The sequence below is a fragment of the Haliotis rubra genome, unplaced genomic scaffold (assembly GCF_003918875.1).
Source record: "Haliotis rubra isolate DU_JTF1 unplaced genomic scaffold, ASM391887v1 Scf1728, whole genome shotgun sequence".
NCBI lineage: Eukaryota > Metazoa > Mollusca > Gastropoda > Lepetellida > Haliotidae > Haliotis > Haliotis rubra.
The window spans coordinates 56,958-120,261 of NW_025765701.1; the positions used below are offsets into that span (position 1 = coordinate 56,958).

Consider the following 63,304-nt stretch of genomic DNA (forward strand, 5'->3'; position numbering starts at 1 on the left):
CATCCTATTGTTTTAGCACTCTATTATTTCTGAGGAATAGAGAGTTGCTAAAAATATGTCAAGTAATGGAGAGTTGTTTCAGTGTTGTGTTAAGCTGGTACAGGTTAAGCGAGTACGAACAACAGCGTGACGTTGTGAGAAGCCCTTTCTAACCGATTATTTTTAAAAAATATATACTTTTACGTTTTTATATAAGTTTAAGGTAGCGACATTAAATGTTATAATTATAAACAGTTTACTTACTATAATTTATTGGGGAATTAACACCATAACCCACAATTCCTTAAATATAGTACGTTTTATTACTCTCCTTTACGTATAAGTCACAATCACGTACAGTGGATGTTGGCATCATGATATTTTAATGCCTCGCTATACCGCTCTGTTGGTACAGTAGACGCGTCTTTTGAGGGTTCGACCCTCCCAATAGTATATTTCCTTAACGGGGACATTTTGTGGGCAGTTTTATTGTGAATCACGCATGCATCCTCCGAAGGTGACAAGAACTGCGGAATATGTCTGAATATGAAAAAGAGAATAAAATCAGCAAACGTGTTAAAACCTGACAGGAAATCAGTTTCAACAGATTTGGCGATTAGATAATGCGGAAGTCAAGTTGGAAAAGACCTCAGATCTTCTTCCAGTCACTTGTATGGAACAAGCCATCCGTCCATACACAAAGCTGCAAAGTCCAGTTTCATTACACAAAGCAGACGTAAATAAATCAGCTCCTCCTGCCCATCCTTCAGATAGACACATTTTACCCCTCATTTCCCCATCCAACAGTCACCCCTTCCACTAGCCCTTTATAAAACGAAAACTCAACCCATCCACCGCACCTCTTATTACATCCCCTTATTCCCAACTCCCAACAGCAGTGAGTCAAGAGAGCAAAGACTCAAGCAGACAGACTAATCCTGGAAGTGTTTTGATATGAACACATGCTAGTGTCTAAAGCATCGCCAAGAAAGTTCAACCTTTAAATTTTATTAATCCATCATATAGTTGACTTGAAATCATATAAATATCAACATCCATCACTCGTCAGACAGTTTTTTATACTTTCAGTCTGATTTGTGGCCTACGCCAAGTTCAGTTTCACCACACAAAGCTGAAGTAAATAAAATCAGCACATTTTACCATCACCTCTTGTGCCTCCATTTACTCTCTCAGCAAATACATATATAGCAACAACACTAAGAAAGCAAGGTCTTTGACCTTTCGAAAATGTTTGGCAATCTCGACAAAGTATTCATAACTTGCATTTATTTATGAATCTTCAGGCACATCAATGATAATGGGTTTATCAATACCCATCACTTTGGAATTATAAGAGCAAGATTAATCTCTTGGTTTGTGATGAGTTTACAAGCTGATCTCCTTTCCTCTTTTGCTCCATCGCCACCTTCATTCTGTGTAAAGGAATATGATCATACCCTATATATCATGGGAATGTTCAATAGCCATATCGCAAGCTGAAAATAATGTTCTGATTTACAACGATATCATCCAGATATCATCTAGGGCTGCCACTGTAAACACATTACTGCTTCCATTTGATTCGTCTTCACTCATTTGACAACGTGTACATTAATAACATGTTTTGAGAGCCAGTGCAGTTGTCACACTGGTGGCAACTGTGGTAACTGACAACAAACACATGTCAATGTCTGCCATTCAGATTGAATGAATGTCGTTTTTTCTCAACTGGCGACAACATTACAGTTCTTTCATGAACGCTGTCAAACGAAGCCCTCAAGGATAAATAGCATAAAATTGTTAGAAAGCGGCGACTGATTTCGCTGATTTTGGTGATGCATGTCAACGTATCCAAAATGCGTGATGTCATTCACTGGATTATCTTCTCTACATTTAATTATTTATGATGGATGAAATAGATGGAATATTACTGAGTACGGCGTTAAACAACAATCAACAGTAGTTAAGACCGAACTCTGGAAAGCCACGCTGAATATGTACAGTTTGGGACATTCCATACACTAGACTCCCCAGCAGTGGTCTTTGCTAAGAGCCATAATAAAGTATGGCGTGTTGCTGGTAAACTGGATGCATTAAATCCAGCAATTGTGTGATCTGAGGTAGGCAGATGGATGGGGGTGCTGTATATCCATCATTGGTGTACATATACGTACCTGTGGAAGATGAAACCGACAATAATGAAGGTAATTACTGCAGATAATACAGCAATTGCTGTTGGAAAGTATGGGGATGTTGTCCATCTGTCACTGAAGGATGTTGACGGCATTGCAAGGTGTTGGTGTGGCTCTGAAACAGGAAGTATATGGTACATAGCCTTTGTCAAAATTAAGCATGTTGATACCTGTTATATGTACTCTCAGTGATATTTTCATATGGTTAGCAACGAAGAACTGGGATTGCGGACTACAAAATATGTTTATATGTGTTCAAACCATATTTTTCTTAAATAATTATATTACATCTGTTTGTAGCATTCCTGTGAGCACCTTACCTCGACTGCTGTGTGACATGTTGATGTTGCCGGTGGGAATCTTGCGTGTGTTGTTACCGTGTGTCTGTCTTAATGCCACAGGCATGTTGTTTTTCTTCAGGCTTAGGTCAATTGCACCAGAAGAGTTAGACAAGCACTCTCCAGTGCTTTTGTCACACTTAGAACATGGGTAAGGACATCGCTGTAAGCACCAAGGTCCACAGAAACCATCCCTACATTGTCCCACACAATCTCCCGTGTATCTGTCACACTCCAGGCACGGACGCTTACACCTAGTACTACATGTTAACCCCCTCCACCCCAACACACACCCCTCCGTACAGTTGACGGCTCGACCATTGGCCAGTAGGGCACACCGTCCATTCAAACAGTTTCCTCGGCAGCTCCGTCTACAGTCAGACCCATAGAAGCCGCTGACACAGTCAGTACATTCCTCGGGACACTGGTCTGCGCTGGGGCAGTGGTTCACACAGCCTTCCTTCTTCAAGTGTCGTGGAGTTTTATGCACGCACTTACTGCCACCTTCAACATACGATAGGTCACATACATCACAATATGACAGGATCGATGCTATTGGTCTTTAATTTCCCTTTGAATTGTGTTTTATTATAGATAATGTACTTGCCACTGGTAAATGTAACCTTTTTTGTGAAAGACTTAATGCAAAAAGAAGTGAAGGCTGCCCAATCAATACATAGCTGCAACTTGAGATAGTGTGGACCGTTGTTTCAAATGCCAATATACAGATATGAATATACTCTTGCTTGACAACGATACAAGAATCTGTATCGAAACGTCGCACTCACGCAATAAAGAAGTTGTTATCCATAAAAACGTGTTCCATATTGTACGTCTCAACTTCTAAAAATGCCACTCAAACAAGATATGAAAGTGTTGATCAAAGTTTTACACGTGGGTAATATGTGAAACAATGGTCGTTGCACTCATGACAGGTAGATACATTATTGTATTTATGGTCACTATTTCATTGGCATCTGTTTGAGGAAAGGAAAAGTGCAGAAACAATGGATCGAGTACCTCATATGGTATTGTAGTGATCAAGACCAAAAGAGACATTCACGAAGAGTTAATATAAACACGTTTCAACTACATAGATGGTGTGTCTTACCGTGGTGTATCAGTAGAAACATGTACACAGCAAAGCAAAATGTTGTTGGTAAAAATCCACGGTGCCGATCCCGACTCATTTTGTCTGGAGAAAAGAGATAAGGGTATCATCTTCAACTATCAAACCATGTAAACGTCTCGACTGGATGTACATTTGCATTGACATGAAAGCTTATGCTGTTTTGGTTTAAGGGATTCAGGGTTAGGGGCTTTGGCCCCTGGTGATTGATGGTTAGGGGTTTAGGTTTTAGGAATAGGTTTTAGGAATGGGATAGAGGCATGTAATTCTGACGTTAGCTGCATTAGGAGTGAAGATTGTGCACACATTTTACATGCTATATGTTTGTTACATTTGGATAATTTTCTACATTTCTAGTTGCTGTACAATTCTGAAAGTTTGTGGATAATTCCAACCGGAACTAAATACATGTAGCTAGTGTTGCGGTTAATTCATTGCCGTGACAAAAGGTTTAAGAGCCCCCTTTGAACCAGCAAAATAGAACACAGACAAGTCTAAAATATTCAATAATATATTGAACAAACAATGAGCAAACTACAATAAATGACAATACAGATATCTAGTACAATGCAATTGAGTCACAAATCTAAAATATTGGGTGACAAAAATACAATATTAACTCACCAGAGTCTTGACATTTACAGTGTGAGCAGATATACTGATTGAAGGTTGTTTACAGTGACATATGGTGAATATAGTCTTAAAATGTAAGTCAGCTTGGAAATGGCAGACAGATGTACACAAATCAAGTCATGTTATAAAGACCCGTGTGTTAGTCCTGCCGCAGAACGCAACAACCAGACTATATAGCTCTTACACAGTTCTCGAGCATTCTAGTAAAGGTAGGCAGTATCGTTATCCACTCAAAACTTTTACGAAATCCGTCGAACAAGCTACATGATGAAAGTCGTATGTACGATTGCCAAGGGAGGCAACTCTGAAGCGCTATAAAAAAAGGCGTGCCGCTAAAAATAATATTGCCATTGAACATATATGATGCGAGATGCGAACCAAAACCGACACTCAAAACCTCAAACTGTGCAACCCATAACAACTATCACTCAATCAATGATATCACAAATTACAAAGAAACACACTCTCATAACACTAAGTTAAACAACAAACTACTAAAAGACGCACATTTATAAAAGTAATATGGCTGTGATCTCAAGGTTGCTGAATATGTTGCAGGTTGTGCACAGTCAGTTTTGTATTTTATTGACATAAAGGTCAAATGAAGTCTGGATAAGCAGTAAATAAAAGAAACGCCTTTCCATATATATTCACAATAAATATGGACCAAGGTGTGAATATTTAAAACTGAAATGAATAATATTAGTCGTACCAGTACATGCACTAGTGCTGTTCTGAATGATATATACACTTCATCAATCGAGTTGTTGGAAATTTTACAATAACCGTAAATAGCAAGATGTATATGAATGAAAGTTGCATGAAACTCTTTTTTGACATTATATGCATTTTGCACACTTTAGAATGTAAATATGTTATGTAATAGTGAGCATGAACTATCACCATAGAGAATTGTTTGGCTCGGGAATGGGGAGCGCTTGGAGCGCTGCGGTAGTTACGGTCCAACAGTAGCTGTCACTCTGATACTGGCCTGCCTATCCGCCAAGCCTAAACTTAAATCGACATTAAACCTACTTTTGACTCTATGGTTCATATATTACGAATTACGGAATCTGGACGACTGTTGTCAAAGCACGAAGAGCTAGCGTGTCTGGACGAAAAATAATGCTAATAGAACGGTACTGCAGTTATTGTAATATTGCCGTTTCTCGGAATTTCTTATTGAGTAGTTGCTTTGTAAATTCGTCAAACAATTTACTCCCCATTATGTGACATTACACAGAGCATTAATGCGGTCGTAATAGTTGTTAGAACATAGGATTAGTGTACACTGAAATTAGCGTTACACAAATAACGTTAGCGCTGACCTGATTACGCGTACAACATAAGTGCTTCAGTTTTCGTTCACGTAAACAACCTATTCTCATATCCTATAACACTTTTGGATGCAATGGAAAGAGGAAATGCTATGGCAACAGATCGTTTTCGAAAGGATTTGAAACAAAGCATTTCATCGAATTAACGACTCGCTGACATTGTGTTCAACAAAATATATTACACCCATTCACACGATAAATAAGCTCACAACTTCCGGTTTATAGTTTCTACATACTACACATTTAGGGACCGGCCATAATTAATGGGGTGGCTTTTGGTGATGATCTTTATGGAGAAGCATGTACAATGTGAATGACCACCCTACAATTCATGTACAAAGTGACACCCCCTTTGCAGATATCATATTCAAAATCAATTAAACCCCCACCCCCACTCCATAATTTTAAGCATAATCAGTTTTATGTACAAATTTTCTTACCCCTTAGTACATGTTTACAAAACTGATGACCTCTACCTTTCCAGAACAAAATAGGTGACCCCTTAAATTCATCACCACCTCACACCCACAAATAAATTATGAACAGCCCCATAGGCTGTTATTCAATCCCATACAGTAAATTGGCATATTTCTTGCACAATGTATTTCTAAGTGTCATTTGGGACCCCACCCCAATCTGTACCATTTTTAAAGGCTGTCTCTTCTCTACACAAATAACCATTACCTAAATGACAGATCACATTTTGAAAACACAAGAATAATTTTGAAATTGTGTTTCAGTTGTTGTCAAATAATGTAATTAAGCTTTAGTGAAATACTGAAGTATTACAAACACATTTAAACCAATATTGGAGGTCTGAACTACCTGATGCCAGAAGCAAGGGGGTATCGGATTCATTGTCTTTTAAGGTGGGAGCCTTTTAGAATTGAATACAAATATTTCACACTTGTTATTCCAGCATGTGTGAAGGGTTTGCAAATTACATCAAGGCTATCACAATGATAATGGGCTCACAGTCTCAGTGAACACAGTGTGCATTTGAAATACTGAAACAAGGAATAATTTAGCTTTTGAATGGTAGTCTAAATGGTGCAATTGAGATTCTACAATACTTACGATTATTCTCATGTGTCAACTATCATCAGACAAAAATCAACAAAGTCTGGGTTGTCATTTCAGTTTTTATTGTTCAACATAATATATTCTGCATGTATGGACATTCATAAATATAGATATAAATACAGTAAAAAATGATGGTCTCCTTTGAATTGAAGAACCGTGATTAACACTTACATCACATGCATGTTGACGTTTTCCACACGGACAATCACACTGTCAATATTGCTGTACAGATAATTTAGGTGACATGCATATGCACCAAAAAATGGAAGTACAACAGTGAAGTCTGAATATTTTGACAGTCCTGTGTAAATGAAAATTGTTGCAGCACTAAGCATAAAAGTTAGTACTGGAAGCACTGCATGTTTGTCTCAGTGTTGATATACAGTTACTTTAATACTTGGCCTGTGCCCAGTCTGGAGAGAAAATGTTTGGCTCAATAGTCTTGCCATCAAAATCATCATGGGTGATTGTTTCCTCCCCAGCGACCTCACTGATGTTACATTCAACATCACAAGTATCCACCAGCATTAAGTGGGTTAGCTGATACAGTCCAGGGAAAGAATTGGTCATACAACATCTGTTTCTCATCCTGGAAAACATCAGTGGAATATTACTAGAGAGAGAGAGTCTTTATTTCCTCCAGTAGTTACCGAAGATTACAAACAAAACATCATATTATTACAACACGTACATGAATATTAACAATTGGATGTTTAGAGATATATGTACAGAAATTTATGACATGAAGAGAATCATTCTGTATAACAGTTCACAAGGTGAGGTTTCAGGTCATATACATACAAAGAAAAGCGTAACAGTATGGTTTCCCATAGTGTTGAATCTATAGAGTTATAAAAGTCGTTTTCGTCTGAAGAGAAATGACAACATATCTTGTTCACCTTGCATTTCAAATATTACGTAAGTTTCAACATCAAGTTTATCAATTAAGTATGCAAAGAAATCATTTCGTTGTTGTATTAGGTTTTCACAGTGAAGAAGCATGTGGAAATCATAGTCAAATGTTTGTTTATTACAAAGAGCACACTCTTTTGAGATTTTACCTCTTGATAATATTTTGACACAAAATTGCAAGGAAGATTTATAATTAGGGTGTTTATATGCCAGTTGCCAGAAAGTATGATAAGAGAGTGTAGTATGAGTTGTTGCGTAAAATGACATGTTTGAACGATAGAGAGTTTGTGATCGCCATAATTGTTCTTCATAACTATGTACAGTAGCATTTACAATTCTTCTCCATACCCGTTTTGGAGGAAATATGCCTTGAGCAATATAATTGTCAACAAATGTATTTAGATTATACTTTTCAGATATTGATAAAAGATCATCACAGATGTTGTTAGATTTTACTGAAGTTGCAATAGCAGCACAAAAGATATGTTTTGCAAAGTTGTTACACTCAGTGTTACATAGTCGCCCAAGAAATAGTAGTTTACATTTATCGATATACCCAGTTAGTGACCATAATCCCAAATTTGCAATGGTAGATATTGATGATGACCTCTTATCAAGACCTTGCACAAGACGAGCAAAGTATCTTTGTGTTTGTTCAAAGGTGTCAGCCTGTTGGACTTTGATGTTTGGTAATACTTCACAGCCATAGAGACTAGTTTTAAGAATCATTCTGAGCCATATTTTAACACAAGTGATTGGATGTAGGTCAGAATCATTCAGTCCAATAGATCTAAGTGAGTTTACATTCTGTCTTGCTTTCTGACAATACTTTTCACTTCTAGTTTTTGTTGAGAGGTTACTTGTAAAGAGTACACCCCCATATACGGTAGATTCTGATTGGGGATTGGGATGTTACCAATGCTACAGTGGACGTTTACATCATAGCCTTTTCTTTTGCTAAAAACGATGATGGTACTTTTGATGGGTTATATGTTAGACGCCATTTAGAAGCGTATGAAGAGACAATATCCAGTGATACCTGTAGGCCATTAGGGGATGTGCTTATGAGTGTAGTATCGTCAGCAAGCAAGACAGCTGGAACGTCCATACCAAAGACACGGATACCACAGCCAGCTTCTCTTAAAGATGTAATTAGGTCATTAATAAAAATGAGAAAAAACCAAGAGGATATAACCCTCCCTTGTCCAACACCTTGTTTGACCAAGTACATATCTGACCTCTCGCCGTGGTATGCAACAAATGATTGGCTATTGGTGTAACAGTGATGTAACAGTTTCCATGTATTACCTCTAATACCAAGTTCATGAAGCTTATAGAATAAACCATCATGCCAAATTCTGTCGAATGCTTTTGCATTGTCGAGAAAGGCTGTAAAGACAGGGGAATCTCTATGGTTATAGTATTGTATACTCTCCATGAGAGTAAACACAGACATTATGGCTCCATGCTCTTTCGAAATCCAAATTGTAACTTGTCAGGAAAGTCCGGATTTGATTTAAGCAATTTATTTTCAATTCGTTTGAGCAAGAGCTTTTCAAATAATTTACCAAGGCAAGATGTTAGTGTGATACCTCTGTAGTTTCGAGGGTCGGTTTTATCATTTTTACCTTTGTATATTGATATTACCATTCCAATCCTATATTCGTATGGGACATATTGAGATTCAATCATATGATTGAATAGTTTACATACATAATTAATGAATACATCACCTGCATATATGATATGCTCGTTTGTAATTTTGTCGGGACCTGGGGATTTGTTTTTGCTAAGAGACTTAACAGCATCCTTTACCTCATCAAATAGAAAGTCTCTTTCTAGTTCCACATCATAATCCTCAGTGCGGCTATTGTCAATTTTCTTAACCAATTGAGATATGTGATTTTTGAAATCATCATCAAATGTTTCTGACTCATGTGCTTGAGCTAGGTCGGTATAGTATTTGCCCCATATTTTACATACTTCAGAGGGCGTTGAGCCGCTCTCGCCTCCGTAATCAAGTGTAGATACATTTGTAACTACTGACCGTTGCTTTCGGACAGTTTTGTAGAAAGTGTTTATGTCCAATTCAGCAGATAATTCAATTTCTTTTAACATTTCTTTTTTTATGGGATCTTTTTATTTCCGAAGCAGACATCGGAATTTTCTTTTCTCATCTTTATAGGCCAAACGTTGTTCAGAGTCCTGTTCGCGAGGTTTACCTGAGTTGATCCATGCACGCCTAGCTACTCACATATCGTAGTGAGCATCATTTAGGCAATTAGATTTCCAAAAAGGTTTTAGGTATGGTTTGTAGTTACTGTGAGGTATAGAATTTGAGGAAGCATACAATAGAGCAGAGCTTATCATATCATTGAAGTGATCTATATTGTCTGGTTGTTTAAAATCTACATGAGAGAAAATTCCGAGAATACATAACGTCCTCGAATAGTCTTTGGTAAGCGTTAATGTCATTTTCATTGGCTAATTTCCATTTTGGAATACCATAATGAAGATTGCTATAACATTCCTTTACTGGCATACTTATGGCCATAGAGCAAGGCAGGTGATCTGATACACTAAACGGACAAGTGTGATCTACCATAACACTGGTAACACGTGTGCTTAGATCGGATGGTATAAGAATGTAGTCAATCATACTTTGGAATAAATTATTTTTTGACCTACAAGTATATTTACATGTATGTGAATTCGTAGGCATAAGTTTGAGAGCATTTATGAGGTCTCTATCTGACAAAGCACACTTCAAAGTTTTGTCTCTGTGTGATAAAATATGCTTACATATGTCAGAGTTTAGATCACCTAAAATAAAGGTCGAACTCTTTTCAGATAGATAGTAATACAAATCTAACAGCTCACTGAGAGCACTACAGTAAGTTGCATGCAAAACATTCGTTGATGGCAGACGACAAGCAATGACAAAGACATCACAATAGTTGAAACGGCTAAGCTTGATTGCAATGACATAATCAGAGTTGACTGTAATTCTCTCCGCTTTCCACGAGGAGTTTGAATTAACTAACAGTGCCAGACCGTGTGATCCACGTGAGCATGACGAGTCTGCTTTCACATAGTTATAAGTCACAGTTTTCAGTTCACAGAAAGCATTGAAATGATGCAAGTTACCTGATGTTAGCCAGTGTTCTTGTATAGCAACAACATCAACAGGCTGTGATATTGTCTGATTGATGTATTCACCACCGTGAAGTAGTCCACGTACATTCCATGTTAACAGAGAGAGAGTCATTATGATGACAATGTGGAATAATGGTATTCTAATACAACTGATAACGTTATTGCACATCATAATATTAATAACTGTTACTGTACGATTCACTCTCGTCATTATATGACCTGTTTCTTGGAACATAGTCTCTCACCCGGATTCCAGGTGGCCAAAAGTCTCTATTACCGGAAACATAGTCCTCATAATCGTCAAGATCGAGATTTACTTGTACAGTGTACGTATCTTGATAGTTGGAACGAACATTTTTCTTCATCAGCCTGACAAAGGTCACACGCACATTTTGATCATGAGTATATTCATGAATGAGTTCCTTTACTGAATCGAACGACTCCTCAGCACTAATGTTATACAGCACAAGACGTTTAGTTTTGATTCTGGGAACACCTTGAAGAGCATGATATCGTTTAGAGAGTGATCTGATAGGATGTGTAGTATTGTTCTTTACCTTATTATCACTCTTGTCTACGTTGTTGGTGTCCCGTTTCCGTGATGGGTGACGATCAACTTGGTTCCAGGAATCTGTGTTGTCTGTATGTCCTGGATCCATTGAGGGGAGGTCAGCGTCGTAGTTGTCGTATACGAAGCTTATGGTGTTCCTGTTGTCCTGTGGTGGATGCACACTGTTGTCGTTGATCTGACTGGATATGACTGGAATATGACGGGGTTCAGGGTTGGACGTATTAGTTTTGTCCTTCTCCAGACGCGATGTTTGCTCCACCGCTGTTTCACTTTGTTATGTTGTTGCAGGTGTCGTTGGTGTCGAGTCCGTGTTCGAGGTAGATTCACTGTTAAGAGATCTACCTTTTACTTTCTCATTACAGTTCTTTATTTGACTAGAGAGGCTTGTAAATTTAGCATCAATTGTCTTTAATTTGGCATCGACAGAATAATTTGTCTTTAATAGTTCACTTTCTAAATGTAGAATGTGATCCCGACATGATTTATTTTCTTGACTATACAGTTTCAGTTCCGATCTCAGTTCTGACCTTCTGTTTTCAGAGTCACTGAGCTTAGATTGTAGGTCTGATATAGATTTATCCTTTTCCTGGATAGTCTCATTTAATCTCATGATGTGATCAGAAAATCTACTTTCCATACACTGTACCCTTTCCTCCAACTTGCTTTGTCCACGAGAAACAATCTGTTTCAACTGTACAATGTGGCTAAGTATGGAACACGTTGAGTCGTTTGTCTCACCTGAAGCTCGTTCAGTGGGAGTAGTCGATGATGAAGATGTGCTGTTGATCTTGATTGGTGTATTGACGTTGGTGACGTCGTTGTACGAATAGTACCTTCAATGTAATGATATAGGTAGTACACATCTTGAGCACACTTGTATATGGCCGGCGCTGTTGTTGCCTGAGTATTTTTTTCTTCTCACAAGTAGACCAGCTGGGAAGTTAACACACGTCTGCTTGGCGTAGTCATACAAACTCTCTCTTACATCATTTATTTCTTTTATGTTGTGGTTGTATATGTCTTGAATGCTGTCAATAAAGCTTGTCTTGTCTTTAGAACCAAGTTTAGCTTTTATTTCCAAGTAGATTGACTTGTCAATCTCATCACACGACTGGGTGGTGTATATGTCTTCATTGTCCATGTCATCAGCCTCACCTATTGTTTCACATACATTGTTCTCGCTGTTCGAGACGTTCATTGTTGTATCTTGAATTCAAGCTTGGGTTGTGAGTAGGTAGTTATGTGAACATGGTGGACAAGTACTAAACTTTGTATACAGAAAAAAAATCAAAGTTCATTTGTGTTAATAAATGATGACATTGATTCAAAGTACATGTTTCACATTTTACAGATAGTCTGTAAGTAAATCCGCATTGTGCACACATTCAATAATTCAGTTAGAATGGTCACTATTTCACCTCACCTGCGGAGCTCCTGAAACACGTCCGTACCCTCTGATACCCAAGCGGTATACACATACATTGTCATTAGAATTTTAAGTAAATTACTCTATGTAACTCAGTGTCAAACTGACAACTGTATTTAAGATGCATGACAAGGTGTTGTATGAGAGAAGACAAGCCGGTAAAATCAACAGGCCATAATAAGTGAGGAATACTTTGCTAAGATATAATTGAAATATAGTTGAAAATATATTCAATAGATTAACCTGAAATTAGAATGCAATAGCTGTGTTCAAGTACGGTGGAAAATTTTGAAACAATGTTAACAATGAATAAAGCCTAATAACTACAGAAACTGTTTTATCATCTTTATAGCTAATCATCACTGGGGGTGCCGATTTCAGACGATAACATCAGTGGCATTCTACAGAATGGTGGTGACGCCTTGGGCTGCACCCCTTGTAAAGCGAAAAGATTGTGTACTGTACGTTTTGATGATTACTACAGGAGAGGCCCCTAATATTTTGTACAGAATGTGTCCCTCTTAAGCAGAGTCGTCTAGTTATATGCTGGACTAAAGCAACCCATTCTCGTAATTTCAGTTGGCATGCACGTTAACTAAATTTGGCAAGGAAAATAACAATAACAACGTTTCCTTCAAACTGTAAAAAGATACAAAGTACGTGGTACTTACCATAATTAGTTACAGTAACGAAATCGCTCTGTAAGAAGTGGAAATGGAACACAACACTGAGAGTGAGACCAGCGAGAGCCGACGGCTACCTCGTCATGCTTTTGTTTCATTCGTTGCTACTGCGAATGATAGTCAACCACCACTTCAGCAAGTTTTGACCTCTCGGACACGTCGAACCTCTATTGCATCATCCCGAGGCAAGACAGCACGTTTCAGGCATCGTATCATGCTGCGAATTTGAAATCGACCGTGCAACAAACTTTGAACGCCATCATTATGCCGGAAGTACACTTAGGACCGTAGTGATTGGCGCCATCTAATGGCGAAGCTGTAAAGGGAGATAACTGAGGAATGTTCCCCATTGTCCAGGCCTCATACTGATAAAACTTTGTTTATGTAATGGGCGCGGTGGGCGAGCTGGCTAAGGCGCTAGGCTAGTGTTCCAGCGAGGTTGACGAGTCGGGATCAAGCCTACCTGTGACCGGGTGTAAAAACCTTGGAGTTGTGGTGATCGGAGCTGTCAACCGGAAGTTGGACTAGACGGAAAGTGCCGAAGACAGCCGATCGCCACGGCGAGTTCGTGGAAGCCATCTTGTGAGTATAACACAGGTTTACCTAGGGTCTACCTAAAAACCGTGGGTTGGGGCGTAATTACTACAAAGTGCGAGCCGCGACTAACTCCACTAGTGGTCAACATCGTAGTGGACTTGGTGATCACTACAGTGGCGCTGCGAACAGGATTCTAAGCGAGGAATCCTATTTTCTCGCTTTGGGTCATCGCTCGTCACTTTTCTGTTTTCCCGTGTTTGGGAGACCGCGTGGTCTTCCACCTGAAGTGGGTGAAACAGAATTTGAGCGTTTTGTTGTACATTTATAAGGGTTTTCTAGTATCTAGTATCCGTACTTGTATCGGAGAGGGGAGGACTGGTTACCTTACGAAAAGTAGCTATAGTGGGGCTTTTTAGGGTATTTAGGTTACCCCCGTGGGGGAGCACGCGGGCTGGGGTGGGTGACCTACGGGTCACGGTAAGTGATATGGAATTTATGACTTCCGAGTGGGATAGATGCCAGTGAACTTTGTAATTAGGCATGCATGTATGGAACTGAACATATATTATATATAGCGCATTCGTTACTACTAGGAAATGGTATCACTGTAATTGGGGGTAAAGGGTTCAACACACCCCTCAACAGTAGTGGGATAGTGACATTTACCCATTATTCCAACCGCTCCTCGGGAGGGATACAGACATTGCAAATCCCAACCGCTACTCGGTTGGATAGTGACATTTACCCATTATTCCGACCGCTCCTCGGGAGAGATACAGACATTGCGTATCCCAACCGCTACTCGGTGGGATAGTGACATTTACCCATTATTCCGACCGCTCCTCGGGAGGGATACAAACATTGCAAATTCCAACCGCTACTCGGTGGGATAGTGACATTTACCAATTTATTCCGACCACTCCTCGGGAGGGATACAGACATAACTATCCCCAACCTCTACTAGAGGGGAGAATAGTGACACGGTATATCGGAGACACTTCACGGTGAGGGGACCGTGTGACAGTTGAGGCTTTTCATAATGGCTGCTAGAGTGGTACCTGTGAATTTTGCAAACCCCATGGAGCTGAAACACAGTGGACTCTCCAGAGACCAGGTAGATAGGCTCATGTCAATTAGGAGCCAGGGTTATAACATTACCAGGGAGGAGGTGGAGGATATGGAAGAGTTCCGTAAGGATGATGATGCCATGCCAATGCTCTCATTTGCACGCAATGAAGCATAGAAAGAAGGAGGGCCGCCGCCGAATGAACATGGGGAAAGCAGCGAGTTGGCCGGTCCGCACCGAGAGATGAAGCTGGAGCTAATAACACCCAATCGACAGGAACCCCAGCCTGGGAGGGTCGTAGGAGCAAACGACCTAGAGAGGAGAGCCGTCCAGCGGGGTGGGACCGCCTGGGGCGCATGGGAGCCGGGAGTGGAAGGTACCTTGAGGAGGCCGCAGCCAGAATGAATTCCAGACCGGAACCCTCGGCGAATGTCACATCGGCGTCATCGGCAGGATCGAGAGGGGCACATAGGGGGAAGAAGACCCGAGGCTCTTTGTGTCCCGCGCGAGGATGCGGCACCGTGACCAGGAAGCTGCAAGATCACACCTTCCTGGCACATCTTCCACGCTACTTTGGGGCGAGGTACCCTCAGGGGAAGTCCCCCGAAAAGGAAGTCCTCGAGAAGGTGGTCCAGGGACTACGTCAGCTGGGGACGTGGATCCTGGGACTTGGGGCCACCTTGGAAGATCTTTACCTCTTCTTTAATAGGAAAGTGAGGTTATCCAGGGACTGCACGATCCACAAAAGCTCAGTTGTGGGGATGTGGCATTTGTGTCGGGTCCAGGGATGGCAGATGCCAGTGAAATTTGCTCTGCAGCCACTTAACTCCCCGGCCTGCTTGAAGCAGTGTAGGGTGCTGCTGCACCTCTTGAATTTTGTAGCCCCGGACAGACAAAGGGAGTTCCGTCTTTTTCTGGTGGCCGTGCCGTCCCACACTCGCTGGACTGCCCGAAGCCAGGCCCCTCAAGAATGGGACCAAGACCTCTTAGAGGTGGATGCTCCGGAAGCCATGTGGTTGCCCGAGGATCGGGAGCTCCCTCAAGGATGAAGAGAGCCGGATTTGGAGCCAGATACAGACCAGGAGACTACCAGGTATCAGAGAGCCGTCATAGAGACGGAGCGGTGGCCAGAAGAACAAGAGGGCGCCTCTGGAGGGGAGGCATCGGCGGAGGGGCCGATGCAGGAGAGGATTCCCCAGGAGCCAATCATGCTGAACCATCTGTTTGACTCCCATTTCCATCTGGACCGAACGTGGGCTGCGATGTTCGGCCGGGCACCCCAAGGGACCACCCCAGATCTGTTGGCGACAGTTCCTGAAGTCAATCACCCCCTGGGACAATTGCCAGTGTGGGGTGTGTAAGTACACTGTGACCCGCCCACCTATCCTAGCCGGGTCAGCGCCGACACAAGGTACCCCACAGTCGCGGGGCTCCACCCAGCCTAGGAATGGAGGAAGCAAGAGCTCGTCCTAAAGGAGTTGCTACCACATGTTCCCGCTGGGATGGCAGTGATTGTCCGCAGGTGATGTAGAGGCCAGTGTGGGGGTGGGGTGGGGTTGGGGGTTGGGGTACCCAGGGACCGGATACTGCTGGAAACCGACTCCCCTTACATGCCACCCGAGGGGTACAGGGTGAACTCCCCGGCATTGCTGTGCTTGGTGGCCGACCTGGTGGCAGAGGCCAGAGGGGTCACCACGGAGGAGCTGCTCTCATCCACCAATGAGAATGCGGCTCAGCTGTTTTTCCGGGAGGGGGGCCGGAACACCACTCCTCGACAAAGGGGAGGCGGCATGGACATTGGTGGAAGGCAGTGGGTTCCACCTAAAAGAAAGGCGGAAAGGGAACCTCGAGTGAGGGGTTTGGATGGTTCCACCTCAAGGAGGGGGTGGAAGACCAGGTACTTATGTGATGGACTAGGTGCCCCATCTCATAGGAAGATGGAAATTGAAAAATGAAGTGCAAGGGACTGTCTGACCCACCTGAGGCGCGGGTGGAAATTAAATCTGGTGAGCAGGGAACTGTTGGCTCCGATGAACTGTGTGATGCGGGGTCTGACCCTGGGAATTTGGGGGATAGAAAGTGATTCCCCCAAGTGGACATTCATAAAGAAACCCCTCAGTGACGAATCCTACAAGAGGGGGGTGATGGCGTTCATTCCGCGGGAAGGGGCCTATAAAACAGGGAGGGATGTGGTGATCGGAGCTGTCAACCGGAAGTTTGAGGACTAGACGGAAAGTACCGGAGACAGCCGATCGCCACAGCGAGTTCGTGGAAGCCATCTTGTTAGTATAACACAGCCTTACCTAGGGTCTACCTAAAAACCGTGGGTTGGGGCGTAATTACTACAAGGTGCGAGCCGCGACTAACTCCACTAGTGGTCAACATCGTAGTGGACTTGGTGATCACTACAGAGTCAAATTTGTGTGCAGACTCTTTCAGTGTTGTCACAATCCCTAGTATACAGTACACATCCCTGTGCACTTAAAACAAACCACGAATATACCGTTGGTATATGACCAAATGGAGGCTACATGAAGACGTGCAAACACCTAGTTGCGTGTACAGCAACGTGCAGTGAACTTGAACAAAGTACTGTGACTATGTGTCTCAGTCCACCAAGCTGTGAATGGGTACTTCGTTAGGATGAGAAAGCAACACTAACTCGGTGCGCCTAGTGGCTGCAAGAGTTGTATACTTCCCAGGGAATTGACATTGATAATACGATGTGCCGTTGAGATTCACATCCAATGATCGAGGGAAATACCACCAGCGCCATAAGCATGCACTTGTTGCCTGGATATCGTAAAATAGTAATATTGCAGTTCTAATTTTTACAATGGATTTAGGTTTTCTGACAAAAAACAAACAAACTAACGTTGCTTTTCTGTCCAATGAAGGACTTAGTGTAGAAGAAATTCTATTCCACAGCGTGAGTCTACACGGATAAGAATAGACGGATATAAAAGAGTGCTGGTGGGTAGGTTTAGAGTGTGTGGAATACCAATACTGTTCCTGTTTCTAAGATTACGGAGACTAATCTTAGTTACTTTTGGTGGTAAAAGGTCTTTCTAGTAATCTGGACCGAGTAAGTGAGTGCGTTTAGTTTTACGCCGCACTCAGCAATATTACAGCTATATGGCGGCGGTCTGTAAATAATCGAGTCTGGACTAGACAATCCAGTGATTAACAGCATGAAGATCGATCTGCGCAATTGGGAACCGATGACACGTGTCAACCAAGCCAGCGAGCCTGACCACAAGATCCCGTTAGTCGCCTCTTACTACAAACATGGGTTACTGAAAGCTCATTCTAACCCGGACCTTCACGGGTAACCTGGACAGAGGTTGTTGTCAGTTAATGTACAGTTTTGTTGTTTTACTTCTGCGTAAACACACAGTTTTATCTATATTCTTTTCAAAGTCATCCCAGGCTTCGGATGCTTGGTCGTGTAATAGGTTGTATGGAAATAATGTAGATTTGAGATAATGGTGATTTTTCGATATTTATGTGTTCGTAAAGAAAATATCATTTAAGATGCAGATTATCACATAATGCCAATATGGCCAGACCGTAGATAGATCTTGATTCAAAGATATTTCCAAGTGGATAATTCAAACAGACCAATGTAATTGTCATCTGCAAATAAACGAGGTGAATTTTTTAACATTATTATGAGTGGTGTATATATGCCCTAGCTGAGGTCACTACCATTTACAATTACGTTTTGTTGCGGCCTCGAAATGTATATTTTTTAAAGTTTATGTAGTAACCCACTTTTGCAAAGCTAACAAAATGGTTTGGAGACATCACAGAATATCATACAATTAAATCCTTGCTTGTCAACAGATGAATGAATAATAGTATATATTATCCATAAGGTGAACCAGTGTCATATATGTCATATGTGCGCATGTGCACATATCACTTTTGCATAGCAACCACTGTTTCTGTATTTCTGTATTTAGTCGTCTGTGACGTCTTTAAACAATTGAACGTGACGTCAATGAACAGGGCAGTCACACTTGCTTACCGTGTTTTACTGCACAAATGTACAGTCATGAATAAAATAGATAATAAAGAAATTATTACACTCGCAAGTGTCCCACACGACTTATACGAAACTCGTGCAAAATAGTGTATTGCCCTCGTTCTCGCTCGGGCAATACAAAATTTCACACTTGTTTCGTATAAGTCATATGACACACTTACTTGTGTAATATATATATTTCCAACAAATGTTAGAGTAGAAGTGATCTGGAAAAAAACCTGGTATCCGTGAAAATGATTATGTAAGTGTTTAAATTCAAGTCTTCATTGCATTCCTAAATTATGGTTAGGTAGCTACAAATTAGTCACAGTGAGCATTTCTTTGCAAATATGTACATTTAACATCAATTACCTTGCAACCTAAAAAGGATAATGTAAAGCAAGGCAAGTGTTGAACTTGATAGAAAGGAAAATATATTATTACTGCATCGTAAAACACGTTAATCATTCTATATCGCTGCACAAACGTGCGACATGCAAGTGTGCTACGGGAGTGTTATCTACAGACTGCGCATGACATGTATTAGCTAAGATACATAGCGTTCACTGACATGAACGCTATGCAGCACCTCCATAGGCCGCAATGGTGGAAATCCTTTGTCGCACTTTCGCGCACTCGTTACGACTTTTGCGCTCGAAAAACTTATATGAATTACTTCTTTGTACTTATACCTACACGTGCACCATATTTCGTTATCAAAATATCCAAAAATATATATTTACAAGCCATCAAACATCTCAGTCGATCGCTCACATATGAGCGGGGCCATTTTGAATTACGTGACCTGTGACGCGAAGGGGATATCCCTCCCAAAAATAGTAACACACGTGTTCTAACCTCGTTGCTTGTTTACAACATATTTTCATACATTTTAGGCAATTAAAACGATTGTATGGAGATTTTCGTTTCCAATCTAGACTGACTGACCATCCCTGCTTTTTCAACAGCTGTTTTCAAAGGAATTGCTGGTGACTTTTCAATGCTTCATATAATATTAGATTATTGCTGTTACCTTCACAGTTCCATGGGTGTCTCTGTACTACTCCTGAATATTTGCCTGCAAAACACAGTTTACTAATAAGACTTATTAGAAGTTAGGAATTAAATCATTAACGAGTTCACGAATCAATTATCTATAAATTTCATTTGTACCATATAACCTTAAATATTTCTCATTTCACATTTCTCCTACCTTCATCATCATATTTATTTCCTCCTTGGATAGGAGATTAGATGTTGATTACATCAAGGGAATGTGTTTTTCATCATGAGTTATGAACAAATACTAATACAATTATTAAAATGCGCTCCGCCGGTCCGTCCGTGCACATTCGTCTTTTCCGGAGCAGAACTTCAAAACCGTTTACTATTTCTTCACCAAACTTGGCACAGAGATAGATCTGGTGGTGTACTGGTGCCTTTTGGTAGTTTGGGATTTCTGTATAAAATATTTTTGTGTGTGTTTCCTAGGCAACAATTTCGACTTTGACTGAAATTGGTTGTAGTGTTCTTTTCCGGAGCAGAACTGTAAAACCGTTCAATATTTTTCACCACAAATTGGTATAAATATCAATCAGAACCTTAGTGGTGCCTTGGCTATTTGCAGATTTTTGACATTTTTAATTTTCTCGGTTCCATGGAAAGGATGTGGACTTCTTTTCCGGAGCAACCATCGAAAACCTTTCATTATCTTTCAACAAAACGTAGCAGATGTATGAGACAGATCTTGAAGTAGTGCCTTTTGTTATTTGCAAAGTTTTAGTATTTATATTTTTCATGATTTCCATGGAAACAATTTGGACTAAGTAAAAAAGATCAAGTTGGACTATCAGTAACCGTCAGATGTTCTTTCAAATTTCTGGAGCCTAGGGGGATTTGTCATCTTTTGATGACTCTTGTTTTGATAAGTTATAGCAGTGAGTTTCACAAAAAAATAGACATGTCGTCAAACACTAAGCTGTAACTATATCTCTTCCATCCCTTTGTTTTTCTCTTGAACTTGCCCTTGCAATGGGCACAGACAGTGTCATCCATGGTTTCTTCTCTCAACTTTCAACCTTGAATACCAGTAAATAAAGTGCATATCAATGTTAATGATTAATTATCACTTTAATTTAACATGAGTTTAAACTTATACCTTCAAAAGATTAAACTTCATGCACAATTTCATATCCTTATCATTGTTAAAGGTCACATAAACCCTAGGAGGTACAAATACATAAATCACTAACTGGCATCGTTATAAATGAAACCCCGTCATTAAAACTACTCATTTCGACCTTTAATTGACTTAAATCGACCTTTTTGACAACAGTGCACAATTCTCACCCGCGAACGAAATTTCAACCAATCAGAGCGGCGCGCCTCTGTGACGTCATATGAGGAATAGCTTTGAGGGCCGATGCAGAATTCATCTACATTTTAGGGGGTTAAATTATCTTGTTTACAGGCCTGTATAAACCTGAAATCGTGACAATTGTTGTGGAAAATGAAAGCTATATGTTCTCACAATCTACTGTCATTTAATTTTGTCTCCTGCTTTGCCTAGTTTCCGAGTTACAACTTGTTTTCATAGACGATTCTGTCAAAATCGCTTGGTGTCGTTAGGCCCTATTTGTATAATGACTGATCCCAATTGATCCCATTTCTGTGTTTTTTTTACCTCGATATTTAATCATGTCATGTAAAAATCTGTTTGTATTCTCAAAACAGTGTCGGCCCATAAGTTTTCACATGCAATACAAGAAATTCATACTCTCTTGTTGTAACCCGTGTTAGGTGGTATAAACCTACACATGTTATTTCACTTGATGGTCAGTTAATGAATTTATAACAGGTATAATTAGTGGTAACACACGTAGATTACCCGACAAAGGTTCCCATTTGGCATTTCTTGTGTCTGGAGTAAATATTCAACATTATAAACATCGATCAAAGGATTAACCGATAACACGCTGATTGATTAATTACTTTTATCTTACACAGCGGAATTGTCAAAAGGTAGTGTTTATGTATGTAGATTTACTAATCTATACTGAATACACTCTGTCGTGTCGGTGTCTGCGTAAAAACAACGTCCTTCTTTCAAAGGATTAACCGGCAATACATTGATTGATTGCCCATTATTGGCTAACTAAATTACTGTTTTTAAAGAAAGGCGGACATTATGCAATTAGTTGCCAGGTGTGCTATCTTGGGTGACCAATGAGACTATACACCAATACCTGAAAAGATTTATCACTTTTCGTATATTAAACTGTTAAAAGACACATCATTTGGAACAGTTTTGTGGATATTGATGGATGCATTCCCCGAACAAGGTAATGGCCTGATATTGTTCCTATAACTTTAATCTATTTTAATTTTAATATTTGCATTTTGTTTGTATTCATTTGTCGTAGCATTCAACAGAATCATTGTTTTCGCCGTGAAGTGTAATGAGACAGACAACATGCACTAGGGTGTGTGTGCGAATTATGATTCACATTGGCAAACTATAAAATGTCTAGATATTACAGTTCTGTTATAAATTCACTATAAGTATCAGCAGATCGTCTGCTTTTTATTTAGTTTCAAAATGCATACAAGTATGATAATAAACTAATTAGGATTATAAGACCAAATATAAAGACGCACATTGACTAGTATCTACATACTGGTGAGTGGACATTAACCATGGGAATGTAGCAAGAAATGTATCGCGCAGTATTGTGACTTCGACCCCCCCGGCTCGCTTCCGTGGAAGAAATCGTTATGTTATAAGTTGTGTCATGCAAATCCGTTTGGTTATGATTCCAATACATATTTAACTACGAGTAGAAAGTAATCTTGATTTTCTAACTTGATGAAAACAAACTATAATCTCATTAATTCTAACAGATTTTTTTATTTTTAAAAATGGCGGCGCCCTGTCGGGAACATCCGCCAGTCTGAGGATAAATGGTATTTAGGTTTGTTTTCACCGAGTTACAAAATCAAAACTACTTTCTACTGGTAGTAAAATATGTATTTTATTGATGGCCAATAGGATATTTTGCATGACATAGCGTATAACATAACAATTTCTCTCGTGGCAGCGAGGTGGGTGTCAATATAATACTACTTACAATATTATTGTTACTTCGACCACAACCTCACTTCCGAGGAAGAAATCGTTATGTTACAAGTTGTCTCATAGAAAATCTTTATGGTCATCAATCATATGCATATTTTACTACAACTAGTAAGTAGTTTTGATTCTTTAACTTCCGTGAAGCGATCTGAACACAAATAAGATATGTTTCAGGCTTCCACAACGCTCGCTTCGCACTCACAAAGATAACCGATTTAGCACGAACTGCGGGGTCCTGTGGAAATCTGTGCATGGGGACACTATCGCCCGACCCCTAGGAGCAATTGACGACAAAGCAACGTTTCGGCATGTCGTCGTTGATGTCGAGAAATCATCAAAATGATGAGCGTGCTACACATTTTCTATACAACTAACTGAAAATCGTTCCTCATATGACGTCACTGCAGTGCTCTGGCGACAGAGTTACGTAACCTGTCTGTGGTTTCGTTGGCGGGCGAAAGGGAAGCAGGCGACTTTTTGGCCACTTTTAATCGCTCGGTATTAATTAACCACAAGTTTTTAAAGAATAAATTTGGTGTTCCGCATAAGACTAACCACAAATCTTTCATATGTAATGGTTAAAAGAGTAACAAAAAACAAAGTTTAGTGGTTCTTTAATGTTCTCAATAAACATCTAATTATTGCACCTTGAAAAGCAGACTTTCTAAACTAACACTTCATTGATAATGTGGAAAGCCTGCTATTTTTGCTGTCAAAAGATAAGAGGTACTGTAATGTTAGCAAATGAATTTTCTTCAGTTGACCTAACAAATCAAAGCCTTCTGTCCAATGGTGTATGCACAAGAGTTTAAGTATGATATTTGGCAGCTGTAATTTGAATGATCCCCTCATTCAACAATTGATTTATTGATGTATCCCCTTATTTCAGTATTTGTTAATAATTCATGATGACAAATAACACTTTTTGGCCACTTGGTTGCTAATACGGAAATGAATAGATGATTTTGTCAAGGTTTGTAGCTGGTGCTTGAGACCTAATACAACATGGAAATATTTAAAATACTATTCAAGGTAGGAGAGTTGTGAACTGAGAAATATTTAAGGTTTTTGGGTATACGTGAAATTTATAGATAATTAATTCGTGAACTCATTAAATATTTAAGTCCTAAATTCAATTAGTAAACTGTGTTTTGTAGGCAAATATTCAGGAGTAGTACAGAGACACCCATGGAACTGTGAAAGTGACAGCAATAATCTTATATTATATGAAGCACTGAAAAGTCACCAGCAATTCCTTTGAAAACAACTGTTGAAAAAGCAGGGGTGGTCAGTCAGTCTAGATTGGAAACGAAAATCTCCATACAATCGTTTTAATTGCCTAAAATGTATGAAAATGTGTTGTCAACAAGCAACCAGGTATGGAACACGTGTGTTACTATTTTTGGGAGGGATATCCCCTTCGCGTCACAGGTCACGTGATTCAAAATGGCCCCGCTCATATGTGAGCGATCGACTGAGATGTTTGATGGCTTGTAAATATATATTTTTGGATATTTTGATAACGAAAATATGGTGCACGTGTAGGTATAAGTACAAAGAAGTAATTCATATAAGTTTTTCGAGCGCAAAAGTCGTAACGAGTGCGCGAAAGTGCGACAAAGGATTTCCACCATTGCGGCCTATGGAGGTGCTGCATAGCGTTCATGTCAGTGAACGCTCTGTATGTTAGCTAGACATGTATGTGAGTGCCTCAATGACCTAGATGAGTCCTATTCCCGAGGAAAGATAGATTTCTCCGAAACAAGTGGCCTAGAAAATGTGTTCGACGAGTTTATTTCGATTAAGATCCTAACAATGCTACCGGGGTCTACCTCGTCGTATGGAGACTGGATGCTTTTATCGCTATGGATACGAACAATATAGAAATTTTCCCTATATTTATAATGACTCAAAAATAGGCAGCATTATTTAATAGAGAAGATGTCTTTTGATATATACCCTTAGCGAAAGTAGGGGGGAACCTGAACTTTAAATTTTTATAGAAAGTATAAGCGATTTTATGAAAGCACAACCATGTCGCACCCATATTCGTGCATGGTGTGTCATTCTTGATTTTGACAGTTTTCAAGATGATTTATTAATTAATGTAGACCATTAATGTTGACAATCATCTTGCATCACTCATTTGTTTAGTATTTGTTTCTAGCCGGTTTTTTTTTCTTGTTTTTGGTTTTGTTTGGTTTGGTTTTGGAAATGAAAATCGTACACATGGAAATTTCACGTTATACGCCAAGTATCTTTCAAGAGCGATTTCTGTAGAAACAACTATGGTTGGCCCACTATGGTCATAAGGAAGTGCAAGTGATGGTGTACTCTCAAAGTATTCATTATTATCTTATCAACAATGATTGACTCTGATATATCTCCCGATTGCATAATTACTACAGAATGTATTCTTGTCTTAGAATCAACTGCAATAACACCGTGGCTTCATCATAATGCATGGTTGCATTACAGTTTGAGTGCAATCTGGTTGCACAAATTGTCGACAACATTATCCAATATGTGAAACCAATGTAATGCCATTGTTATGTATAATTGCCATACACGTAAGGAAACTACACATGTACATCGAAAAGGGTAATAGTTCATCAGTTCCTACCTGTAAATACAGGAATGATTACCACTGAATATTTCTCAATGATCGCCTCGGCCATTACATGTTGTTGTTGTGTATATCCTTGTAACATAATACAGTGACGTATTGTTCCGGCATAGTAGAGCATGCTGGGTGGAATCGATATTATCGCCTCACTATCACTCATAACTCACTATCGCCGCTCTACAACCACGCGTGAAAACTGCATACTCGGTAGCTTTGGGGTAAGTTAAGTTGATATGATGTTTTAAATCAGATGGGGTTTAATGAAACGTATAATCAACAGTTATAATGGATTGGATTTATCATTTTGAAAGTCAACAGTACTCTGGTCAATGATTTAATGTAAGAAACGATGATTGTATAAACACAACTCAGTGTGTCTATCCGATCAGCATATCCTGTATTGGAATATCAACCCGAAACATCTGTCCTCTTTGAATTTATGCAGCTACGATATTAACTTCACCGTTGAGGCCGAACCTGTAATTTTGATTGAAAGTGAAGTTCAGAAAGCACTATCGATTACAAAAATCTGTCTAAATTTAGCTTGCAGTAAACTAGAGGTGTTATCGACCATTACCTGTTCCCGGAATACCTGTGTGGAGTAAAAATAAATGCAATACTGACAGATGATATGGGTATGTTTGTCATCACCTAGTTTGATTACAAACTTGTGGATTCTATTTAGAAGAAACTCGAGAGTGACTATTCTCTGGCATTTTATAATTCCCTATGACCAACTCGACTACATTATTTTACAGTTTTAACCAATGTTATACAGTCCAGGTTAATCTCCATTAACATAAACTCTCTTATTTCACTGTTTTGGTTGTTCTTTAATCAATTATAAATAATGACTAATCGATTTTTGCCATATAAAGAAGTATCGGCTGTAATTTGCACTCTTTCAAGATCGATAAAACTTGAAAAGTGACATCTCACTTTGTAAATATATAATACATAACCAACAGAAAACTTCGTAGCTGTATTTCCCAATACCACATTTAATCAATTTGTCAAATGAAGGTTTGTGGCTCCATTGCTGTATATGTCTTAGCATCAAAACTGCATTTTGGTATATACATATATATGTGTGTGCTTGTCTGTGTGTGTCTGTGTATATGTATGTAGGCATGTATGTATATCTGTATGTTTTGTGTGTGTGTATGTATGTATGAATGTATGTATGTATGTATGTATGTATGTATGTATGTATGTATGTATGTATGTATGTATGTATGTATGTATGTATGTATGTATGTATGTATGTATGTATGTATGTATGTATGTATGTATGTATGTATGTATGTATGTATGTATGTATGTATGTATGTATGTATGTATGTATGTATGTATGTATGTATGTATGTATGTTTTGTGTTTGTGTTTGTGTGTGTGTGTGTGTGTGTGTGTCTGTGTCTGTGTCTGTGTCTGTGTGTGTCTGTGTCTGTGTGTGTCTACTCGGTTGCCAGAAAATACTGTTCTTACTCACTGTCGTTGTACAGTTTTCAGAAATAGGTTGTTCATTGACTTATTCTTGCAGAACATCATCTTGCTGCAGATATGGCCAAATGGAATATGGAATACGGCTAACAACACACTAAATATATTAAAATGAGTTTTAAGCAGAGTTATTTTGATGTTTCAAAAACATTAATGTTTGGACACGACCCTAATGAACCAACAGTCCTGGGAATAGTATACCAAGAACCAAATCCTTGTGTTTCAGAGCTGTATTCAAAACATGACATTCACATGTTTGCTTTGTTGTTTGGTCTTCTCTGCGTACTTACTCTATCCTGATGCAATGGCACGTACACCTATATATCTTACGTTTCATGTTACTCTCTTTGAGTAAATTTACGTTATGGAATGGTAAACCTGTCATTTACATGTTGACCTATTTATGTTTTAAAATGTTAGTGTATTAATGGAAAATTTAAAAGTTTAGAATTGGATTTGGTCAGAAATGCTACATAAAATGTTAGCTACCTTTTCCAATATTTTGTATCTACAGCAGTAACTGCTATACAATGTGAAATTCCCCTTATTAAGTATCTCTTCCCCTCTGTGTAACCTTGACCTACTAGTATGGTCATTCAAATGTTGTAGAGCAAGTGTGCAGATGCTATCATTTGAATTTGTCGTTGGTAACCGTCTGAAACAACGTTAATAACACGCTACAATTTCACTTACTGTTTATTTCAACTTGTCTTTCTTGCGAAATATACATTTTGAATAAACTTGCCTGTCTGTCTGAAATATACGTGTTTGATAAAGAAAAGAAAAGCTAACTATGACAAGGTCCCTCGAACGACTCTTTGGTTTTGATAGAAAAAAATATGTCTTACCTTTACTAGGCTCGGTACTACTCTGGGAGTGCTCATTCGCCAGTCGCCTTAACGCGAATACCTGAAACTAAAAAGTCGCCTTAACGCGAATACCCCCTCTAGGAGACACCTAGATTGCAGATTGTGAGTATTACTATTACACAAGCTTTGGTAATAGTAATGCTTCTGTCATCCATTGTCGACACAGCTACGGTTATTTTTGGCGCTTATAGCGTGTGTTTATTATAACCAGCCAGTATAACCTGCCTGAACGCATGATCGTTGACAAGTCACATGACTGATATTACGCAATGCAGCAACACATACTGTGGCTGATATTTACAACGTTCGGGTATCACAGGGGGTTTCTGACATACAAAGTCATCGTGTCCTAGGCTTTCTAAATTACGCCCAAACGTCTTAGGTCTGAACTGCAGGCACACACATGCATATAGTTAGCAGTATAATGAGCGTATATACATTTAACATTTAATGAAATGATACATTTTTTAAATCGTTGATTTAAGCCGACGATGTTATTGTTGTATACGTTAGATGTTATACATTATTGTTTTGGCATTGTTACCATACTAGAAATTATTGTTTCTGTCGTATTTGCTATCTTGTATATGTAGGTATACAATATTATATATGTTTTAAATACAATAAATAATGTTAAAACTTAATGCAACGAAGGTCACAATATTGTTTAAGCCGGCTTCTTCCAAAAGAGAACAACTCCTTTCCGTCAAAAAGTAAGAGCATACTATCTGTAAACGTTCAATTGCATTACGAAAAAAACTCACAGTGTTTAATCCTCTTGTTAACGGGATTTTATATCATGAAATTTATGGATTTAGGATATTGGCTGTTTGGTAACACAACATTTTCAACTCATTTATACTGCTTGATATTATTACATTGAAAACATTTTGTATCAAAGTTATGGACCTTAAAGGTGGAAGACAATAGTCTTCCACCTTTAAGGTCCATAACTTTGATACAAAAAGTATTCATTGGTCATCCAGAAAAACAGATTCCACTTAACGTGAAATCATTTGGCAAAGCTGAGAAGAAACCACATTCCCAGAAATGGTCTATCCATTGCGTAGTTTCTTACTGATAGTAAATTGAAGGCCACAATAGCATTAAATCAGTCTAAAGGTAGTTCCAGGTTAAAATTCCATTTAAGTCAGTTTAATATCAATCTAGCATTTTTAGACAAATGCAATGTGATAATTATCTGTGGACATAGCGCGGTGTCGGGTACAGAACAGGTCACGTCACGTCCCCTTATTCCTGTTGTGTTTCATTACAAGCAATAATTGGTACACCAAGCAAACACTTCAGTGTGATTCGCAATAATGCATATAAACGCGTAATTCCTATCCAGAACCCTGTTCCTCACAGATTATTGACATCGGTTAACTTTAAACATTATATGTTCGGCTCGATCGAATATTGTTGTCCGGCTACTCTGAGCTATCGTGCTGGCATATTCCCAACAAAGGTGTGCTTTAAAATGTTGTTGTGGACGAAGTACCATTGCATTGCCGTTGTTGTTTTTCTGTGTTTTGAGGAAGTATATAAAAAATCTTTCCTCATTCCTGTACTGAAATTTGTTCTATTATTTGCAACATGTTTTGCGTTTATGTGCAACATGTCCCATTGCATCGGTATATGATAATAATTTCTAAAAGCATTTGTAAAGAATGAAGTGACGCCAATATAATGAAATTACAACAAGAATGAAAACCACAACAACATAAAGACCCCGAGTTTCAAATACACACAACAAGTTAACATTTGTAACAACTGTTATTTGATTGGGAACTCGGACTTTAGTTTGCTCAGATTAACCCTTATAATCGAGTGCTATTGCAAGCCTATAGATATAGCTACAAACATGATCGGCGTTTTGTGCAATATAACAATACATGTTAATTTATAAATGTTCAAATATATTTTGCTGGAATAAATGCTACATACATACATACATACATACATACATACATACATACATACATACATACATACATACATACATACATACATACATACATACATACATACATACATACATACATACATACATACATACATACATACATACATACATACATACATACATACATACATACATACATACATGCATACATACATTCTTTTTTAACTCCGTGTGTATTGTTTATGTGGGTGATGTCAATCTTGCTTATGCCAGTATCAAGTGTCTGCCTCAGTGTCTGAGTCGTTTCCTACACTACTCTACAGTCTTACTGACATTGCTATTTTTAGATTCCAGTGTTACTGCAGCTAATCGTTAACATGTTTGTTGCGTGGAGAAATTCCGAGAAGAGACTTGTTTCTGAGAATTACATGACCCACCTATTACAGACGTTACACCATCATTGCGTTAACTGTTGTCATCGAACAGTTTTACTTTGAATACATGAATGAATCAGTCATAATCCTAATATTCTGTAATGATTTTGCTGTTTGGATTCTTGGAATGATAACAGCAGGCAGATATCAACATACTGAGTATGTGTTAAGCATCAAGATAGGTCAAAGGGATTGAGTACACCACTATTACACGAAGACTCACCTGGCGACGTGAAAATTGTTCCTGTTTATTTACAAGTGTGTATATTGTATACAGCCAGAGGTGTAATTCATGGGCAGAGAGTGTGACGTTATGCCTCAGTAAGACAAGACACATTCTGTTATACGTGTAGTTGGAACTATTTTTGTCCCATTTCCGAGGAATGACGTGATCAACTTTGTTTGATCCACGTACTTTCTTTGAGTCACTTATAGCTACAATTGGCAACGGAAGGTGAGTAATGGAAGCCTCGTTTCCACAAAGAAACGTTTCTTGTGCTTGTATAAACTTTTCAAACTGTTAATGAGAACATATACTTAATGGAAACTTAGATGAATAATCCAAGGGTAGATTTTCATCGACGAAGTCAGAGTTAAACAACAGGGACGTGACGATTTTTTCCCTTTTCTTTGACTATAAACCTTTCCTCAGGTCCAAATAGTTGGTATTGGATCATTTAAATCCTACACATTGTTCATCTGTAATATGTATCTGGTATAACCATGCTTTCATGGGGAAGTTGAGGGGAAGTCACGCTTTGTCAGCGAGGTTGCGCGTTCACTTCCCTGTATGGGATTTCGCACGAAGCTTGATGGAAAACCTGTAGTTTTGTCGTGACGCACCTAAATCAGGTAAAAACTGATTTACCAGGATAACTGCGGCCTACACAGCAATTGTATCTTAACCGTTTGATTGGAGGAGATATGATGAATAACCGACACGTAACAGTACGTCTTGGTATTCATTTTTAAATGATGATAATAGATTCACATTCATACTTTTAGCTTTCAACGGTAACAATACATTAAAACATGTTATAAATAGTACATACATTTTTAGCATGAAAAGTATACCCTACATGGAAGTGTTTATTGGACCCAGAATATTTTCTGCTTGTCTAAAGGAAAAGGCTTATTCAGTACAACGCATCAAGCCTTGTACTTTGTCCCATGGTGTTGATCTTGCCGATATTGTGTCATAACTACCGCAATTCACGCTCAAGATTATTGATTCTCAACTGTTTTGTCATTGTTGTTCATTGCGCAGTTAATGCGACAAGTAACAACAATGAAGTGTGTTGCTCTATTGATCTTCGTGAAGGTTAGCTCATATAGCTCAGGTTTGAACATTGGGGGTTTACTTCCCCTACAGACTATTGTAGTTCTGACCACCAAGATACTGTATCTAAGGAAATCAACATGCGTAATGTATGTACAAAATATTGCCATACAGATGTAAAAATAACTAGGTAACATTAACCGTGTAAATTGTCTGAACATGTTAAATACCGGACGGTTAAAGATACAAACTCATTCCCACATTGCGAAATGACAATTATCAATGGAGGAACTATTTTGTAATTTTGATATGTTGGACAAGAATGTCGACCAAGCTTTGTGTAGCACTAAACTACATAGCGTGTATCATTATGCAAACATTATTTGAACTTTCAAAGTCTGTCAATTCTAACTAACCCATTGATGAATGACAACAACTGAAATATGTCAATGTATGCCCCTTTTTGCTGTAGCTGTATAATATATATGAACCTTCCAGGTATCGCGATCACATCCATTAAATCACCACACGATTAAACCCGTGTTCACTGACAACACTTCAAAACAGATCACCCCTATAGTTTGGCATGAAATGCATGTGGACCCGGTTTTTTGTAAATATCTCTTCATCCAATGACCCAATCGATCTCAAACTGTGCAAGTGGATGTTTTGTCAGACAACCTAATCACATTGTAAATCACTGATTTTATGCATTTGTATTAAAGAATCTGTCTATGTAACTGTCAACAAAATAAACAGCAGAACGCAGAAGGCTTGCAGAGGGAGGGAGCCAATGACCTGTAACAGCGGCAGTGTGGGGTCATAAAGGTCAACGTTCGTCAATGTAGGTCAGCTATGCTGATGACCCTGATGTCAAAAGAATATAACTTTGGATGCCTACCTTTTTGCACAAGGTTTTGTTTATTGGTTGTTGGTTTATTTTTCACAATTGTTAGCACGATGTTCTTTTTCATGCCAAGAGCGAAAGTTGTACGTTTCATGTAATCCGACACCTTATAAATCGGTTCGCTACGTTTGCTCTCTTTTTAAAAAACATTAAACACATTGCTAATTAAACGTTTAGCATCATCTGAATAAGCTTTCATGATGACAGATAGAAGTAGTCAATGTGAATGATCCAAACGGTCCATCACTGTGCAGTGTGTGCACAGGTAACTATCATGAACTGCATGTGCATTTACCTTTATGACCCCACACTACCGCTGTTACAGGTCATTGGCTCCCTCCCTCTGCAAGCCTTCTGCGTTCTGCTGTTTATTTTGTTGACAGTTACATAGACAGATTCTTTAATACAAATGCATAAAATCGGTGATTTACAATGTGATTAGGTTGTCTGACAAAACATCCACTTGCACAGTTTGAGATCGATTGGGTCATTGGATGAAGAGATATTTACAAAAAACCGGGTCCACATGCATTTCATGCCAAACTATAGTTCTTGTTTATCAGACAGTTTATCATTTTGTTTCAGCTAACAATGACGCATCATGGTCTATGCTGGATTGGGACTGATCCTTGTCTTCGTACTAGGTACGTGGGCAGACTATTAGTTTCAAACATTTACTTCATGTCAGTTCGTTGCCATCTGTGAAAGAACATATAGCCTGTATACATAATATGTATGTAAACGTCATTGCACCAAAAAGGCAAGATACGAGAGAATTACACTGACATTTTTTCAACTCGATATATACTCATGCCAATAATGGTTGTCACCCCCTTCAAATTTTTTAATGGGGGTTGGGGTGTGAGGTGTGTGTGGGCTTGGGGTGCGTAGGGGGTGACAACCATTATTGGCATGAGTATATATGTGACATTTTTTGCAGGGTCTTATGCTTCATGTCCAACAGGCAAGTGTGGACAGGACTGCACATCATCTTGTATCGGTACTTGTGATTATGACTGCCACAAGGACAACTGCTCTTGCAGAAATTGTAAAGCTGGGATGTACGGAGAAAACTGTACATTGAATTGTTCAAGTAATTGCTACAGCGAAGGACGAACAAAACTCTGTAAAAGAATTACAGGGCACTGTAGTGATGGGTGCGTCAAACGTTATTGTTTACCCATGAACATTTGCAACACGCCGTGCGGAAAAAACTGTACGGATTGTATTTTCGATGATTGCAAGTGCACTGGATGTACGGCTGGTCATTATGGCTACTTTTGTGAATGTGAACATTGTCCTGAGACGGTCAAAAAGTGTAAGTAGAGTGTTGTTAAAGCCATTTTGAGGTACTTATTCTAGCAGTTTCATGCATGGAAAAGAAACAGCCAGTAAGAAACTGCTTACAATAGATACATGCATGATACTATTTGCCCAGGTCAATCCTTATGCAATTAGATTGAGTGTTGCTGTATAATATAGTTTTAATAAAAGAAAGGAGGGGGTATTTAATAAAGTCTCACAACTTTTGATATTATATATCTTTAGTGAGATAAATAGATAAACAGTGTAACAGGAAGCTCTGACTGAGATTTGCATTAGCCGTTGAATCTCAAATGACCATAGATTTTGTTACTTTATTGGCCCAAGCGCGTTACAGGTACTACATGTCAGTTCGTTGCCAACTGTGAAAGAACATATAACCTGTATACATAATATGTATGTAAACGTCATTGCACCAACAAGGCAAGATACGAGAGAATAACACTGACATTTTTTCAACTCGATATATACTCATGCCAATAATGGTTGACACCCCCTTCAATCTTTTTAATTGGAGAGGGGATGTGGGGTGGGGGTGTGAGGTGTGTGTGGGCTTGGGGTGCGTAGGGGGTGACAACCATTATTGGCATGAGTATATATGTGACATTTTTTGCTGGGTCTTATGCTTCATGTCCACAAGGCAAGTGTGGACAGGACTGCACATCATCTTGTATCGGTACTTGTGATTATGACTGCCACAAGGACAACTGCTCTTGCAGAAATTGTCAAGATGGGATGTACGGAGAAAACTGTACATTGAATTGTTCAAGTAAATGCTACAGCGAAGGACGAACAAAACTCTGTAAAAGAATTACAGGGCACTGTAGTGATGGGTGCGTCAAACGTTATTGTTTACCCATGAACCACTGCAACACGGCGTGCGGAAAATACTGTACGGATTGTAATTTCGATGATTGCAAGTGCACTGGATGTAAGGCTGGTCATTATGGCTACTTTTGTGAATGTGAACATTGTCCTGAGATGGTCAAAAAGTGTAAGTAGAGTGTTGTTAAAGCCATTTTGAGGTACTTATTCTAGCAATTTCATGCATTAAAAAGAAACAGCCAGTAAGAAACTGCTTACAATAGATACATTCATGATACTATTTGCCCAGGTCAATCCTTATGCAATTAGATTGAGTGTTGCTGTATAATATATTTTTAATAAAAGAAAGGAGGGGGTATTTAATAAAGTCTCACAACTTTTGATATTATATATCTTTAGTGAGATAAATAGATAAACAGTGTAACAGGAAGCTCTGACTGAGATTTGCATTAGCCGTTGAATCTCAAATGACCATAGATTTTGTTACTTTATTGGCCCAAGCGCGTTACAGGTCACGTCATTCCCATGAAAAGAGAAACTCATTACTATCTTGTGAATCATATTAGAATCAATTCCAGATTCGGCGAAGCAAATTCCTAATCAAACATCCAGTGTCAACTTGGTTCATTTCATTCCGTCCCTTCTGCAAAATGTATGTACTATCGGTGGTTGTTGACGACAACGTATGCGTCCTCCATGGATATCCCAGATATGTTCGACGGGTGACAAATCTGGATTGAGTGATGGTGGTTATGCACTCAGTAATAATACGAGCCCTGTGTGCTCTTGAGTTGCCATCTTGAAACACAAAACAATGTCCGTGTCTGCGAGCAAATTTTCAACACGTGTGACCCAATATGTCACGTCACGTAATTTGTATCGACACGTCTGTGAATAACATTTAAAGGTGTTCTGCCAGTCACAGTGTTCCCACCCCACACCAATACTGAGTCACCCTAAAACAACCGTTCTGTCAAAATGAAAATGTTAGTTGCGTCTACGCCGCACTCTGTTGGACATGTGAATCAAGTCAAAAATAGACCTTGATTCGTCCGAAAACATAACGTTTGCCCAACGATAAATGAATGGTCCAGCGCTGTCGCCCTTGACTCCACTGGCGTCTTGCAGTACTGTGACGGACTGTCAATCGTGAACCAGTTTAAGAAGCACCACGGTTTCGTTTGTATTACTGAAACGATATTGTGCGCCAGTTTTCGCTCTTGGTCGCCCAAATCGACATCTGTCATCAACATCTATCGATATTGTGATCGTAATACGCTAATTTTTTTGACTGCGAAATGTTAAGAGCTCCTGCCATAATGCTCTGTCTTGTTCAACATGCTAATTACTGCAGTGGCTTAGGTCCGATTTTGAGGTTGATCGTTACATGCCGCACTAAAGCATGAAACTTTGCAAAGTGCTGGGGAATATCATGATAAAACATATATGTTTTGGGGTGTCCAATTTTCTGGGCTCACTTTCAAAATCATAGCCGTTCCTGACCTGACAGACACTTAATTGAGTTTAAATTTCGAATTTTACCCATACCATGTTTACATGAAAATAACATGCATGAAATTGCCGTGTTTCCACGGAATTCAGACAACGCTACAACGTTAGCAGCCATATTATCAAACAAAACGTTAAATATACATAAGCTCGCTGTGTAAGTTATATTAGCATGTGTACATTGAATATATAATGATTCTACTATTTTTTTTGTGCCAATGCATTTAACACGTCACAATTGAATTCTGGAAACCCAAAAGTCCAGAAACTCTCCGAACTGTGGCCGGTTTCTGACAAAGGGTTTGACAATGGGTTTGACAAAATTCAACATGCAGTTGTCATGAAAATATGATCAGGATGAAAACATGAATTTTAAGTTTTCGAACAAAAATAATTTCATTCTTTCATCGGAATCATATATTCATGAAAACTGCATGTTGAATTTTGGGTTTCCAGTATCAAATTGTGACGCGTTTATTATATTTCACCAGGTAATATCCCTGCGATGGTTATTCTGTTTCTGGCAATAATATGTGTCATGATCTTTTGTGGTGGTTTGGGCATGGAAACACTACTCAAAGAAAAGACCGACAAACAAAGGTATTATAATCTCCAATTTGTTTAAATACGTTACTTTGATTGTTTCAGTTAAACCCACTTGTCACATTTTTATTGATGCAAGGCACAAGTGCAAAAATATATTACAAATATGGAATTGTTCACGGATTTTTGAAATGACAACTATTGAAGTGTTTAATGTCATCACTCTGATGCACGGAATTTGTCTTTATACATATCCACATTTAGTGAAGAGATATTTCGTGGAAAATGTGTATGAGCGCATTCAGCTGTTAACTATACATGACAACCCCTCTAAACACGAAGAGTGCGTGTGTCAGATATCAATGAGACTGTTAATATTTTCAGATTGGGATTCATCTCCAGGACCTCCTAAAATAGATCTTTGTCTTGACGAATCAATCGATGCTTATCCCTTGACGGTATCTACCAAGAGTAAACGTGTTTTTAACATGGAATGTTTTTTGTAATGCAGAAAAGTTGATGATATGTACTTAAATTGAAAAGAAACTCAACATAAAACATAACCTGGGCGTGGGGTGCAGATTATAGCTATCTTTTCATATAAAATCAAAGATTAACAACTGAACTAGTAATCCATTTATGGTGAGTTTATTTCCATGTACAATCAAACAGTGAATGTTCTCATTCCAGGGAATTCACGGATCAGACAGATACATACTTACTCAGCGTACGTTGAAACATTCAATTTTCTACATCACCAACACCCTATTTCTTCTTTAACGTTAACGTATTAATTATTTGGAACAAAACATATATCAGAAGTGTTTCAAATGAAGACCAGTATGTATAAGGCGTCCTCAACTAATGCATCCTATATATTTTTACACGTACCAACCTGCTGTTTTGATTTAAATTCGACAAATGTATGTCCTTCTTCTATTTAGTTCCCAACACGCAAGAACTTGATGAACAATTTCTGAGGATGGTTACTGAAAAAGACATCAAAGTGATTGTTTTCATATCTTCTAATAGAAAGCACGAGGTATGTGCTATTTCAAGAAGATTGTCTTTTCTTTAATGGGACACATAGTCCAGAAAACATTCGATTCAGTAGTAATGTCAACATTATAGTGTATTGCTTAATTACGCATGTTTAACTCCAGAACTCCAGAAATAGAATCATTTGCTTGCACATACAAGCGCTGAAATGGTAACTGTTCGTCTGCTTATGAACCCTTTTGGATTTTTTAATTTTCATATTGTTATATTAACTTCCTAAATATTTCATCCTCATATCTGACGCATACATATGACGTATATATACAGATACTTTCTTGCATTAATCATTTTTCAGCTTGAGAGATATCTGAGTTTTTGGCATTCATGTCCCCTCCGCAACGTTGAACCTAGAAGACGATTTGACAGTTATGAACTTTGGCCATTAACGGTAAACTAATTCTTTATGTACTTGCTTGTTATTTTATGCATCGATATGGTATCAAGTAGAAATCAACATTTACACAGTACATAGTACTGCCAAATCCTTGCAAAAACTGCAAAAAATACTTCTGACATAATCAGGCAAGGCCAAACATGACAGTGCCAGAGCATGAGTTCATCAACCGGAGTTTATCACATGGGGATACAATATATTCACAAAGTAAAGATTTTCTTGGAAGTTGAGAAAAAAAATCTGAAGTTTAAAAGCAGTTTCAATGTGTCTCGACCCTTTTTTGTTTCTAACTTATGTTAATAAAACATAATAAAAAGGAGCCGAGAGAATTTCTTTATTTTCAGAAACTGTGGTAATCTAACTTCTTTGAGTGGCATTTTAGAAGTTGGGAAGTACAATATAGAACAAACTTTATAGATAACAACTTCTTTTTATTCGTGAGTGCGACATTTCGATACAGATTCTTGTACCGTTGTCAAGCATAATGGGACATGTTTTCTTTGTCACATTGTCACATCCAGTATATATACACTCCCTCTTCATGTCCCATTATGCTTGACAACGGTACAAGAATCTGTATCGAAACGTCGCACTCACGAATAAAAAGAAGTTGTTATCCATAAAGTTTGTTCTATATTGTGGTAATCTAGACTTGCCACATGTTCTAGATTGGGCATATGTTTCAGGGAGCCGAGAGACTTTCTTCATGTTCAGAAACTGTGGTAATCTGGACTTGCCACATGTTCTAGATTGGGCATATGTTTCAGGGAGCTGAGAGAATTTCTTCATTTTCAGAAACTGTGGTAATCTGGACTTGCCACATGTTCTAGATTGGGCATATGTTTCAGGGACTGAATGACAAACTAAGATAAACGCTACTGAGCTGTTAAAACTCGATAAGCGTAGTCCATCTGCAAAAACATCGAACCAGTAAAAGTAAATGCAAGAAAACAGAGGAAAATCCTGAGTATCCGTCAGAATAGGCTCCCTGTGTCAAAATTCAAGTATGAACAACTGAAAATGACTGATGACAATGACTCTGTAATCAACAGGGCTTTTGTTTCCAAGAAAAGAGTTAGCAAATTTGATCGAATTATTTGAATGGATGTCAGTTTGTTAAGAATGAAAGTATTTCTATTCAGTATCATTCAGAAACCGAAATATGTGAGTTACTGAATTCCATAATAATATTGTTTTCAAGTTTGGGGGACAGAACGTTTAGAAAATTTGTACGTATCCCCGTGGCTACAAACTGTGCCCTTCTCCCTCCTTCCCAGTTTGCTCTTTGCCTCGCCCCATCTACAAACTGAAGTTGGAAAGCTGAGGCTATTTTTTTATAATATATAATGTTATATATAATGTTTTATGTAGTGTAGTGTAGTGTAGTGTAGTGTAGTGTAGTGTAGTGTAGAGTAGTGTAGTGTAGTGTAGTGTAGTGTAGTGTAGTGTAGTGTAGTGTAGTGTAGTGTAGTGTAGTGTAGTGTAGTGTAGTGTAGTGTAGTGTAGTGTAGTGTAGTGTAGTGTTTAACACCGCATTCAGCAATACTGGTCTGTAAATAATCGAGTCTGGAGCAGAAAATCTAGTGATTGCCATGAGTATCGACCCAAGCAGTTGGGATACCATGGTATGTATCAACCAAGTCAGCGAGTCTGACCACGCGATCACGTTAGTCGTCTCATACGACAAGCATGGGTCTCTGTAGACCAATCACGGTCTGTTTTATATGGGCCTGTGCATGAGCATTCAAAGGATGGCAGTGTCTGTACCATTGTGTATGATAAGTGGGATGACTTCGATTTCCAAATCATTATTTGTCTTTTGCACACTTTAGTTCATATTTCATTAATATACTCCGATATAAGTATGCATGTATTTTGTCATTGCCACGCTACGTTTTGTTGATTACAAGCTGTCACAGAATGGCAAGGCGAAGACAACTTATCTGTACCACCACTCCAAATGGTTTGACGAAAAATGCTTCTGCGAGTTCACGAAGAATGTCAGGGAAAATCCTGAATACCTTACAAGACCAATCGTAGTTTGTTCAAGGTAAACCGATACATACACACAAACATACACATGTTTAAACCAACTGAGGTTCCTAAAATATCAAATATTATTGATATTTTAGTATATATTCTACCACAAATAATATCATTTTAGCAACCTTACCTCAGCATTTGGTTTAAAGTTTCCAATTGACCATTCATAATCAAATGATTTTACCAACATTTGTATATAAGAAAAGAAGGTCAGTCCTTATATTGTTGTTTGTGTATAGTGATGTTCCATGCTATCCTTAAATTGAAAATAGCAAAATCTTGTTTCAGCGAAGGCGAGGGCCCAAATTTTGTGTACTGCATTCTGGATTGCATGATGGGCATAAAGACAAGTGAAGGGTTTGAGGAAGACCTGAATGAGTGTGCAAAACGTCTTGCATGTGAGAGAATGGGGTTAGTTAAGAACAAGGTATGTGAAGTCCGGATCCACATTTTAATGTACTGATGCCTTTTCCTCAGAGGGGCTGTTGAGTAGCCTTGTGGTTAAAGCGTCCGCTTGTCACGCCGAAGATTCTCCTCATGGGTACAATGTGTGAAGCCCACTTCTGCTGTCCCCCGTCGTGATATTGCTTGAATGTTGCTAAAAGCGACGTAAAACTAAGTTCACTCCCTCACCTTTCCCCAGGTCATGACATGAAGACAGCTATTAAAGGCGTCTCATTTATATATTTCAGAAAAACATGCAACGACTGAGGAAGTGCTGTGAATATGTTTTACGCGATGGCCAGACTGAAGTCAAACAGACTGAGTCCTTTTGTGTGACCTTTGGTGCAAGTCCCTGGATATGTCGTATAGGTTTCATTGTGTTACCATTACTGTTTATCGTTATCATAGCCTGCACAGGAATCATGATATATAAGTGTAATGAATAGCATATACATTGTGTGTACCCCCTTTAAAGTAAAACTGAAGCCAGAACTAATGTTAATTTTGAGATGGTGTGTATGGTCGAAGGATTACATCTCGGTTTGCTACTATATTTCTAGGTTTGTCAGAACAGTGCCTGTACTTGTGGGTATCAGACAAAATATATCCTAATTTAGGTTTCCTCCCACTTTAAGCTGACAATATATAACTGAAATACTGCCTGAAGTGGCTTCAATTCCACCTCATTCAATTTTGAAAATAATGTTAACTGCTGAAATCATAATGCTTACCATAGTTATTCTTATGTTCTTTGTCGTTTAATTTGTGTTTGTGAACCTGAAGTTATGGCCATAATGTTTCTTTTGGACGGGATTACACAGTTCCATACAAATCCGTACAAAGAGCTGTTTGTTATTCTCACCCTCCAACTGATCTCCAAAAAAAATTTGTCCAGTATAACATTACCCTCAAATAGTGATGATATCAGGTGTTTGCGAAAAAACATGTGCATGTCGTTTCCTTTATGTATCAAAGTTTGAAGGTAATGAAATGACAATTTGAAATTGTAACGGGATATTTTATGATTGTGGAAAGACTATTTTGTTTGTATATTTTTATGAAACGGCAATGCCGACACAATACAAAATGTAATGTACACAATAAAGATTCTTGTCCACATAATTTTTACCTATTTTATTTCCTAAGAACCAGTGAATTGATAGCTGATATTAGCGAAATGCGGAATATGTGTCTGCACCCTATAGCTAAACAACAAGGATAATTACTTTAAAAATGTCTCGTCTCGCCACAGTGTGCAATCATTGTTCTGGCGTTATTTTATCAATCTTCGTCTGCGTAATCCAATTCAAACCAAAACAGTCATTTGCAATTCCATGTTCCACTCGTTACGAAAAGAGTTTTTTTTTTATAAAATTTGGAGTGAACCTTTTCAGTGAACATGGTGGCTTCTGCATAAATCATGGATTCTATAGCCGGCCAATGTAACACATTAATGTTCTTCTGATTAGATACTCCAGGAACGGTGTGGTCTGGCGTTATTGTATTGAAACAGGCGGATTGATTGCAAAAACGGTGAAGCGTCCATTTGCAAAATCTCTTCTCAGAACCTTACAACATATTCACGTCAACCCAGTCACGATCATTGGCGTCCTTGCTACGGTTGTATGGTTGTTGGAACATGTGTCGTAGGTGCATGCCTCGACTACATTGGTCTTGACATTTGTGGGCAACCACGACGGCGTTTGTTTCTTCTATGGAAGTTGAATCGAAGAGCAACGGCACTCTGCGAGGTAAAAGAGCATAACTACACCAAAAACTCTCCATTTGTCAATTTCCCAGAGGCGTGGCTTGTTGAAATTGTTCCAGAATGATGGATAGGTTTTTTTTTTTCTTTACTTCTACATGACATTTAACTTAAGTCTGCGCTCAGATCTAAAACGTCAGCACCTCTGACAAATCAGTTGCTGTAATTCTCCAAATCAGATACTTGCTCCCAATTCAAAATAGGAGGTGAGGTGAGGTGAAATTGGGTTTAACGTCGTGCTCGAGAATATTTCGCTCATATGATGACGTGCATGCGTGTGTATGTGTTTGTGCGGCTGCTTGTCCTAGCCCAGACTGAAGCTGGTTTTATAGTGCTAGCCCACTGAGATTCCATGCCGCAGTGAAGCATGAATACCCCACTCAGACACATTATACTGTCTCCGAGCCGACCAGTCCTTGTTGTACCCATTTATGCCGAGCGCAATATTTTAACGTCTTTTGGTATGATGCGGTCGGGGATCGAATCCGCGACCTTCCACTCTCCGGGCGGACGCTCTAACCACTACACCACGGAGGCGGCTCAAAATAGGAATGAAATTTATAGTATATATATGGACCACGGAAATTAAGACTTAGTGATGACACCAGGTGTTCGCTAACGGTAAACAATTTCCTCTCTACCATTATCACCCGCCTTTCATACAATTAATGCAGGAACTTTGTGTTCTGTTAGATTATCACGACATTCAGTTAAGATTCACGAATAATGTGGATCATGACGCCTGTTATAAGGCATTGATAGTAGTTAGTAGCAGATAATTCGTCAGCGACAAAGAATAATCAGTCTGGGTATGCCAACTTGCATTAGGTGTAAAAGTCGACACGGTATAAACACGTGTCACATACTGAGGTGCCCGATATTCATGTGTCACATATTGTGGACACGGTATAAACACGTGTCATATATTGCGCTGCCCGATATTCATGTGTCACATATTGTCGACACGGTATAAACACGTGTCACATACTGAGGTGCCCGATATTCATGTGTCACATATTGTGGACACGGTATAAACACGTGCCATATATTGCGCTGCCCGATATTCATGTGTCACATATTGTCGACACGGTATAAACACGTGTCACATACTGAGGTGCCCCATATTCATGTGTCACAAATTGTGGACACGGTATAAACACGTGTCATATATTGCGCTGCCCGATATTCATGTGTCACATATTGTCGACACGGTATAAACACGTGTCACATACTGAGCTGCCTTGTGTTCATGTGTCACATATTGTGGACACGGTATAAACACGTGTCATATATTCCGCTGCCCGATATCCATGTGTCATATATTGTCGACACGGTATAAACACGTGTCTCATACTGAGCTGCACGATATTCATGTGTCACATGTCACGCACTATGCTACATGATATACTCAAGTCGCTATATCCTGGGCCTGTATTCACAAAGCGACCCTAGAGATAGGATGTCCTAACTTGGTTCTGTCTATGTACGGTATTTGAATTGAAGCTATGATTAAGTTAGGACATCCCAGCACTAGGGTCGCTTTGTGAATAGCTAACCTGCATGGTAATCGCGTAATCTGTCGGTGTTATGTTGGACGTTGCACTGTGTCACATACTGAACAAGCGGCGACGCGTGGGGTGAATGACTCATGGGTATGATGTTTATCATAACGTTGGGAAAGAAACTGTGGGGGGAATACCTTATTTTCTGATATATCGACCAGCACTTTGACCGTTTGGCTATTTTTTAAATTCATGATAAATTAACCATATTACAAACATTTAATGATTAGATACCATCGTTTCTATAACCAAGGAGGAAGGGTTTGTCAAGCCAAACATTTGATATTTACCGAAAAGGCCTGGAATCTAAAGGAAAATAATATATAATTGTTTTGGAAAGGTCTGGAAATATATAATGCTTCAAACTGCGAGAAAACGAGGAAATACTTGTTGCAAGGTTGTTGTTTCTTTCCAAAAGCATAATCTTTACCCTCATATTTTACATCATCTAAGAATGTCTGAATTTACAACTGTAAAAACATCCAGCCTCTAAACAAATCCCGAACCTACCCACCGCTTTCTGGTGTAACAGTGGTTTCCGGTGTTCCAGTGGTTTCTCGTGTAAGAGTGGTTTCTGGTGTGAGAGTGGTTTCGAGTGTAAGAGTGGTTTCTGGTGTAAGAGTGGTTTCTGGTGTAAGAGTGGGTTTTTTTGTGTAAGAGTGTTTTCTGGTGTAAGAGTGTTTTCTGGTGTAAGAGTGTTTTGCTGGTGTAAGAGTGGTTTCAGGTGTAAGAGTGTTTTCTAATGAAACAGTGTTTTCTGGTGTAACAATGTTTTCTGATGAAACAGTGTTTTCTGGTGTAACAGTGTTTTCTGGTGTAAGAGTGTTTTCTGATGAAACAGTGGTCTCTGGTGTAAGAGTGGTTTCTGGTGTAACAATGTTTTCTGGTGTAACAGTGTTTTCTGGTGTAAGAGTGTTTTCTGGTGTAACAATGTTTTCTGGTGTAACAGTGTTTTCTGGTGTAAGAGTGTTTTCTGGTGTAAGAGTGTTTTCTGGTGTAAGAGTCGTTCCTGGTGTAAGAGTGGTTTCTGGTGTAAGAGTGTTTTCTGGTGTAAGAGTGTTTTCTGGTGTAAGAGTGGTTTCTGGTGTAAGAGTGGTTTCTGGTCTAAGTGGTTTCTGGTGTAAGAGTGGTTTCTGGTGTAACAGTCTTTTCTGGTGTAAGAGTCGTTTCTGGTGTAACAGTGGTTTCTAGTGTAAGAGTGTTTTCTGGTGTAAGAGTGGTTTCTGGTGTTACATTGTTTTCTGGTGTAAGAATGGTTTCTGGTGTAAGAGTGTTTTCTGGTGTAAGAGTATTTTCTGGTGTAAGAGTGGTTTCTGGTGTAACAGTTATTTCTGGTGTAAGAGTGTTTTCTTGTGTAAGAGTGGTTTCTGGTGTTACATTGTTTTCTTGTGTAAGAGTGTTTTCTGGTGTAACAGTGGTTTCTGGTGTAAGAGAAGTTTCTGGTGTAAGAGTGTTTTTTGGTGTAACAGTGTTTTCTGGTGTTACAGTGGTTTCTGGTGTAAGAGTGGTTTCTGGTGTAAGTGGTTTCTGGTGTAAGAGTGTTTTCTGGTGTAACAGTGGTTTCTGGTGTAAGAGTGGTTTCTGGTGTAAGAGCGGTCTCTGCTGCAAGTGTGGTTTCTGGTGTAAGAGTGTTTTCTCGTGTAACAGTGGTTTCTGGTGTAAGAGTGTTTTCTGGTGTAACAGTGGTTTCTGGTGTAAGAGTCGTTTCTGGTGTAAGAGTGGTTTCTGGTGTAAGAGTGGTTTCTGGTGTAAGAGTGTTTTCTGGTGCAAGTGTGGTTTCTGGTGTAAGAGTGTTTTCTGGTGTAACAGTGGTTTCTGGTGTAAGAGTCGTTTCTGGTGTAAGAGTGGTTTCTGGTGTAACAGTGTTTTCTGGTGTAAGAGTGGTTTCTGGTGTAACATTGTTTTCTGGTGTAAGAGTGGTTTCTGGTGTAAGAGGGTTTTCTGGTGTAAGAGGGTTTTCTGGTGTAAGAGTGTTTTCTGGTGTAAGAGTGGTGTCTGGTGTAAGAGTGGTTTCTGGTGTAAGAGTGGTGTCTGGTGTAAGAGTGTTTTCTGGTGTAAGAGTGTTTTCTGGTGTAAGAGTGTTTTCTGGTGTAACAGTGGTTTCTGGTGTAACAGTGGTTTCTGGTGTAACAGTTTTTTATACTGTTTGCAACGGTGATTGTAGTTGTGGGATATGTGACTTTACAAGAGTGTGGATAAATATTCTAAACTGAGTTCTCGGAAGAAGGTGAGAGGTTTTGAAATTAGATCTGTTAACAAAGGGAAGCCAGTGTCTGGAAATACTAGGGAGATATGCTGCTTTCATTTGCATCTTGTCAATATTCGGGACGATGCGTTTGGAGTGAGTGAGTGAGAATGGTTTTACGGGGATTTTAGCAATATTTCAGCAATATCACGGCGGGGGACACCAGAAATGGGCTTCAGCTGTGTTTGGAAGAAACTGAAGACTGTATTATTGATGATGAGACACCAAGAAATGTTCATAATCTATGCAGGATATGACGAGTGCTCTTGTATTCTCAAACAGATAACGAATGGGTTTGCGGATCTGAAGAAAAGTTTGATACTATTAGCACGCCATTAATTCTGAGGAGCAACAATATCAAGAAAGCAGGGGCGTTTGACCTTTCGAAAATGGAAAGCAAACTCCAGAATGTATTCATAACTTGTATTTAATTATGAATCTTCAGGCACGTGGGATACATCATTAAAACGGGTTCATGGAAACTCGTCACTTCGGAATTATAAGAGCCGATTAGACCCTCCCTTTGAGTTGAGTTGACAACCTGAACTTCTTTCCCCTTTTGCTCCATCGTCACCTTCATTCTGTGAAACAGAATATGATTATACTGTTTATATCATGAGAATTTTCATTAGAAAATAATATTGTTATTTACTACGATATCATATAGATAGCATCTAAGGCTGTCACTGTACTCACATAATTGCTTTCATTTGACTCTTTTTCGGCATTTGCGCAGTTGTCACACTAGTGGTAACTAAGGTAATTAACAACAAAACACATGTTATTGTCTTTCATTCAGATCGAATCAGTTGTTTATCGCCTGTCGACAACATTACAGTTACTGCATGAACGCCGTCAAATGAAATCCTTAAGGATAAATGGCATAAAATTGTGTGAAAGAGGCGACTAATGGGATCGGGTTGCCAGGCTCGCTGATTTGGTTGTGGCATATCATCGTATCCCAATTGGGCGATGTTATTCACTGGATTATCTGCTCACCATTCAATTATTTATAATAGATCATATACATGGCGGCGCTAAACAATAAACAAACAATAGTTAATACGGCGCTCTGGAAAGCTACACTTTACAAACTAAATGTGTGCAGTTTGGAAAATTCCATACACTAGAACCCCCAGCAGTGGCCATTGCTAAGAGCCATAATTTATGGCGAGTAGCTGGTAAACTGGGTGTATTTAATCCAGCAATTGTGTTGTATATCCAGAATTGATGTACAGTATATATACGTACCTGTGGAAGATGAAACCGACAATAATGAAGGTAATTACTGCAGCTAATACAGCAATTGCTTTTGGAAAGTATGGGGATGTTGTCCATCTGTCACTGAAGGATGTTGACGGCATTGCAATGTGTTGGCGTTGCTCTGAAACAGGAATTAGATCTATATATCGCACACACATTTCATTTGTTCAAATAAAGCATATAGATACCTGTGATAATTATTTAGCGTATACTTTAAATACTTTTATGTACAAAATTGATGACCTTTTGTCACACTTAGAACATGGATATAGACATCGCTGTTAGCATCCAGGTCCATAAAACCATCCCCCTACATTGTCCCAATACATAATCCCCTGTGTATCTGTCACACTCCAGACACGGACGCTTACATGAAGTACTACATGTTAACCCCCTCCACCCCAAACACACACACCCTCCGTACAGTTGACGGCTCGACCATTGGCCAGTAGGGCACACCGTCCATTCAAACAATGTCCCTCCTGGCATCTCCGTCTACAGTCAGACTCTGATAGAAGCCGCTGACACAGTCAGCACATTCCTCGGGATATTGGTTTTCTGGACAGGAGTTCTTGCAGCCAGCTTTCACGACTCGGCGCGCCTCAGACACGCACCCGGTGTCACCTGTCATATACGATAGTACATTATTGAAATTATCTATTGCTCTGCCAATCATTTTGGACTTTGTATTTGATATATACGGGTTGGTGTATAACATAATTTTACAAGACAAATTTATCAGGAGGGACACATGCAGAAACAGTACAGTATGTGTACATATCTTTGTAATATAGTGCTGTCAATTTTTAAATATCTTTGTTGTATATTTCTTGTTTATTTACCCAGATAACAATAAAAATCAAACATAGAATATATATTTTAATTCACATGTAACGTTTGGCTAAAATTAAATATTTCCGTGGATTTATAGCGTACCATAATTAGTGTGGAATTTGTTAATTTGAACATAGATTTTATATTTTCATTAGAATAAAAGGTAAAATATTTATGTAAAAGCAAATTGGTCTTTTAATTGTTTCAGTATTTTGCCATGATATGCTGCATACGGTAAATAGTGTGGAATTTGTTATTTGAAAATAGATTTACACTTTCATTAGGATGAAGCTTCAAAATATTTATGTAAAAGCATATTGGGTTAATTGTTTCAGCATTTTGCCATGATATATTGCATATTATAAATAGTGTGGTTATTTGAAAATAGATTTTACACTTTCATTAGGATGAAGCTAAAATATTTATGTAAAAGCATATTGGGTTAATTGTTTTCAGTATTTTTTTGCTATGATATATTGCATACCATAAATAGTGTGAAATTTGTTATTTGATTTATTTACATTCTCATTAGATGAAGCTATAAAAGCATTTATGTAAATACATATTGGGTTAATTTTTTTCAGTATTTTTACATATGATATACGTGACATAGCATATATAGTGTGAATTTGTTATTTGAAAATAGATTTACACCTCTTATTAGGATGAAGCTAAAATATTTATGTAAAATATATATTGGGTTAATTTTTTCCAGTATTTTGCCATGATATATATTTGCATACAGCATAAAAAGTGTGTAATTTGTTATTTGAAAATAGATTTTACACCCTAATTAGAAATGAAGCTAAGATATTTATGCAAAAACATATTGGGTTAATTGTTTCAGTATTTTGCTAATGATATATTGCTCAGCATATAGTGTGGAATTTGTTATTTGAAAATAGATTGAACACTTTCATTGTAGAATTAAGCCAAAAATATTTATGTAAAAAATATTTTGGCTTCGTATGTTTCCGCTTTTATGAAACGTTTAACGGTTCAAATAAACTTGCACATTAGTCAACTTGATGCATATTTATTGCTTCTCCCTTGATGACGCGTGAGGAGGGTATTGTTTGAAATTATTGAATTTAACATTATACATTTTGCACAACTTTTACCTGGACTTAAAAGTCAACTTCTAAGTTATTTAAAAGTATTATATATTTTCCTTGCTTGAGAGTCAGATATCTGTTTTGTCTTCAAATAGTGACCAAAGTTTTGTCTCTAACAGATAATAACAGGTGTACTGGTGTTACATCTCAGACAGAGCACCCCAACCAATACCCCCGTGTATACTTCCCATGCTATGTTAAAACTAAAATGATCCTACCCGTATTGGCTGAGCAGAACCACATTCACCAGAATGATAATTATCAGACTTGGCATCGGCGGCTTGTGCCCACTACATTTCATCTTGTCTGGAAACAGAAAAAACACACTCATTCGTAAATCAGATGTAAAGTTCAAACATTACTGAGATTTGGTGAGCAATATTGACTGACGCTTTATGTGTTAGGCTGTGATACATTTTGTTCGGGTTTGTTTTGTTTTGTTGTGATAGATTTGATGGGTGTTGAGTGTGTTCATCTCACGGACAAAACATATATCACTTTTATGATAAATCGGTAATGGGTAAATCATAATTCATTTAAAAATGAATATTGCAGAATGATGATATCCAACACTGTCATTTAGAATGGTTTTCAAACGAGGAGTATGTGTATAAGATTTTAGCATTATTCCAACAATATCACGGTGGGGTATATCACTGTGAAAAACATTGTCTCCGAACGATATTCCCAGAGTCTTCGGCGTGACGAGCGCTTTAACAGCCAAGCCTTTGTATCGATTTTTATTGTATAATTGATGGCACTTTTATTCACATTAGTTAATATAAGATGGATTGCACTGAAATAGACAAACAAAAGTCAGCTATAATTACCTTACACGTTTAGTAAGTCACTTTGCCATAATCCATCGGATGTGTTGGTCCGAGTGTATATACTCCCCGTGGGTCTGTGCATGATAACGCTGATAGTGTCTTCCCAATAGGAGCTTTAGATTTTAAACGCTATCATGACTCCAATTCGTCAACGTGCTAAACATAACCCGTGGTATGAAAGCATATGTCCTCAAAGTAATATACAGACCTGATAGTATGTTATGGCCACCGGGATGGCACAGTAGATTTCATATGTGGGACGTAATAGCTAATCATGACCTTCAATTCGCCAAGCGTGCTAAACATAGCTGTGGTATGAGCATAGTGTGTCCAAAGTAATATCCTGACCGAGATGAATGTTATATACCTGCACGGCAGAGAGAGATTGTTGATTACATATGTGACGGCAATAGGTACGTTCAATGGTCAGAGCGACGTGCGTGTCAGTGTTTGAGGGTGTGTATACAAAATGTGGATTGGAGATTAGAGACCTATAATCCATATATGTATTCTCTAATACATATTCGTTGTGGTATATATAGGACATTACGTAGTGACTGAATGAACGTCTCCGGACACTTCGTAACCCCGGCACTGTTCACAGAACTCACGATACAGTTACACCTATTACACAACATATCTTTTAATCTCCTTTTAACCATAGTACATGGTAGTATAACATTAGCTGAAAAACAAGCCCTATAGATATACCTACAGGGTACCTGTTTGGAAAAACGCCATTTGTGTCTCAGGATCATGAACATTTTGGGACCTCCCTTCCAGTTCAGCTGGGAGACGAAACCAGCCCCTTAGTGCGCAATACGTGTGAACCTGTCTGTGTGGGAGCTCCGTCCAGCTCGACTTACCTTAGGGTGAGTAGTGGCATCAACGTTTGGTATATATGTCCGTTGGAGTATTTAACCCTCGTCACCGGGTGAAGCTTACAGTGGAAAAACACAAGACTCAGCACCGTCCGCCCTAACAGTAGGTATGGAACCATTTTGTATCTACAGGCCATCCTGACGTAGTGGTTCCCATTTTCAGAACACACATTGCCCTTGGTGAGTATTGGACTACATTGTAGAGAGTTTACTTTGTATGAACTGTCGCTGGTCGTATTAATGGTGCTACGTTGATAAAGTTGGATGTAGGGTGGAGTAACTGGCAAACAAATTGACCAGTAATGTGTATCACAACCCTTGAAAGGCTACTAGTATTTGTACCCCACCAGGTCGGATACATTTGAGTGAGGGGTACGGACCACAGGCAAACACCTGGTTTTACATCTTACAAGACAGAGCATTATGTCTAGATGAACACTCTTGATTTGACACCTTACATGACAGTAACATGTATATATGCGCTTGTTACAAGCTGAAGGATATTTTGTCTCGGACAAATGGTATGGGGGGAGGAGGGTGTGTGTGTACGTGAACTTGCTCACAGCTCTGCCCACCACATTTCACACACACATTAATATTTTTGCCCACCATATTAATTCTAACACATGTATAAGATAAGTATGCATTTATGATATTGAACTACACTAGAAACACTATATACTATAGTACATTTATAGAGTAAAAACAGTTTTAGTTCAGTCTAATACATGTAAATAACACTCTAAATAGCACTTTGACCATGTTATAGTTCAGTTCCTACATTGGCACCAACAGTGCAAGTAATGTTTGATCCTCTTTTAAACTATATATCCTTAGCAGTGTGAGCAATCTAAGGTGAGTGAGTAGTAGGGTGAGTTTTGATTGTATTTAGAAAAGGAGATCCAAAGCAGCAGTAAAGTGCACTATTGTTTGATCTGTTAGTTTGGGATTTGGGGTTGATAGAACATTGTGTTACCCTCATACACTATCTCCTCCTCACAAGTCTTACGAAAGCTTATTGGGTCTTGAATCAACGAGGTTGCAACCCCAACATATTTACACGCAGTGTCAGCTAGAAGCTAGTAGAGAATTATCTCTAAAACATGTTTTGAGATGTCTGTCAAACAACAAAAGAAGAAATATAGATATAAGGACTTGTAATATTTGATGCAAACTTAGTGTAAGGTATTCAAGTGAAACAACAAAGACGAAATTTAGTTATAAGGACTTGCTAGATACAGAATACACAGGCAGGGGTGCATTTGAGAAATAGCAAAGAAAAATTCTGATATGTGACCTGCATTATTCAATATACACAGGTTGTGCGCTATTTGAGAAACAACACAGAAAAGAATATATTAACATGACTTGCAATGTTTAGTAAACACAATTTGTGACTTGAGAAATAACAAAGCGGAAATTTAGTACTGTAATTGTAATATTCACATAATAATAAGCTGTAAGGTATTCTCGCAACAACAACAAAGAAAAATACAGACAAGTGGACTTGTAATATTCAGTATACACTGGTTGTGAGTTATTTTGATAAGTTCAACAAGAGATAATATAAATTCAACTGTAAAATGGTGATGTTCAGTATACACAGGTTCTAAGGTATTTGAGAAACATCGAACGTCTGCGCAGAAGGCATCTGAACTTTGATTATCTCAAAACAATTCCAATTGGTGTAAAGGTAAAATTAGCTGTGGAAACTATATGAAAATGAAAATCAGTGATGGCAACAGGATGTTCGGGGAAGGGAAAGATTATCCCGCCCCCATCGTCACCATCCGCCATCCACAAAATCTACCTGGATTACCTGAAATTTTCTTCAGTCTGTAGCCGTATAGCAGCACTTCCAGCCACGTAATCGACGATACGTAAACAAACCAGACAATCAAGGATCTGTAACAAGAACGTAACAAATAGAAGCGGCGTAAGAATATGTATCTGTAATATCCATTATAATACTATTTTGTGATACCTGTCAAAGACCAAGGACGAAATATAGAAACGATATCTGTAATATCCAGTCTACTCCAGGCTTCGTGAGGTGGTAACCACCAAGCAATAAGAAACAAACATAGAAACAAGAATCCTCGTAATATTCAGTATGCACAGGTTGTGAGGCATTTGAGAAACAACACAGAGGAATATAGTAAATGCGGACCTGTAATATTCAGTCTACACAGGTTGTGAGGCATTTTGTGAAACAACACAGAAGGAATGTAGCAATGCGGACTCTTGTAATATCCAGTATGCACACAGGTTGTGAGGCATCGGAGAAACAAACACAGAGGAATATAGTAATGTGACCTGTAATATTCAGTCTAATAACAGGTTGTGAGGCAATTTGTGAAACAACACAGAAGGAATGTAGCAATGCGGACTTGTAATATCTCGATATACCCACGACCAATCTATTCCTTCTGTTTACCCAGCGTGATTAATTGTTATGATACAAGGGTAATATATGCGGCAAGAGGCAATACTACCAAAGCTCAAACAAGCTGTCACGTGAGGGCCACACCTTTGTTCCACGCTTTCCCCTGTAGCCCCGTCAGAGAGGCGAGATATGTAGGCAGGAGGCTCCGATCTCGAGGAGGGAAGTGGATCTTAAGAAATTATTGGCGAGGATAATTTGATGTTATTCTTTGATCTGATATGTAAAGTAAGAAAATCCCACCATACAACGTAGATAACGCTTTGATAATGTGTTATGGAAAAGAGGCTGGATCCATTTTGATTCCCCTGTCGCTGTGCCCTCGTTATGATCCTTACGTATTAGCGCGGACGTATGCCATTTCAATAATCTGGTCTTTAGATATAGCCATGGCTATCTCGATTCCTCGATCTCATATAATCTCTGGCGGCATTGTTTCACGGATTTGTGGATTTATTGAATGATAACAGTCATTAAATCGGCGAAAACGTTTACCTAAACTTCGCGAATAATGGCAATCCTATCATGTTCCGCCGGTATTGTGCCAAAAGCGTCAAAATCAGTGGATAGTGGTTAGTATCGTAACCTCGCAGGTTGCGGTATGCGTTAAATATCGAATCGCGATACATACCATTCGGATTCTTTTAGTGACGTCGCATTTCGATGAAAACGCCATAGTTTAAGATTGAGTGATGAAACTGTCCGTTGTGGAGTTGTATCACCGGAAAAGCAGCAAAACCGTATTAAACGGTTTCTTCACGAATCGTATTTTGTGCTTGATAGGGAGCCCCTGTTCTGTGGAATGATCCTCACCGGTCAGCCATCATCCTTTGCTACAGAACCTTTAATAAGTTTTGTTCGTTTTGGCACCAGCATTGCTGCCGAATCATACGTGATGAAGTAGCCTGAAACCCGAAGTCTGGATATTGCATACGGCGGCATATATTCGTACTGGTATTACTGGTACGAAGTTTGATAACTCACCGCGTAATCTTGCGACGGAAAGCACCAGTCCCTCTACTCTCTATTCCATTTATATATGAAATAGTGGCAGCCCGTACATCGCTTCGGAAGATGAAGTTCCAGCTTTGATCGGAATATGGAAGAGTTCAGATAGTAAAGTGTCCTGATGTTCCTGGCAATGGTAAAATCGATATTCATTCGTCTGGTTCCGACTTTGGTTTCGCGTTCCAATCCGCCCTCGATAAATTCAACCCTATCGATCTCCAGTATGAACCCGTATCATGCTTTTACTTATTCAGCCAGTGATGGGGAACGAACTGAAATCGATCCGGTGATGAATGCGAATGCGGATGCGCGGCTGCGTATTTCGGTGTAATCATGACCGCAAATGCATCGACTTCAATATGTGTTTTGAGTAATCGCATGGCGAATGATAAGCTGAACGTTTCATAATCAAAACCCCGAACCATGACCTGAAAATGCAAACTCATGGATTTGAAATTGATTGTTCGATTCCCGGTATTCATAATCCCTCAAATCCATTTTGGATAATCATGAAAACGGAAATACCAAAGCCCGTGGATCCGGTCTCTCGTGACAGGATCACCATGTGCTTTATACGGGCAATTTCGATCCTCGGTACGAAAACCTGTACATATCCACTCGATCCCCGTACCGTATTTTGATGAACCAGCCAGCAGCTTACTTGACGTCTCAGCCAAGTCGCTGTCGGGGTGATGGCAAAACGATCCCCGTTGTTCGATGACCGGAGGATGAGAGCGCAAATGCTCGGCTGATGTGGATGTATATGAAACCCGTATCCGTCTATGTGCATTCTTTCGCCGCTGACACCCTTGGTCAAGTCGATGATTTACGTGGAGCATAAACATGCAATGATGTTAACAAACGAAGCAGCGAGACAAAGTAATATATGCGTATTGAACCGGTACCTTCACCGTATTTGGCATACGGAATGATTTTACATAATAATCACATTATAGAAAGCAAGCGACGTGGAGCGCCGAAGCCGGCAAAATTGAACAAACGATGATCAGCATCGGTCGCACTCATTTTGAAATGGCCATCAGTTTTGCGGTCCAATCAAAGTCATTGAAAGTGCTTTGTGTTCCCTGAGAAGTGCTCTGCCTGATCCTCACCTCCACCGATGTTCCGACTGGATTATCCAATCTGTTCGATCCCGACCACCCCGATCCTGATCCAAAGCGCCGGTTGGACAAATCTGTTTGTAATATCGAAGTATGACTCGGCGGGTCTCGAAAGCCCGTACCAATCAACACCGTCGGCTAGAAATGCTGCTCAAATGATCACCAGTCGATTGCGTCTGGCACTCGGTACAACGTTCCGCTATGACCTCCCCACGGGTCACCAGGCGATTCTTTCACCATGACCCTTTACGACCTGAAAATAAAACCCCAGTATTGAACGCAATTTCTGAATCCGAATTCCGAAATTGATTTTTACTTCTGGCGGTCCTGAGGATCTGAAGTCCCAAAAGCGATCTCTGGTTCGGTTCCGATTCTGACAACCCCTGCACTCGGAACGACGTCATAAGCCCCGCCGATCAATCGCAGCCAGTCCAGCCCGGTAATTGTTACCTATCGAAGTACGAGTTTTTTCTCGTTTCGCCGCACCAGCCAGTGATCCGCTCTGCCGATTCCATAAACGATTTCGCGGCGAAGAAATCAGGGCCGAAAGCATCGGGATGTAGCCTTGGTTCCAGCAGTCCTCATTTCATCCTTTGCGGAAACAGCAGCAAGTTCTCGCACGACTAGAGGTTAAAATGTTTTTAAAATATAAGCGGACAAATGCATAATGTGATCTTTATAAACAAATCTGTATCGTTTTAATCGGGTCTAACCCCGTTGATTCAGGGTTCGAATGATGAAGGGAGCCATGAAGTTTTATCTTTAAACTCAAATGATTTTGAAAATTTGTTTTGCGAATCGAGTCTCTAATCCCATATAGTATCATCACACCGGTACGAAATTCAGATATAGTCGCTTGAGTTTTCGGAAAATAAGGAGGAAAGCGGTACGGTTCTGGAGAAACATGCCGGGAATCTCTTTGTTTTCCTTTTCCTTTTTGGTTTTCACGTTTAATGAAGTCAAGCGTAAACTCGTAAAAATCGAATCGGGCGGAGTTCTAGTCATATTTTCTCACCCGAACTCGACCGTATGGACGGTTCTGGAAGTCAGATCACCTTAGAACCACCGTTCTCTAGCGAATTTCCAAAATTATATCCAAAGCAATATGGGAATAATTTGAAGCCGGCGAGCCGTTTATAAGGAATTCATCGTTTCCTTTAGCCCCTTCAACAATGAATCTGGAAGTTGATACCGATGAGGTGCCGAAATTTTAACCCGGCGATGGCGCTGCAGCGCGGTGTTCGGCGGAAAGCCGTTAAAACTGCTCGTCGCTGACCGTCTAGTCCTCGCTGGCCTGGCTGCGCCATGTGTAGTTCGTTTCTGGGTGTCCGCCGGAAAGGCCAGCGGCCATTACTGCCGCAAAACCAACCGAATGTCGTCAGGAAGGTGAAAATCGGTCTACCGTAAAGTACCTATATTCCGCGGTTCCCCTTAGTTCAACCTGCCATAAAGATAAAGTCTATACCATCCCATACGCGCCTCGGTCAAATACGTCCATGGCGGACGGATTCACCTCGCCGTACGACAGCGTACGCCGATGGTACACTTATACAGGAATTGCGGATTCGGAAAGATCACGCAGCCCCGAATAGAGCTTCAAGTCTCTAATGGTGGTGCAGTCTGACGGGCCAGTCCTATCCGGGCTATAATGCCGAGCAACGATACCCCGAGCTGGCAATTCACCGACCCGTTTCTACAATGGACGCGGGAATCCCAGCGTCCGGTGGAAAGTTTCCGCAAGCCCTCGGAATAGTCCCGTCGAGGATGGGGTGAGGATGTAGAAGGAGCGGAAAAGGGGGTCCGGACTTGCCGGTTTCAGCGTCTCAGCCTGAATTCCGGCGTGCCCTCGATATTGATCAAAGCCGGGTGGTGCTTCCAACGATAATACGTAATAGACGGCGGCAGCCTTTGCCCGGAACGTTTCGGCGATAGCTAAAAGCCAGTAAAGTTGAAATTCCGGTTCTAAACATCGACGTCTCCGTCTTCGAGTTTCCTTTAACTCTTGCAGCGCGGGTTAGATCTGATGCGTATCCTTTGTTACCATGAACTGGCAAAAGGGGTCACAGCTGTAATACCGGGTGCTGGTGGATAGTTTCTTTGCTTTAGATGGGCTAGTGGAAGGGTGGCTGCTTGGATGGAAATGAGGGTTAAATGTGTAATCTGAAAGGTGTGCAGAGGGATTGATATCATCAATGCACCGTCTACTCAAGAAATATTCCGTCGTAGATCAGTCAGGCAGGAGGCATGGTTTTGTGCCGTACTTTAGCAAATATTCCAGCAATATCACGAGCCAACCGTAGCTATGGATGAATTATGATGCACATTATGATAACTACCAATGCCGCCCAAAACGGTCGTAACATGATGCAGGACACAATAACATATACTGTGACAAGTCAGCGTCGTTCCCAGTGGAACGGCTAAATGTCATAATTCGAAGTTGCAATTGAGGTTTATATACACAATAATGATTATTCTGCAAGTAAACAATATACAACCAGAGAAGCTGGAGATTTTTCTGTTGGTGACAGATTATTAACTAATCGGTGTTCTTAACTCCTTTAAGTTTTATCTTGGCGTACAGTGGCTGGAGCGTTTGCCAATTAAGGATCAAGCTGTTCAGTATTCAGAGTCGCAATGATGATATTTACCTGACGTCAGCATCATACTTATGGTCATGCGCAGATTGATGTCTTGATATCAATCACTTCGTGGACTTTTACTCAATTATTTAAAGCTCTCGCCGTCATATAGCTCAAATATTGCTGAGTGTCACGTTTAACAAACCTCTAAAACAACAAAACCCATGCTTTATGGGTTTGACCAACTCTGCAGCCCTAAATCGCAAACCCATTCAATTTCATTGTACAGTAAATCCATGACAAAGTAAATCCAGCAATGTATCAGCTGTATGATAAACATTCGACATCTGTCTATCCTCAACATCGTTCTATAGCTGATTTACGTCAGCTGTAAGGATAAATATCTGACATCTGTTCTTCTTTCCTCAACATCGTAGTAAGCCCGGATTCTACTTTAGCTGTGGTATTATAAACATTGACATCTGTTCTTCTATTCTCAACATCGCTCTTAGTTGATTTACTCTTTCAGCTGTATGATAAACATTCGACATCTGTTCTTCTATCCTCAACATCGTTCTAAGGCTGATTTTACGTCAGCTGTATGATACAACATTGGACACATCTGTTGTTCTATCCTCAACATCGTTCTAAGGCTGATTTCCATTTAGTTGTATGATAAACATTGGACATCTGTCTATCCTCAACATCGTTCTGTATAGCTGGATTTTACCTTAGCTGTATGATAAAATTTTATTGACATCTGTCTATACTCCAACATCGTTCTAAGGCTGATTTACTTCAGCTGTATACGCTAAACATTCGATATCATTCTTCTATCCCTCCACCATCGTTCTAATACTGATTTACTTTAGCTGTATGGATAAACATTCGACATCTGTCTATACTCAACATCGTTCTAAGGATGATTTACTTTTGATTTACTGATTATTTTGTGGTGGGGAGTGTCTGGAATTGTTTCAGGCAAATAATTACAAGTCAAGGACTACACCAATAGATCTTGATAGTTTGGGAATATTAGATTACGATAAGCAATAAAGGGTCTTCAGGGGCACCTGTTATTGTTGTCGGATTAAATGGCATTTCTTTTCAAGTACAGTATCAACATATTTAATGTATATGGTTAGTGTATGTATGTATGTATGTATGCGTATGTATGTATGTATGTATGTATGTAATGTATGTATGTATGTATGTATGTATGTATGTATGCATGTATGTATGTATGTATGTATGTATGCATGTATGTAAGTGTATGTATGTATGTATGTATGTTATGTATGTATGTACATGTATGAATGTATGTATGTATAAAAATGTATGTATGTATGTATGTATATATGTATGTATGTATGTATGTATGTATGTATGTATGTATGTATGTATGTATGTATGTATGTATGTATGTATGTATGTATGTGTGTGTGTGTGTATATGTATGTATGTGTGTATATATGTGTGTATGTATGTATGTGTCTCTAATGTATGTGTGTGTGTGTGTGTGTATGTGTGTGTGAACTCTTCAACTGAACTCTATATTTTCTTTGTCCTTGCAGGATAATAAATGCGACACCTAATTGTCCTGTTTTGCTTTCTCTCGGTTTGTTTATACTTCTATCAGTAAGTACAAGAGTCATTGCCGTCATATGTTACTATTGGACTGAAAGTACATCGAGCTCGAGAACATTATGTATAATAAAGTTAATTTGCCACTACCTTTGAATATCACTACATTTCGGAACATCCGAATGTGAAATTTTACTTACCCATTCAATGTTATTTCTGTGTTATGGGCAAACCTGATATACTTATGAATTGCGATGATCTGCCTCATTATATATATGCCATAAAGGTGGCTAATGTTGCTTCTAATTTTCTACGTTTAATCCGACCTATCCATGGATAGCATGGATCATCAACCAAGCTGAAGTGCAGATGGTGTGTGCTGTATAAATTATAACATCATAACACTCATGAGAGATTCTTTCCTGTTTCAGGTGGCTGTGCAATGCTCTGGTCTCTTATGAGGAGAGATATGGAAGAACTGCTATAGTTGTAATGATGAAGAATGTACCGGATGTCATACGGGTTATTGCGGTTCAGGTTGCTCTGATAATTGTACTGGATTCTGTAACCCTGTCTGCCACAAAACAAACTGCTCTTGTACAGCATGTGCTGATGGATATTACGAGGGGATAACTGGCGTTCATCTTCTTGTTCTGGAAGATGCTACAAGGCAGCCGAAAGCCCGATTAGACCGTGTGAGAGAAATGGGTCGTGTTCAGAAGGATGTAAATATGGATTTTGTTTACCAAACACAGCCTGCAGCACACGTTGCAGTGATTGTGCCGATGATGATTGTGACGCTTATACTTGTAAGTGTCGCAAAGGTTGTAAACCAGGTTTCGAATCTTGTGGTCAAACACCCAAAGTTCCTTCCCCAGCTGACTGTGAAAACTGTAGAGATCAAACATGCAGGGGAGTGTGTGTGCATTGGCTGTAAAGATGGGTACCACGGAGAGCACTGTGAGAAGAAGTGCACGAACTGTGATATTTGTTATCAACTTGACGGAAAAATGTATTCTATGCAAACAGTGAGTATTGCACAGTCTCTGATGACAGGTTACACAATTTTCTTTATATCGATTTTGCTTTTGTTTATTTCATGATTAACATCTAATGATTGTTTAGGATCCTTTCAAATGTTTACTGCTATTATGTGTTGGCAAAGTCCCCACTCTGTCTCGGGAGATAAATAGAGAATGGTTATTGGCAGCTGACCACTATATTTGCTTAAGGTTCAAAGATATTATTTCCACTTTGGTTTTGATAATTCCTTTATTCCTCGACAGTTCAGTACAAAAATAGTCAGCTTCAGAATACAAATGCCATGACGTAAAATAAGTACTAAAATGTATAGATATCGTTCTCTTTGATATGCAAAGCTACCGCATGCACGCCATGTGATTGTTTTTTACAGCGTCTCTTTATAAATATACTAACGGGAAAGAGGAACTGTGCATAGCATAGAATTGCATAAAATAAAGGTTTTCTGAAAAATTATAAAAATAATCCCACTTAACATGTAGCAAAGCACTTTGCATGCAAAAACCGATGTCCCGTATCGCGTATCGCACTTTGTGCACATCGAAATGTATGCTTTTCGTATGCTTTTACACCTGGAAGTTCACCCAACCTGGATACTGGAAAATTAAAGAACGTAAGTTGGCGATTCTTCAGCCTCTGAATGTTGTGGAAATCACGTAAATTTCTTTAAACTGAACTTCGTGCGTAACGTCATGCCACTGCTCCAGACCTCCAGTCTGAATGCTCGAATCATTCCTTCTTACGCCCAATCAGTTCCAGCACTGTACGGAACCGCCTAGGTGGGTACAGCATCCGGCCCCAACGGCTCTCGCAAATACATCCAGTTTTGTTCCAACGTCACCGACAGGCATCGTCTTGCCTGATGCAGACAGCATCCACGGTACAGGAGACAAGAATGGGATGGTGTTTTGTTCGACTGACGAGCCGAGATTTTATCTGACAGCCTGTGATGGCAGGACAAAGGCATACAGACCTATACTGCGTTGTTCAACGTCGACTGCTGCTGTTGCTGTTATGGCGACAGCATTATAGCATGGGGAGTCATCACATCTCATGGTCTGACAGGTCTGCGATACAGGGATGAGATCATTAGCCCCATGTGCAGCCGTTCATTCAAGGACAGATACGTAACTTCATCACTGCTTCAGCAAGTCGCATGTCGCCCTGTTGTGTGACAGATTTTCTGAGACAACAGAACATTCCGGTACTTCTGGCCAGCTCTTTCTCCGACATGTCCCCTACCGAGCACGCGTGAGATGAAATGGAGAGACGTTTACGTCAGACCAAGAATCAAAGGCCAGCTGAATTGTGACAAGCGTTGGTTTAGACAAAGAAGCTTCTTCCAGAAGTTTCTTCAATCGCCTAGTGAAATGTCGTTGGACACACAATAATTGAATTCGTGAACTGACTTTTGGCACCACATCCTTCAAGGGCATGTCACGATACCAGTGTAAAACTCATCCGTGATTTCGATGTTATCCTGTCAAGAGATAAACAGTGACGGCGAAATACCACAAATCACGCTATTATCTTTCGCATTAAAATGGCATACACAGCCAATGCACAGCTACTTCTTTATTCCAGCTTGCATACACCCGCAGCAGGGTAGTAAATAGGTTAAAGGTTAAAGTCTTATGCTGATGAGCCGCAAATTTAATACTACTCTCCGAAAGTCATGCCAGTCGATGCATCCCCGTGACCCACCATCCGTCTTGTAAAATGGAATTTGTTTCTTTATTCCCAGAATCATGTTTCATTTCCAAAAGCCTGGATATGCAATATGGAAAGCGTTGCTGCGTATCATTGCGTTGGTGGTGGTATGTCTGTGCCCTGCCTTTAAAGCAAGCAGACTGTGGTCATTCACCAGTTTCGTCGGGCCTTGATATACCCCTAGATTACGTCAACTCGGCAAGAGATTCCATCCGCGTTCTTGGGGCCTTACTACGTCCAAGGTGAGTGGGGATCGCACCATATATTTAATGACGGCAACTGGCCTTCCCGTACTTCATCAAAAAGAAGATGAGCGAGGCACACCCAAAAGATATTTATGCTCTACGATCACCCTGCTGTGATCGGCCAACACTTGCTGGCTGGAAGCCATTGTTTTAGTTCTGTCGAGAACAGAATGGACCAAAATTCTGTGTAGGCGAGTGACATTGAAACTATGG

General features: G+C 39.3%; 2 protein-coding genes and 3 long non-coding RNA genes across 6 annotated transcripts; 2 read left to right on the forward strand and 3 right to left on the reverse strand.

The window, feature by feature from the left end:
- Positions 1-1,251: 1,251 nt before the first annotated feature.
- LOC124272768 (multiple epidermal growth factor-like domains protein 10) lies at positions 1,252-28,377 on the reverse strand. Of its 2 annotated transcripts, XM_046707974.1 has the most exons (6): positions 28,281-28,377; positions 28,176-28,204; positions 3,621-3,704; positions 2,492-3,013; positions 2,154-2,286; positions 1,252-1,412 (listed from the first exon to the last, which is right to left on the reverse strand). In XM_046707974.1, exons 1-6 carry the CDS (start codon positions 28,349-28,351, stop codon positions 1,328-1,330), a joined length of 924 nt encoding a protein of 307 aa, XP_046563930.1. In that variant the 5' UTR covers positions 28,352-28,377; the 3' UTR covers positions 1,252-1,327. The 2 variants fall into 2 exon arrangements, with proteins under 2 accessions (XP_046563930.1, XP_046563929.1); XM_046707973.1 differs by lacking the exons at positions 28,176-28,204; positions 28,281-28,377 and adding an exon at positions 25,825-25,968.
- Positions 28,378-30,791: 2,414 nt separating this feature from the next.
- LOC124272771 lies at positions 30,792-36,014 on the forward strand. The gene is made up of 4 exons (XR_006897423.1): positions 30,792-30,990; positions 33,308-33,366; positions 33,663-34,382; positions 35,382-36,014. It is a non-coding gene; the product is annotated as an uncharacterized LOC124272771 (long non-coding RNA).
- A 946-nt stretch (positions 36,015-36,960) lies between these two features.
- LOC124272769 lies at positions 36,961-41,694 on the forward strand. Its single transcript, XM_046707975.1, has 8 exons — positions 36,961-36,979; positions 37,307-37,380; positions 37,613-37,649; positions 37,867-37,964; positions 38,277-38,369; positions 40,286-40,425; positions 40,707-40,845; positions 41,111-41,694. Exons 4-8 carry the CDS (start codon positions 37,905-37,907, stop codon positions 41,306-41,308), a joined length of 630 nt encoding a protein of 209 aa, XP_046563931.1. The 5' UTR covers positions 36,961-36,979; positions 37,307-37,380; positions 37,613-37,649; positions 37,867-37,904; the 3' UTR covers positions 41,309-41,694.
- A 5,149-nt stretch (positions 41,695-46,843) lies between these two features.
- LOC124272770 lies at positions 46,844-47,935 on the reverse strand. The gene is made up of 2 exons (XR_006897422.1): positions 47,686-47,935; positions 46,844-47,015 (listed from the first exon to the last, which is right to left on the reverse strand). It is a non-coding gene; the product is annotated as an uncharacterized LOC124272770 (long non-coding RNA).
- A 1,930-nt stretch (positions 47,936-49,865) lies between these two features.
- LOC124272772 lies at positions 49,866-50,575 on the reverse strand. The gene is made up of 2 exons (XR_006897424.1): positions 50,477-50,575; positions 49,866-49,952 (listed from the first exon to the last, which is right to left on the reverse strand). It is a non-coding gene; the product is annotated as an uncharacterized LOC124272772 (long non-coding RNA).
- Between the last annotated feature and the right edge of the window lie 12,729 nt (positions 50,576-63,304).

Coding starts and splice junctions, on each gene's coding strand:
- LOC124272769 (XM_046707975.1), top strand. CDS start 37,905: ATGGTTACTGAAAAAGACATCAAAGTGATTGTTTTCATATCTTCTAAT. Junction 38,370..40,285: donor ATGAACTTTGGCCATTAACG/GTAAACTAATTC, acceptor GTTGATTACAAG/CTGTCACAGAATGGCAAGGC. Junction 40,846..41,110: donor TGGGGTTAGTTAAGAACAAG/GTATGTGAAGTC, acceptor TATATATTTCAG/AAAAACATGCAACGACTGAG.
- LOC124272768 (XM_046707973.1), bottom strand. CDS start 25,948: ATGCTCTACTATGCCGGAACAATACGTCACTGTATTATGTTACAAGGA. Junction 3,014..3,620: donor GTTTCTACTGATACACCACG/GTAAGACACACC, acceptor CGTATGTTGAAG/GTGGCAGTAAGTGCGTGCAT. Junction 1,413..2,153: donor GTCGGTTTCATCTTCCACAG/GTACGTATATGT, acceptor TCCTTTACACAG/AATGAAGGTGGCGATGGAGC.